This window comes from Spinacia oleracea, chromosome 1, assembly GCF_020520425.1.
Source record: "Spinacia oleracea cultivar Varoflay chromosome 1, BTI_SOV_V1, whole genome shotgun sequence".
In the NCBI taxonomy this organism is placed as follows: Eukaryota; Viridiplantae; Streptophyta; class Magnoliopsida; order Caryophyllales; family Amaranthaceae; genus Spinacia; species Spinacia oleracea.
In genome coordinates this window covers 89,392,684-89,464,772 of record NC_079487.1, presented here as the reverse complement: position 1 = coordinate 89,464,772, position 72,089 = coordinate 89,392,684, and the positions used below count along the sequence as shown (strand labels likewise).

Genomic DNA, 72,089 nt, shown 5'->3' with positions numbered 1-72,089 from the left:
AACTTGAATATTGAAGTCACAAAAGGATCGCTAATCCAGGTCATTGAAATGTTGGACGACCAATAACTAATGAAGATTAGATTGCAAGTAGAGTTATAGTTCAGTTTCTTGAACTAGATGGACATTATATGTCAGAACTATTTTGCATAGATACTTATTGGATCTTGTAGTGGATTGACCATGAGAACACTTTAACAGATTAAAGTCATGACATAAGTAGTTCTGATTAATGGTGATTAGAACCATTCCTAAAAACATGAGTAATTATGATTTCTCGTTTGAAGATTAGTTCGCTTTGATTCTCGCTAAACGTCACACCGTAAAAGGAGACTATAACAGCAGTTATTGGGCGTACTATGAATCAAAGTGTGTATTCATATATTACAAGACTGGATTGTCCTCCTATCTTTGATAGGATATAGTGTTGTTGTGTAACAAGGCCTCTCGAAGAGTTAGATACTGTGAAAATGCATGGCCGTGCTCAGAATGGTTAAGGCTTAACCTTCTAAACAGTTGAACTCAGTAATTCGAGAAACGCTTCTTGACCTAATAAGGATGGCTTAGATCTTACCTTATGTTCAGCAAGTAACACTAAGTGACAAAGGGATGTAAATGCACACTTGGCTAAAGGACAAGTGGGAGACTGAAGGAAATGTATCCTTCACCCAATGTGCATTAGTTTAATACCAAAGGTTAAGATTAATTACGAAATATTAATTCAGTAAGATCAAGTGATCGGAACAGCTGGATGGAGCAATGCTTCCGATTAGTGTGTTCTAATCCTAATTAGGCTCACGACTTACTCTTGACTGAATCTATAGGGTCACTGTTAGGTTATGATACATATGACAATTCATAAATCATGCGGAAAAACCATAAAGCCAGGAAAACATATTATTTACACATAATCATTTAGCATAGTTTAGATGCATACACTTTGTTGCGTGCCTTCCCTAGCTGCGCCTGAACCGAACAAGAACAAGTCTTTAGGACTCCAAGTGTCGTCCCTCCGTAGATAGTCCACAGCACGTCCGGGTCCGCCTTAAGCTTGACCAACTAGGATCGCCCTTAAGGTACTTAGAATTTTTGGCTAGTATAGGCAATAGTATGACTGAATTTTTGCTCTCAAAAATCACTTTGAATACTTGAATACTCTTTACAAATTAATGACCCTAGGCCTTTATTTATAGAGGTATGGAAAGGGAATCGTAAATCTATTAGGATACGAATTAATTAAACTAGAATCCTAATAGAATTCTTATTTAATTAATTCATCCTTTTAGGTTTAGGAATTTAATCATTAGTCGAAACCTGATGGCTTTAGGATTCGTATAGAACACCAACACACACACGCACGCACAGCAGCCCACGAGGGGCGCCATGCGCGCGCGCGCAGCCCGCGAGCTCGCAGCCCATTGCTGCGAGGCCCACACGCTGCCGCAGCGTTGGCGCGCGCTGGGCCTGCCTTGCGGTGGGCCTGGCGCAGCCTTGGCTGGTGCGTTGTGGCGCGCTGGCTTGCTGGGCGATGGCCCGGCTTCGTGTTGGGCCTTCGTCTGGCAGGCCTCGTCCGATGCTAATTCGTACGATACGCTTCCGATTAATTTCCCGGTTCCGGAATTCATTTCCGATACGAACAATATTTAATATTTCCGATTCCGGAATTAATTTCCGTTTCGAACAAATATTTAATATTTCCGTTTCCGGAATTATTTTCCGATTCCGATAATATTTCCGATTCTGACAATATTTCCGATTCCAGCAATATTTCCATTTCCGATAATATTTTCCGATACGTACCATGTTTCCGTTTCCGGCAACATCTACGACTTGGATAATATTTATATTTCCGATACGATCCATATTTCCGTTTCCGGCAATATCATCGTTTCCGGAGTATTCATTTCTTGCCTTGTGACGATCTCAGCTCCCACTGAAACCAAGATCCGTCGATTCCGAATATCCATAGTTGGAGTATTTAATGCCATTAAATACTTGATCCGTTTATGTACTATTTGTGTGACCCTACGGGTTCAGTCAAGAGTAAGCTGTGGATTAATATCAATAATTCCACTTGAACTGAAGCGGCCTCTAGCTAGGCATTCAGCTCACTTGATCTCACTGAATTATTAACTTGTTAATTAATACTGAACCGCATTTATTAGACTTAACATAGAATGCATACTTGGACCAAGGGCATTATTTCCTTCAGTCTCCCACTTGTCCTTAGGGACAAGTGTGCATTTCCTAATTCCTTTGTCGCTCGATGCTTGCTCTTGAACATAAGGTAAGAGTTGTCATCCTTATTATGTCCAGAGGTGTTCCTCGGTTTCAGAGTTCAACTGATCAAATAAACAGATAATCATAGCCTATGATTCATCCGAGCACGGCCATGCATTTCATAGTTTCTAGCTCTCCGAGTGGCCTTGTACAACCTTTAGGCATCTCATCCCGATTTATGGGAGGACAATCCCAATCTTGCGATCTTGAGATTAGACTTCGTTTGATAGGTGATTACCTGAGCGTTGCCTTTATAGCCTCCTTTTACGGTGCGACGGTTGGTCAACGTCAAAGCAACCAGTTCTCAAACAAGTAATCTCAAATCACTCAGGTATTGAGGATTTAGTGTCTAATAATTTTAATGAAATTTACTTATGACAGATTTTCATCTCTTACAGTAAAGTTTCATAGGTCTTGTCCGATACTAGTCTTCCCAAAGTAAGTATCTATGCAAATGATTATGACATTGCCATGTCCACATAGTTCAAGAAACAGAACTACTAGTCATCTTGCATTCTAATCGTCTAACGTTTTCTATGCGTCCAATTTTATAGAAAACTCCGACTAGGGACCATTTTCAACTTTTGACATTCAAGTTCATTTGATAGACATTTCTTAGTCACAGGACTGGTCCTGATAGTCTATCTTGAATATATCGTCAAATTTGAAGGGACTCATCATTTAATACTAAACCAAGATTAAATGGAATATGAAAATACATTTCATATATGATAAATGTTCAACCCCATTGTTTTACAACCATGGGCCTCAAAACCATCTTCTAAAACAGTTCATGGAATTCAAAGCTATGCTTGATTTCCAGTGCTACAATGTGAGTGTTGTTTCTCACTTGTTGTATAGGTTTAGTTATCATGCTTTGCCAATCTTAATATCCTTTTCATCGAATGTTCTTCGAGATAGATGATAAGATCTTTTGAGTATGTTTATTTTGTGATCTAGTCTTTTCTTACTTCAAGAGTGGTTCTACGCATTTTTTCAATGAAGAACCATCAAGCCAGCAGACATGTGATCTACCCAAGTTCAGTGAAGAACTCTTTAACATAAACAACCCTGTTTTATTGCTTCTTAGGCAATAAGTACTTTTACTTCAACTTTATAGGTTGCTAGTGATGCTTTGTTTGGAATTACTTATCCAAGCAGTTCACAGATATGTGGAATACTTTCCAGCTGTATCTTAGAACATAGAAATTAATATTTTAATATCCCACGCAACAACTCATGGTCTCCAATCCATGTTGCCATTTCAAAACACGATGCTCTATAGCTCGTCCTTATCAATGGTTAACTCCAAAGGGTCTTGCTTGATCCTTTGCCAGTGTTTATGCGTGTAGCATCAATATTTAGCATATCTTTATTTCCTTGAATCAAGAACTATTCCTATGTACCTTTTCAAGTACCATAAGTATTCTTGATCTCAATCTAGTTGATCTTCACTTAGATCAATAGAGATTGGTATATGTTCGTCATGCCTAAAGTCATACGATACGTTTTTGGCGATCCTCATATTATATCATACATGATAAATTCTTTTGCAGAATAATTCCCAATTGAATTCTATTCATCTAACTTTAGCTTATCTAGTTTCAGTAGATACTAAATTCAGCTAAATTCTTTGACATATAATATAGGTTAAGAATCTCATTTAGACTCTTTGATGTTTAACTTAGTAAATGTTTATACATAGTTCAAACATCCTTTACTTAGATTTATTCACATGGGTCGAATATCTCCAATGGAGACTTTCGTGTTTGATTTAGTAAATGCCATTACTTAATCCAAAACAATATCATAAGATCTTTGTAAATAGATCTTAATACCCGGTATGTACTAAGTTTCGCCATGGTCCATCATTGATGAATAATCTCAAATCTAAGTCATTAGCATTTGAATGTTATTTTACAATAGAGAGATATGTGTGTGATACACATAGGACCAATTAAGTTTTTATGTACTCCCACTAAACTTCTTATATATCTATAAGAATCATGTATATTTTATGAAACTAAAATACTTATTAGCTTCATTAAAATATAATTCCAATTCCCAATTGCTTTCTTAAATCTGTACTTAGATTTCATAAGTTAGCATTCCTTTTCAAGCATTTATTTGGATCCACAAATCCTATGACATACCATGTACATAGTTTATTTCAACATTTGATTGAGGAATACGTTTTGACATCCAATTGCCATATGTACCAATATGCAATTATTGCTTGAATTATAGACTTAAGCATTACGATTAAGCATGAGGTTTCAACACAATCCACGCCGTGAATTTGCTTGTAACCTTTAGCAACTAATCTAGCTTTGTGTGTGAACACAATTCCATGTTTGATAGTTTTTATCCTTAAAACCAATTTGCAACCAATAGGTGTTAACTTATTCTTGCAAATCAACAAAATTCAATTTTGTCATCAAAAACATTGAGTATGTTTTATGGCCTCTAACCATTTAAAACATTGAGTCTATATATGGCCTCTAACCATTTTAGGGAATCTGGGTTTCGTCATAGCTTTCTTACAAGTCACAAACTCATTAATCTACATGATAATAGTTTGACTGCAAGTTGTAGGTTTCTTCTATCTAATAGAAGAATCGCATAGCTTCAATGACCTGAACTCCATGATTCTTCACTATTTAATAGAAGAATCTCATAGTTTCAGTGACTTGAACTCTATGCCTACTTGGGTATAGAACATCAAACAATAGAATATCAATAGCCACTTGAAAGTCCTTTGAATATTCTGTTCTCCTTGAAGCACTTGTAAAGTCTTCTAAGAGATGTCTATTCTTTAAAGCCACTTCTAAAGTCTTTAAAGAATAAGTTAGGATTTTCTGAAGCACTTCGAAAAGCCTCCGGAATGTCCGTTTATGTTTGTTGTTCGCCTCGAAAACTTTCGAGGTCTATTTTCTCCCACTTGTCATTTTGGAAACTAATCTCCAAAAGGACATCATTTCGAGCAAACAAACATTATGTTCTCAAAATTCGTGGTAAAAACAATACCCTTGTGTCTCATTTGAATAAATCACAATGAAACATATATCTATACTTGGGCCTTAGTTTGTTGAATAACAAACACTAAGCTCCCACTGAGTTTAGGAACCCTTTAGATATATTATGAAAAGATATTCTGAAATTACTTTTCAATAGCTTTGACAAATTTGGTTTAGTTTGGTGGTAGTTGAGCATTTTGTTTTAGAAATTATAGGAAAAGTCTTTATGATTCATCATTGATCGAATCAAGTACTAATTGACTTCGATCATTCCAACGTAGATATGCCATATCTTATGGAGCTAGATTGTGAAATTACAACACACAATCATTGATGATCATATTTGGTCTCAAGTAATCATCAACATGATCTAACCTAGATCTTTATGATTTCTTGCTAAGTGGATTTTATACTTCTGAATCTTTGAACTAGCCAAACAGATTCAACTTATATCACATTTGAGTAAATAAACCTATATTCACTCAAATCCATGTGAAATAATAAAGTCATAAAACCTTTCTTTAGCTTTGAACTCTATCGTCTAGGCGTTCTAACAATAGTTCATATTCTTTGTTACTTTCAACAAGTAAGACTAGCTTGTCTTAAGTTGATCTAGAAATCAACCAACTTTCAAAAGTCCATTAAAATAGAGCTTGTGAATGTTAACTTGTTGATATGGTCTAAGCAACAATGCCAAAGATTAGTGGAACTCAAATCAAGGGGTTGATTTGAACCTAGTAAAGTTTTATTTAAAGAGTTGTTTGTTTTAATCAAGCATATTGACTCAACCTGTAATTGACCATTTCATTCAAATAAACAAACAAACAAGCATTGTTTTTGTTCTCCTGAATGTGAGTCTTTCTGTGTTTGAAGCAGAAATTTAGGTATGCTGATTATGGAACAAAATAGCCATTTAGTTCCAGCCTTGAAAGGACTTAAAACAAACTAGATGACCCTACAACTAATGTAGCATTGCCATGCTTCATTTCCCACTTTAGTGTAGCCTAGCTTCCATTGTTTGAGTTATTACCGAAGTAAGAACCTCAAGCGGTATATGATACCAAGGAAGTTTGATTGCTAGGTCACTTCTCTTTAAACATAAACTTATAGGTAGAACCGGAATCGTAAATTCCTTTCATTTGTTCCTTTGTTTTCCTATTTCTTGTACCCTTTCTTATAGTCTTAAGAATTGAATTCTTTAGTGTTGACTTTTATACTTTGTTAGACATGTCCAATGTCACCAACAAGGTTCTTTACCATTTTAATTTATGTTGAATATTTTGTTTCAACTAGATGATCTTACCAGAAGCTTCTAAAGTTCTCTAAGCATCGATCTATTCGAATGTCTAGGGACTAGACTCATTTGAGAATTAAATGGACAAAGATATTAGGTTGTTAACCATTGGTAAGGTTGAGCGTTTAAAACTCAATGCTTTATGATCTCAAAACTACATTGTATTTTGAATTCACAAGCACCAATCGGTTTGCCATTCGACTTTGATACTCGAAAACAACCATAAAAGTCGCTAAAAGAAACGTACATTTTAAAATTGCTCACATCTCTCATTTCCGTGAATCGTTCTTGGATTCACTACCAATCGAGGAAATTTACTGTTACCTTTCTAAAAGGATTTATTGCAGTGCAAGATATTTAATTATAAACAATAATTAAAATATTCATTGAAGCATGCAAAGTCTAAACATTTATCATGAATAATAACTTGAAAATGAAAGCAATCATGCAATTCAAACAAGTCATTAGCATTTTATTCGAATTATGTGTTCCGGCAGGTGTGAATAAAATGATTCCAAGACCCTAAAACGATTGAAGAATTAAGCACAGTTTGTCGACTCAATTCTAAAACATTTTAGGTATGCAAAAGCCTTTTGCTAATAGTCTAGAAACTACTCTTGGTTGATAGGTACGTCTAAGAACTTATTAGGTAAACCTATCGATTTTGCCACGACATAAAAAGACTCCTTACTTATATCGTTGAGTTTCACCAAAACTAACATGTACTCACAATTATTTGTGTACCTTGCCCCTTTAGGACCAATAAGTAACACCTCGCTGAGCGAAAACTATTACTAGATTGATGTAAAGCATATCCAAGCAAGTGTATATTTTGGCATGGCACCTTTTAACTCAATTTTTAAGTTTGGAACTTAAGGCTCTTACTATGTTGGTTAGATTTTAAGTGAACTAAAATCCTTAATCATGCAACATAATCAAGCTTTGATCTCATGCATATTTAAGACATATTTAAAGCAATAAATAACTTAAAGCATGCATAAGATAAATGTGATCTAGTATGGCCCGACTTCATCTTGAAGCTTTAACTTCAAAGTCCGTCTTGAAAATCTCCGTGGGAGACACCATTTTCTTCAAATAGGATAAGCTATAATTAAAACTAATTACAACTATTTGATGGTACGCAGACCATATTTGAATTGAAAAACAACTTTGGTACTTTAGACCAATTACATTCAAATTAATGGTACGCAGACCATATTTTCTATCCTATTTGGGCCATACTAGTCACTTCATAACCTGCAAAACAGTACATATACAATATATACCATTCACCCATTCATTATCATTAATGGCCCACATAGCTGGTTAGTAAAACACATTATGCATACATAAACATTTGCAGCAATTAATCAAGGGCACCAATAATCTACAAAATTATTCAGTCCTTATTAATTCTAATCAAGTTGTTTTAACCTTAAGAATTTGTAGACCTAATCAAGAGTATATGACTAAAAAGGGCTCCCACTTAAACCAATAAATTCATATGCTTTACTAATTTTAAACATAAAAATGTATTTCTAGTCTAACCGGAAACATACAAATTTAATTAAAATTTAAAGCTCATATAAATTTATAATTGAATCCAAAATGTTTAATTTAATTTCAGTCGTATTTAAATTAATTCATGATTTTAATTTTAGTAAAATAATTAGAATAAATAAAATTTATTATAATTACAATATTCAAAATTAAAATCCAAGAAAATAATTTAAATTATTAATTTTAAAATTAATTAAAATTACGTAAACTGAAAATTTCAAATTAAAATTTCAAAACAATCTAATCGCAACGCAACAATCCCACGCAATGCACGCCCATGGGCCACACGCACACAGCCATCGCCGGCCATGTGCGCGCAGCCCATGTGCTGCGTTGCATTGCTGCTGCTCACCATCGCAAGGCATCACGCGAGCTGGTGCTCGATGCGCGCGCCAGCGCTCTACGCAACAAGCATGCTGCCGCAGCCCATCGCTGGGCGCAGCGCTCGTCGCACGTCGCAACAAGCACGCTGCTTGCCATCGCTGGGCGCAGCGCTTGTCGCACGCACAACAAGCACGATGCACGCCATCGCTGGGCGCAGCGCTTGTCGCACGCACAATAGCGCTCGCTGCGCGCGAGCGATCGATGATGGGCGTAGCACTCGTGGCACGCGAGCTTGCGCTCGCTGCGCGCGAGACAGTACGCGCTATGGCGCAGCTCACTTGCTGCCCACACGCGACTGCTCGTGCCTTGCTCTCGCCCTCGCCCATTCGCCCATCGCACATAGCCCACGACACAAGGCAGGGCTGCTGCCTTGTGCTCGTGCACCATGGCCTTGCTCATTGCATTCGTGCCGCATGGGCGACGAGCTCCCTTGCTCGTCGTCACATGCCCGCACTATACAACACCCCTTAAGGGTAACACGCAGCGTCCATTGCTTTGTGCGTGCAAGTTATATGAGCGAATCGCATAAAAATTTAAATTTTATATTCAAAATTAATGACAAATTAATAAATAATATTAATTTCATAATTTTAGGGCGAAAAATCGAAAATTTATTATTCAATTGATTTCCGATTAACATGGATTCAAGTCTAGGTCATAAAAATTTAAAATTTTAACATAAATTTACAATTTTTATGGTGGTTTTTAATCATAGGTATCTAATTAAATTATAACTAATTATGAAAATCAAATTAATTCTAAATTATTCCAATTTTCAACAAATTAATCATAATTACAAACTAGATTGCATAATTAACAAGGCTAGGCATTCAAACTTGTTAAACATATACAGTAGGTCAATCAAAAATTCAAGATTTATCAACAAGAATCGCAAATATTTAATTTAACATCTTAAATTTACGAAATTTTGCATTCGAAAAACTAAAACCTCCGAAAAGTCATAGTTAGGCTTCGAATTTGAGAATTCTGGGTTCGGCCGAAAAATACTGTTTTTGTCAAAATTTTAGAATGCCTTTTACATGCGGAATTGACACAAAAATCACTCGATTTGGATGAGTAACGAAGAAACTGCCGAAAAACTGCGTACGTATAATTAAATAAACGCAATTTGCAATTAATTAACAATTACGAAAATTAATCACCCCTTTTAATTCTTGCAAATTTGTAATATTTAACCATGTTCATGAATTTAGTTTATGAAAATAATAAGAGGCTCGTGATACCACTCTTAGGTTATGATACATATGACAATTCATAAATCATGCGGAAAAACCATAAAGCCAGGAAAACATATTATTTACACATAATCATTTAGCATAGTTTAGATGCATACACTTTGTTGCGTGCCTTCCCTAGCTGCGCCCGAACCGAACAAGAACAAGTCTTTAGGACTCCAAGTGTCGTCCCTCCGTAGATAGTCCACAGCACGTCCGGATCCGCCTTAAGCTTGACCAACTAGGATCGCCCTTAAGGTACTTAGAATTTTCGGCTAGTATAGGCAATAGTATGACTGAATTTTTGCTCTCAAAAATCACTTTGAATACTTGAATACTCTTTACAAATTAATGACCCTAGGCCTTTATTTATAGAGGTATGGAAAGGGAATCGTAATCCTATTAGGATACGAATTAATTAAACTAGAATCATAATAGAATTCTTATTTAATTAATTTATCCTTTTAGGTTTAGGAATTTAATCATTAGTCGAAACCTGATGGCTTTAGGATTCGTATAGCACACCAACACACACACGCACGCACAGCAGCTCACGAGGGGCGTCATGCGCGCGCGCGCAGCCCGCGAGCTCGCAGCCCATTGCTGCGAGGCCCACACGCTGCCGCAGCGTTGGCGCGCGCTGGGCCTGTCTGCGGTGGGCCTGGCGCAGCCTTGGCTGGTGCGTTGTGGCGCGCTGGCTTGCTGGGCGATGGCCCGGCTTCGTGTTGGGCCTTCGTCTAGCAGGCCTCGTCCGATGCTAATTCGTACGATACGCTTCCGATTAATTTCCCGATTCCGGAATTCATTTCCGATACAAACAATATTTAATATTTCCGATTCCGGAATTAATTTCCGTTTCGAACAAATATTTAATATTTCCGTTTCCGGAATTATTTTCCGATTCCGATAATATTTCCGATTCTGACAATATTTCCGTTTCCGGCAATATTTCCGATTCCGGCAATATTTCCATTTCCGATAATATTTTCCGATACGTACCATGTTTCCGTTTCCGGCAACATCTACGACTTGGATAATATTTATATTTCCGATACGATCCATATTTCCGTTTCCGGCAATATCATCGTTTCCGGAGTATTCATTTCTTGCCTTGTGACGATCTCAGCTCCCACTGAAACCAAGATCCGTCGATTCCGAATATCCATAGTTGGAGTATTTAATGCCATTAAATACTTGATCCGTTTACGTACTATTTGTGTGACCCTACGGGTTCAGTCAAGAGTAAGCTGTGGATTAATATCATTAATTCCACTTGAACTGAAGCGGCCTCTAGCTAGGCATTCAGCTGACTTGATCTCACTGAATTATTAACTTGTTAATTAATACTGAACCGCATTTATTAGACTTAACATAGAATGCATACTTGGAGCAAGGGCATTATTTCCTTCAGTCACACCATTGGCATGTAACAGATCGTCGCATTAAATGAATAGGAAATTCATTTAATATCTTTTCGGGATGTTAGTTCGGAAAACATAATTATACGATTTAACATTGGATCGTAAAATCGTACATCGTGCTACGTATATTCGTAAGCTAGGCGAAACGAATAATCGTATCGTACGATAATGGATCGTCAAGTACGAAACGATAAATGAATTATCAAATGATATTTTAATAGCAAATACGAAAGAAAACCCACGAGCCAAGCACATGAGGCGCAAGGCCCATAGGCGCAGCGCGCATGCGCACATCGTTGGCCCATGACCTTGACTGCCTTGGCGCGCGTGCAAGGAAGAGCAGCACGAGTAGCAATGATGTCCCACGGCCCAACTCCTTGCTGCGTTGTGTGTGTGTGCATGCGGTCGTGGGCCTTGCTGGCCGGCTGAGCCTTGTGCTCGGCCGGTTGGCTTGGCTTGTAGAAAAGGTTATTTTAATAACCTATTCTATATGTTTTCCAACTTAACCTGATATTCTATTCTAACCTAAGGCAAGAGAAAACCCTAATTCTCTCTCTGCCTCCATTAGAGTGTTCATCCCAAAAGCTAAACAATCTTGAAGGAGATCTAAGCCATCAATCTCAAGACGGATCTGAACTGTCGGTGAGCCAAGTAGAGGAACGACATTCGGAGTCCTTGTTCGTGTTCGTTGAGCTAAAAGAAAAAACACGTTTCACATGTAAGTTATGCTTAATTTGTACTTTATACATGCTTCCTGGCTTTAGGATTATTCTGCTATCAAGTTATGTATTTAACTGTAAACCCCTACAGCTATTCCATCCATAATTGTGCAAATATGTCACTATGCTATAAAAATTACGTACTGTATGTAAAATGATTTGATTATTTTTTATTTATTTATTTATTTATTATTATTATTATTATTATTATTATTATTATTATTATTATTATTATTATTATTATTATTATTATTATTATGATATTTTTTTTCATAGAGGTTACTATGGTATAAGTTACGGTTACTATAGCTACTGTTTTAAAATTTGAAACAAAATTTTACTTTTAAGGGTTCCTATTCAACCAAAAGGGTCACTATATATACCGTAATAGATTGAATTCTGTGATTTCTAGTTAAGGTTATTTTTCTGGTTGATGATACTTTGCTGGTTGATGATACATTTTGTTGATAAATGGTTCATGAAAGAAGGAGCTTATATTCTTTTGGTTATGTTCACTTTTATGTTTGTTTATGCATTCGTTTTATTGTTAAGCAATTTAGGTTTAGGGGTAACATGTAATAATTTTGAAGTCTATTAGCTCAATTGGTAGAGTTATGTGCAATTGCACAATGGTGTAGGTTCGAATCTCACATAGGCTATAAAAAGGGTCTTTATTTGTTTGAGGGTCACTATGTCAAGAATAAGGACACTGTGTTTGAAATTGGGGCACTCAATCTTGGTTAAGGGTCACTATGCGTAGAAGAGGGTCACTATATGTGTAAAAAAAAGTCGTTGTATAAAAACTAACTATATATGCTACAGTTGTTACTTGTATTCAGTTGAAGTTATTGTGATACTTGAAAGATTGATCATGGCCATTCGTTTGTTTCTTTGACTCTGGTTACCTTGTATATGGTGTTTGCAGACATTTATTGCACAAGAACATATCTTCTTGAAGAGGCCTTTGGATTTATAATGAACACTATTGGAAGGTTGCTTACCTGCCTGAGTTTAGGAGGAGAAGGGTGCATGTCAATTTAAGGGTGAATACAAACTTGAAAACATCCAAGTAGGAGAAAAGTTGCAATGTTCCACTGCCAGGCACATGTCAAAAGACCATTCTTTCTTCTCCAAGAGACAGACTACATTTCACTTCTATTGACTTTAGTTCACAAAACACAGTTGAAAACAACAATTACATTAGTGTTGTTTGTAACGCATTCTATCCTTAATACATAAAAGTGGAAAAGAGGGGTATCTTTAACTTGAATGTGTGAAACATTAATCATATGCACGCATAAACATTAAGCACGAGTTGACAGGCTCAGAAACACCTTTAATCGGGCATAAGCAAAGTATAATGGAGGCAAAGCGAGTAAAACTCACGCTGCCATGCTAATAACACTATAAATTAGCCTATGTAGGACTTCAACTACATCCTCTAGGCCAATGAAAGTACACAGTGCTCGACCATCAACAACATGTGTACTATTTTACTGATGCAATAAGGTATTGCACAACTTAATATTTTGATATCAATATTGTAATATAATAGAGAAAGGCAATCAAAGTGTAGTTCCCTTTTTGTGGCAAGGCATACGTAAATAGTGATTAAATAATGTTATCAAAATATGTTGCACCAATTCGCTAGTACTATAAATTTCTAGATTAAAACCATGTCCAACAATAAAAATGCTCATTTAACATATCAACTAATGTCAATAGTATCTGCTCGCCATAGCCCTGGCAAGTCAAAAAATGCAACGCCTTTTCTCCATCGGTAGGAACAATAGTAATAATGCCTCGAGAATTCAGATTGGCTCCTCTCCAACCCCATATTGGCTTTGCTAGTTTAGCACGAAATTTAATAGGTATCAGGTACATCACACATTACAGATAAACCAGAAAAAATAAACACCAAAAAGAGCTATAGAGACTACCATCAATAATAGTTCACATTACCTCCTTATGGTCACCTTTATTAGTGATATAGTGCATCATAAAATATACAAAAACCAACATTGAAACAAGCTATAAAGTTCATGTTTACAACATTGTCATATGGCCAGTAAAGTGATGAGGTAAGCAAGCATACTTGGGAAGGTACTGTTGCCACCTGAGGTTGGGCATCAGCAATTACAGCCATATACATCAAGTTTTTCTAAAGTTGTGCTTGATATCTGCAGAACAAATAAAAGATAGTTGGATAGGTAAAAGCAACATTGCCTAAGACAGGAGTTATAAGATCGTGACAATCATAACCATTAATCACTCCTAGTAAGAATCTGCTGAAGTATAAGCCGTTTTAGGCCCCTGGGATATATAATAACTTCTCCAGGCCTTATAGTCACCCTTATTAGTGCTATAGTACATCACAAAATACAGAAAATTTCAACATTGAAACAAGCTATAAAGTTATTGTTTACAAGTTATAGTTACCTTTATCATTTGTAAAGTGCATTAAAATTATACATCCCAAGATCAAAAAATAAAAAAAATTGAATCAACGAAAATAAATCACGAAATTATGATACACGGAGTACTTGATTTGAAAAAACCCCTGCCCTCCTCACTCGAATCCTCACAAAAGCCAAAAGAAACTAAATTTGCTAGCATAATTGACTCTAAATCAGTGAAATTAGCTAAAAATTACTTCTTATTTGTTAGCATACCAATTAATTCCAAATCATAGTGAATTCTATCTTAGCCATCCAACTATGAATCTTATAGAATACATCATAATTTAACTGACCTGATTAGAAAAAAGGGGATTGACGAGGACGAAGGTGGCAATGATGTCTTGGATCAACGTGGTGCTGCTCAGAAAACTCCACTTTTTGTAAATCAAAGGAGGAAAGAAGCAGACATAGAGATCGAAGAATCGAGGATTAGGGTTTAGGACCCTGAGTCGAAGACAATTTTCTGAAGATTTTACAATTACCTTCAATGTCGGGTTTCACTAGATTCATCAATTGATCGTCCATTTGTTTGTTGAATTTGCTTCAAGTTTTTTCATTCACAATAAGGAGAGAGAACGAAAGCGTGAAAAGGTGAGGGGAGAGAGAGATTGACGAGAGTGTCGAGAGAAGATGAGAGTACAGAGTGAGGAGGGACTTTCCTCTAAATCACAATTTTGGCACATGTGTTTTTTGGGTCCACAATAATATTAACGTGGACCAGGTCCACACAAGAATAAGCCTAAGCCCACCTATGACATCTTTTTTAATAATCCCACCATTACAACCTAACTACTTTTATTGAGCTTAAGTAACCGGTAACTGGTGAAAATAAAGGTCAACGTTTCTAATTTATTTATTTATAAATTTTTTTCTTTTACTTTTTTCTTCTGTTTTTTTTTTTTTGTCTTTTTTCCGTTCTCCTACCTGTTAGGTTATGAACAATACAATAATATGATTCATGCGGAAAAATCATAAAGCCAGAATTCAAATTAATTGCCACATAGATTTGAGCCTTGGCTGTGATACCAACTGTCACGGTCCGAATGTTTTGGGCACCGGGCCGTGCGGCGCGCTCCTACCTAGAGGGCGGTAGGGACGCAAGCCTTGTGCGGAACGAGTTCAACGGGGCTCGTGAAGCACGAGCAACCAAGGTTTCTGAGAATGAACGCTCTTGTCTTTTGACGACAAGAAGGGACGTGGACGCCGATCGGGCACTTGTGTGCGCACAGCAGTCACAAGTGGGACCGACGACGCGAGTGTATCTGTTTGAGGGACTTTGTTGAGGCAAGTAAGCTTAAAAACGAGCGACAGCGCAATATCAATAAAGGCACACAACAACGCAAGTGATTAAGCAAAGGCAACTTCTGGTGAGAGGTACTGAGTCATACCCCTCATAGAGGTTTATTTTGAATTAGCTAAAAGAACCCAGTGAACACTGGAATGACAGTAACATAATAATCTTATCTAAAGCCTAGAAACTTCAAAGAAAAGTCCTAGAAAGTTTAGATAAGATCAATACAAGGGAAATTAAGAAAAGTACAATGCAAGGAAGGTTGGATTCTAACATCCTCCCCCACTAAAGATGTCGACGTCCTCGACGACTTACAAGATTACAAAAGAACTAAAGAAAGCAATAAATAGAGAAGCTGCTTCAGTCTTCAGTTGAGGTGGTTCCGCGCTGGCGGAGCCTGATGTTGGCGCGGGTGCTGATGTTGCGGTTAGAATCTTCTTCATCTGGGTGGTAGGGTTTGAGCCTACTAACATGGAACACCGGATGTATCTTCATCCATGTAGGAGGGTCAACCTTGTAAGCACTCTTCCCAATCCGTTTAGTGATGCGGATGGGGCCTTCATATTTTCTGATGAGCCTGCGGTCTCTGCCTCGAAGGAACCTTAGTTGTTCCGGCAATACCTTCACCATTACCATATCTCCCACATCAAACTCGACTGGCCTTCTGTTTTGATCGGCCCATTTCTTCATGCGCTTCGATGCTCGTTCTAGATAGGCACGAGCAATTTCAGTATTCTGTTCCCATTCTTTTGTGAACTCTCGAGCTTGACGGCTTCTCCCATCTTCGGTTCCCGCTACCGTGTGTGGTAGGAGGGGTTGTTGGCCAGTTACCAACTCAAAAGGGCTTGTATTCGACGCAGAGCTTTTCTGAGCATTGAAGCAGAGTTGTGCCACATCAAGGAGCCTGACCCAATCTTTCTGGTTGGCACTCACAAAGTGACGCAGATATTCCTCCAGTAGTCCGTTGAATCTCTCAGTTTGCCCGTCCGACTGGGGATGGTGACTTGATGACATATTCAGCGCCGACCCCATCATTTGGAACAATTCTGACCAAAAGATACTTGTGAATCTAGGATCTCTGTCACTGACAATGTTCTTCGGCAAACCCCAATACTTCACTATATGCTTGAAGAATAGAGCAGCAGTTTCTTCAGCACCACATGTCTTATGTATCGGTACAAATGTGGCATACTTGGAAAACCGATCAACTACTACCATTGCAGAGCAAAACTGGTCCACTTTCGGTAATCCACTGATGAAGTCCATCGAGACACTCTCCCATGGCCGAGTGGGGACGGGGAGTGGCTCCAGTAGGCCTCCAGGTTTCTGTTTATCAATCTTATCTTGTTGGCACACGAGACAAGTCTTCGTATAGCCCATCACATCTTCTTTCATTCCAGGCCAGTAATAGCCCAAGGAGAGCAAGCTGAGGGTTCTCTGCCAACCGGGGTGACCTGCCCACAAGGTATCGTGACATTCTTTCAAGAGCATTCGGCGAAGGCCTCCAGATTTCGGGATGAACAGCTTGTAGCCTTTGGTGTATATAAGATCATCTTCTATCCAAAAGCGTCTGGTCTTCCCCTCTTCTATCATCTTCTTTATGGTGTCCGTCATAGGATCCCCCGCAAGATGCTGCTTGACTTGATCTTTGACAGATGTGGCCACGTTGCTTGCGGACAACGGAGCAAGTCTTCGCAAAGGAGCTAGGTCGGCACGCCGACTTAGGGCATCTGCAACTTTGTTGCTCACTCCAGTTCGATATGTAAATTCTACATCGAACTCTGCAAGTAACTCCTGCCATCGAGCCTGTCTACCTGTCAGTTTGGGCTGGGTGAGGAAGTGGCTTGCAGCTGTGTTGTCCGTGCGGACGATGAACTTCGAGCCCAACAAGTAATGTCTCCATCCTCTCAAACAATGAACGATGGCAAGAAGTTCCTTCTCTTGTGCAGCATACTTTCTCTCAGCCCCATTCAACTTTCGACTCTCGAACGCAACTGGATGCCCTTCTTGCAAGAGCACTCCCCCGAGAGCAAAATCGGATGCGTCTGTTTCTACCACAAAGGGTTTGTTGATGTCGGGGAGAGCCAATACTGGTTCTTTCATCACTGCTTCTTTCAACTTGCGAAATGCCACTTGATGGGTCTCCGCCCATTGCCAGGAGTTGTCTTTTCGCAACAAGTCTGTGAGAGAACTAGCTATCTCCGAGTAACCCTTTATGAATCTTCGATAGTAATTAGCTAGTCCCAAGAATGACCGTAGTTCAGAGGCGTTCTTTGGGGCTTGCCAATCACGTATAGCTTGAATTTTCTTCGGATCCATTCTGATACGGCCAGCTCCTACAAAGTGACCAAGGAAGCCAATCTCTGCCTGCGCGAACGCGCACTTCTCCCGCTTCACAAACAAGTGATGTTCTCTTAGTTTCTCGAACACCTTCCTCATATGCTCAATGTGTTCTTCAAGTGTCTTGCTGTAGATCACAATGTCGTCCAAGTATACCACTACAAACTTGTCGAGGTATTCATGGAAGACTTGATTCATGAGTGTGCAGAATGTGGCTGGAGCATTGGTTAGCCCGAAGGGCATGACGAGCCATTCGAACGCTCCGTATCTCGTAACACATGCTGTCTTTGGTTCGTCGCCTTGAGCGATCCGAACTTGATGGTACCCCGACCTCAAGTCTAACTTAGTGAAGTAGACTGCATCCCCCAACTGGTCGAACAAGTCTGCCACTAGTGGAATTGGATAGTGGTTCCTCACAGTCACCTTGTTCAGCGCCCTATAATCGATGCACAAGCGGAGACTACCGTCTTGTTTCTTCTGGAATAGGACCGGAGCACCATAGGGTGCCTTAGAAGGGCGGACAAATCCACCTCTCAGCAAATCATCTAGCTGTCTTCGCAGTTCGGCAAGCTCTGGAGGAGCCATTCGATACGGACCTCGTGCCGGAGGCTTGGCTCCGTGCACTAGCTCAATTTCGTGATCAATGGCCCTCCTCAGCGGGAGAACTTTCGGAAGTTCCTCCGGAAGGATATCAGCAAACTCTCTAAGTAAGTCCATGAGATCTGGTGGTGTATCTCCTTGTGTTTCATCGTCTTTCATCGACAGGGTAGCGAGGAATGTAGGTTCATTCCTCTTGAGCCCTTTCTTTAACTGCATGGCTGATAAAAGAGGCCCCTTTTGTTTCTTCGTCTCTTTGCCAGGGGCACATGTCTTGAGGAGGCAAGGTTGTTGCCCTGCCACTAGTAAGGAACCCAGGTGCGGCATCGGGACGGCTTTGCTGGCACGGAGGAAATCCATGCCCAACACCAGATTGAAGTCGTCCATAGTCGCCACTGTGAAGTTGAGATGTCCACTCCAGTCTCCCAGCTGGGTGGGAACATTCTTTGCAATGCCGTGAATGGGCCTCGCTGCCGAGTTGACAGTTTTCATTTTCCCCCCTTCACGCATCAACTTTAACCCGAGTCTTTTTGCTTCGCTTTCAGTAACGAAGTTGTGAGTGGCACCTGTATCTACCATAGCTCGGGCTCTCTTCCCATTCACCTGGACTTCTACATACATCAATTCAGTACTGTGGGGTTTTTCTCCTTGAGATTCTTTTCCCATGGCATACATCATGTGGACGGCCCCCAGCTTTGATGGCTCCTCTTCATCATACTCCGACTCTTCTCTATCATCCTGTGGAGTCGACTCTGAAGTGGTCATGGCGGACAACTTCTTCTGCAAACTGTCAATTTCTCCTTTGTGCTTGCATTCAAACCATTTGTGTGGTCCACGACACAATATGCAAGTGAGGGTTTTGTTCCACGACGAAGATCCGGACTGAGCTCCCCCTTTATTGGAAGAGGAGGGACCGCCACTCCTCCGTGATTCTTCTCCCCCACCTCGGTACTTGTTCCCCACACTGTTGGAACTAGCTTGGGAGCCATTCCCAGAAATCTTAGGAGTGCTCGCTGCAGAGTTGTTGTTCCCCTTCTTCTAAGCGGGTGCTCTATCGGACGAGTAATCCATCAACCTTTCTGCTGCCGCAATGGCCCCTGATAAGGTGTCAACTTTTGAGCGCCAGATTTCACGCTGAGCCCACTCCTTCAATCCCTTGACGAAGTTGAATAACCGATCCTTCTCGGTCATGTCTTTAATGTCGAGCATGCACGCGGAGTACTCCTTCACGTACTCTCGGATGGATCCCTTATGTTGCAAGGTTGTTAGCTTCGTCCGAGCAATGAATTCTGTGTTTTCAGGGTAAAATTGGGATATGAGCTCTGCCTTGAACTCTTCCCATGTATCAATCACCACCTTCTTGGCTTGGATGTCGGCGTATTTACACCGCCACCAGAGTTTAGCATCATCCGCCAAATACATTGTTGCAGTGTCCACCATCAGATTGTCCTTCAGTTGGCATATCCTGAAGTATTGCTCCATGTCGAAGATGAAGTTGTCGACCTCTTTGGAGTCCCTCGCACCACAGAAGGTACGAGGCTTGGGTGGCTTGATTCGGCTTGTACCGCCCCCACTAGTGTCTCTGTTAGCACGCATCAGAGTAGCGCACTTGTCCTGCGAGTCATCCACCATCCCTTGTAGATAGTTGAGATGCTCGCGCAATGAGTCTCTTTCAATTTTCAGTTCTTCGACGTCGGCCTCAAGATCGTCTATCCGCTTATCCTGCTTGATGACGATCTCTTCGGTCTGGATCCATGATTCAGACTTGCCCTCCAGCCAGGCTAGTCTCTCTAGTATTGCTTCCATCTTGAGGTGCTCCCTCGGGTCTCTCGGGTCTAGATTTGAGCCTTGGCTGTGATACCAACTGTCACGGTCCGAATGTTTTGGGCACCGGGCCGTGCGGCGCGCTCCTACCTAGAGGGCGGTAGGGACGCAAGCCTTGTGCGGAACGAGTTCAACGGGGCTCGTGAAGCACGAGCAACCAAGGTTTCTGAGAATGAACGCTCTTGTCTTTTGACGACAAGAAGGGACGTGGACGCCGATCGGGCACTTGTGTGCGCACAGCAGTCACAAGTGGGACCGACGACGCGAGTGTATCTGTTTGAGGGACTTTGTTGAGGCAAGTAAGCTTAAAAACGAGCGACAGCGCAATATCAATAAAGGCACACAACAACGCAAGTGATTAAGCAAAGGCAACTTCTGGTGAGAGGTACTGAGTCATACCCCTCATAGAGGTTTATTTTGAATTAGCTAAAAGAACCCAGTGAACACTGGAATGACAGTAACATAATAATCTTATCTAAAGCCTAGAAACTTCAAAGAAAAGTCCTAGAAAGTTTAGATAAGATCAATACAAGGGAAATTAAGAAAAGTACAATGCAAGGAAGGTTGGATTCTAACACATAGCACGTTCGCATCCGCCTTAGGTTTAACCAACTAGGATTTTACTTAAGGTTTTATGTATTCGGGTTAGGCTTGTATTATGTTCTCCCTAAAACACAATGGGAACAAAGAATATGATTTTCAATGTAATTGATGTGTATAATTATGAGGGCCTAGACTCATATTTATAGAGTAGGAAATAAGGAATTTGAGTCTTGCTAGGAAAAGAATAACCAATCCTACTGGGATTGAAATTCTTATCCAATTAGAATTCTAACATTAATTAAACTCTTAATTAAATCAATTCCAGTAGGAATAGGAATACTTAATCCAAGGTTACTTGGGAATTAAGAAATCGGAATTTTCTTGGAGCCCAAGACGAAGCAACCAAACATAGCCACAATGGGCCACGTTGGTGTGCGTGCTCCCTCGGCCTAGTGCGATGTGGTCCCTCGCCTCGGCAGGCCTGCAGTCGTACTTGCTGGCTGGCCGCGGCCCATGAGATGCTGCCTTGTCGCATGCTTGGCGCGGCCCATGGCTGCCGCCTAGCTCGCAGCTTGGCGCGACCCATGGCTGTTGCCTTGCTCGTAGCTTGACGCGGCCCATGAGCTGATGCCTTGCCTGTAGCTTGGCGCGGCCCATTGAATTGCTGCCTTGCTCGCAGGGCGCGGCCCATGGTGCTGCCTTGCTTGTTGAGCGATGGGCCGGGTCGCTTGCCGGATTGTCGCTCGTCGAGCTTCCGATTCGTTTTCCGATTCCGGAATTCATTTCTGTTTCGAACAAATATTTACGTTTTCGTTAATATTTCCGATTCCGGAACTAATTTGCTTTTCCGAAAATATTTTCGATTCCGGTAATATTTTCATTTCCGGCAATATTTCCAATTCCGCCAATATTTCTATTTCTGTTAATATTTTCCGATACGAACCATGTTTCCGTTTCCGGTAACATCTACGACTTGGATAATATTAATATTTCCGTCATGAACCATATTTCCGTTTCCGGAAATATCATCATTTCCGGAGTATTCTTTATTTTGCCTTTTGGCGATTTTAGCTCCCATTTCCGAAGTATTCGTTTCCGAATGTTCATAAATGGAGTACTTAATGAATAATATATTCACTTAAATACTTGATCCGTTCACGTACTATTTGTGTGACCCTACGGGTTCAGTCAAGAGTAAGTTGTGGAATAATATTATTAATTCCACTTGAACTGAAGCGACCTCTAACTAGGCATTCAGTTCATTGATGTCACTGAATTATTAACTTGTTAATTAATACTTGGAACAAGGGCATTATTTCCTTCAGTCTCCCACCTGTCCTTAGGGACAAGTGTGCATTTCCTAATTCCTTTGTCGCTTGATGCCTGTTCAAGAACATAAGGTAAGAGTAGTCATCCTTATTATGTCCAGAGGTATTTCTCGGTCTCAGAGTTCAACTGATCAAATAAACAGATAATCATAGCTTATGGTTCATCTGAGCACGGCCATGCATTTTTAAGTTTCTAGCTCTCCGAGTGGCCTTGTAAAACTTTCAGCATCTCATCCCGTTTTATGGGAGGACAATCCCAATCTTGTGATCTTGAGATTAGACTTCGTTTGATAGGTGATTACCTGAGCGTTGCCGTTATAGTCTCCTTTTACGGTGCGACGCTTGACAACGTTAAAGTAACCGGTTCTCAAACAAGTAATATCAAATCACTCAAGTATATTGAGGATTAGTGTCTAATAATGTAATGAAATTTACTTATGATAGATTTTCATCTGTTATAGTAAAGTTTCAAAGGTTTGTCCGATACTAATCTTCTCAAGTAAGTATCTATGCAAATGATTGCGACATTGCCATGTCCACATAGTTTAAGAAACAAAACTACTAGACATCTTGCAGTCTAGTCGTCTAGCGTTTTCTATGCGTCCACCTTTATAGAAAACTTCCGACCAGGGACCATTTTCGACTTTTGACATTCAAGTTCACTTGATAGGCATTTCTTAGTCACAGGACTGGTCCTGACAGTCTATCTTGAATATATTTTGAAAGGACTCTCATTTAATAAACCACAAAATTAAATGGAAAAATGAATTCTTTTCATTTATATGAATGGTTAACCAAAAAACGTTTTACAAAGTATTAAGCTCTAAAAACTTTAAAACATTTATTAAGGACATCAAATCCATTCTCCAACATGCTTGATTCCCATAGCTGTAGTGTGCGAGTTGTGCTTCGCTTGCGGTAGAGGTTTAGTTAATGGATCTGAGATGTTGTCGTCAGTTCCAATCTTACTTATCTCGACTTCTTTTCTTTCCATGAACTCTCGTGGAAGGTGAAATCTACGAAGTACATGCTTGACTCTCTGGTGGTGTCTAGGCTCATTTGCCTGTGCAATAGCTCCGTTATGGTCACAATATAGAGCTATTGGTCCTTTAATAGAGGGGACTACACCAAGTTCACCTATGAACTTCATTAGCCAAATAGCTTCCTTTGCTGCTTCATGTGAAGCAATGTACTCCCCTTCAGTTGTAGAATTCGCAATGGTGCTCTGTTTAGCACTTTTCCAGCTTACTGCACCTCCGTTGAGGCACAAGACAAACCCAGACTGTGATCTGAAATCATCTTTATCGGTTTGGAAACTTGCGTCTGTATAGCCTTTAACAATTAATTCATCATCTCCACCATAGACCAGGAAATCATCTTTGTGCCTTTTCAGGTACTTCAGAATATTCTTGGCAGCAGTCCAATGTGCCTCTTCTGGGTCTGACTGGTATCTGCTCGTTGCACTGAGTGCGTACGCAACATCCGGGCGTGTACATATCATAGCATACTTTATTGAACCATTTAATGAAGCATATGGAATCCCACTCATTCGTCTACGCTCATCCAGTGTGTTTGGGCACTGAGTTTTGCTTAGAGTCATTCTATGAGACATGGGTAGATAGCCTCGCTTTAAGCCAGCCATATTGAACCTTTCAAGCACCTTATTGATATAAGTGCTTTGACTAAGTCCAATCATCTTTTTAGATCTATCTCTGTAGATCTTGATGCCTAGTATGTACTGTGCTTCTCTTAGATCCTTCATCGAAAAACATTTCCCAAGCCAAATCTTAACAGAGTTCAACATAGTAATGTCATTTTCGATAAGTAATATGTCGTCGACATATAACACTAGAAAAGCAGCTTTGCTCCCACTGAATTTATTGTATACACAAGATTCGTCTGCGTTTTTTACGAAGCCAAAGTCACTGACTGCTTCATCAAAATGTATATTAAAACTCTTTAATGCTTGCTTCAATCCATAAATGGAATTATAAAGCTTGCATACCTTTTTAGCATTCTTTGGATCCTCAAAACCTTCAGGTTGTGTCATAAACACAGTTTCTGTTAAAACGTCGTTTAAGAAAGCGGTTTTGACATCCATCTGCCATATGTTGTAATCGTAATATGCAGCGATTGTTAACATTATCCGAATAGACTTTAGCATTGCAACTGGTGAAAAGGTTTCATCATAATCCACACCGTGGACTTGCCTGTATCCTTTTGCAACCAATCTATCTTTGAAAACTTCTAGTTTCCCGTCCTTGTCCTTTTTCAGTTTGAAAACCCATTTGCTTCCTATGGCTTGGTAACCATCTGGCAAATCGACCAAATCCCAAACTTGGTTTTCAGACATGGAGTTTAATTCAGATTGCATGGCTTCTTGCCATTGCTTCGAGCTAGGGCTCGTCATAGCTTGTTTGTAAGTCCCAAGTTCATCGCTTTCCAGCAATAGAATTTAATGCCTCTCATTCGTCAAAATACCTATGTATATGTTAGGTTATGATACATATGAATAAACATAAATCATGCGGAAAAACCATAAAGCCAGGAAACATATTATTAACACATAATCATTTAGCATAATTCAGATGCATACACTTTGTAGCGTGCCCTCCCTAGCTGCGCCCGAACCGAACAAGAACAAGTCTTTAGGACTCCAAGTGTCGTCCCTCCCTAGATAGTCCACAGCACGTCCGGATCCGCCTTAAGCTTGACCAACTAGAATCGCCCTTAAGGTAGTATGAATTTCGGCTATTATGGGGCAAGAGAGTGACTGGTTTTTCTTGAAAATCTTACCTTTGAATACTTCAATTGTGTCTCTAAATTGTGACCCTAGGCACCTATTTATAGAGTTATGGAAAAGGTCTTGTAATCCTACTAGGATACGAATTAATTAACTTAGAATCCTAGTAGAACTCTAAATCAATTAATTTATCTTTTAGGATTAGGATTTAATCATATGTAGAATCTCGATAGCTTTAGGATTCACAAACACTCACGCACGCACGAGCCGCACGCCCATGCGCAAGCCTCGCGGCCCACGCACGGCGCACAACCCCGCAGCCCATTATGCGCGCGCGCCAAGGCTTGGTTGGGCCTGGCCTTGCGTTGGGCCTGGTCGAGCTTGGCATGTGTTTGTTGCGTGTTTGCTTGCTGGGCGATGGCCCGGCTTCGTGATGGGCCTTCGTCTGGCAGGCCTCGTCCGATGCTAATTCGTACGATACGCTTCCGATTAAATTCTCAATTCCGGAATTCATTTCCGATACGAATCAATATTTAATATTTCCGATTCCGGAATTAATTTCCGTTTCGAACAAATATTTCATATTTCTGTCTCCGGAATTATTTTCCGATTTCGATAATTTTTCCGATTCTGACAATATTTCCGTTTCCGACAATATTTCCGATTCCGGCAATATTTCCATTTCCAATAATATTTTCCGATACGTACCATGTTTCCGTTTCCGGCAACATCTATGACTTGGATAATATTTATATTTCCGACACGATCCATATTTCCGTTTCCAGCAATATCATCGTTTCCGGAGTATTCATTTCTTGCTTATGACGTTCTCAGCTCCACCTGAAACCAAGATCCGTCGATTCCAAATATCTATAGATGGAGTATTTAATTCCATTAAATACTTGATCTGTTTACCTACTATTTGTGTGACCCTACGGGTTCAGTCAAGAGTAAGCTGTGGATTAATATCATTAATTCCACTTGAGCTGAAGCGGCCTCTAGCTAGGCATTCAGCTCACTTGATCTCACTGAATTATTAACTTGTTAATTAATACTAAATCGAATTTATTAGACTTAACATTAAATGCATACTTGGAACAAGGGCATTATTTCCTTCAGTCTCCCACTTGTCCTTAGGGACAAGTGTGCATTTCCTAATTCCTTTGTCGCTCGATGCTTGCTCTTGAACATAAGGTAAGAGTTGTCATCCTTATTATTTCCAGAGGTTTTCTCGGTTTCAGAGTTCAACTGATCAAATAAAACAGATAATCATAACCTATGATTCATCTGAGCACGGCCATGCATTTTACAGTTTCTAGCTCTCCGAGTGGCCTTGTACAACTTTCAGCATCTCATCCCGATTTATGGGAGGACAATCCCAATCTTGCGATCTTGAGATTAGACTTCGTTTGATAGGTGATTACCTGAGCGTTGCCTTTGTAGCCTCCTTTTACAGTGCGACGGTTGGTCAACGTCAAAGTAACCAGTTCTCAAACAAGTAATCTCAAATCACTCAGGTATTGAGGATTTAGTGTCTAATAATTTTAATGAAATTTACTTATGACTGATTTCATCTCTTACAGTAAAGTTTCATAGGTCTGTCCGATACTAGTCTTCCCAAAGTAAGTATCTATGCAAATGATTATGACATTGCCATGTCCACATAGTTCAAGAAACAGAACTACTGGTCATCTTGCATTCTAGTCGTCTAACGTTTTCTATGCGTCCAATTTTATAGAAAACTCCGACCAGGGACCATTTTCAACTTTTGACATTCAAGTTCACTTGATAGACATTTCTTAGTCACAGGACTGGTCCTGACAGTCTATCTTGAATATATCGTCAAATTGAAGGGACTCATCATTTAATAAACCACAAATTAAATGGAAAAATGAATTCTATTCATTTATGTGAATGATTAACCAATAATGTTTTACCAAGAATTAAACTCTAAAACTTTAAAACATTAAACAAAAAACATCAAAGCCATTCTCCAATATGCTTGATTCCCATAGCTGCAGTGTGCGAGTTGTGCTTCGCCTGCGGCAGAGGTTTAGTCAATGGATCTGAGATGGTATCATCAGTTCCATTCTTGCTTATCTCGACTTCTTTTCTTTCAACGAACTCTCGTAGAAGGTGAAATCTACGAAGTACATGCTTGACTCTTTGGTGGTGTCTAGGCTCCTTTGCCTGAGCAATAGCTCCGCTATTATCACAATATAGGGATATTGGTCCTTTAATGGAGGGGACTACACCAAGTTCACCTATGAACTTCCTTAGCCATATAGCTTCCTTTGCTGCTTCATGTGCAGCAATGTACTCCGCTTCAGTTCTAGAATCCGCAATGGTGCTTTGCTTAGCACTTTTCAAGCTTACTGCACCTCCGTTGAGGCAGAAGACAAACCCAGACTGTGATCTGAAATCATCTTTGTCGGTTTGGAAACTTGCGTCCGTATAGCCTTTAACAATTAATTCATCATCTCCACCATAGACCAGGAAGCCATCTTTGTGCCTTTTCAGGTACTTCAGAATATTCTTGGCAGCAGTCCAATGTGCCTCTCCTGGGTCTGACTGGTATCTGCTCGTAGCACTAAGTGCATACGCAACATCCGGGCGTGTACATATCATATCATACATTATTGAACCAAGCAATGATGCATATGGAATCCCACTCATTCGTCTACGCTCATCGAGTGTTTTTGGGCACTAAGTCTTGCTTAGAGTCATTCCATGAGACATGGGTAGGTAGCCTCGCTTGGAGTCTGCCATCTTGAACCTTTCAAGCACCTTATTGATATAAGTGCTTTGACTGAGTCCAATCATCTTTTTAGATCTATCTTTGTAAATCTTGATGCCCAATATGTACTGTGCTTCTCCTAGATCCTTCATCAAAAAACATTTCCCAAGCCAAATCTTGACAGAGTTCAACATAGGAATGTCATTTCCGATAAGTAATATGTCGTCGACATATAGTACTAGAAAAGCAATTTTGCTCCCACTGACCTTCTTGTATACACAAGATTCGTCTGCGTTCTTGATGAAACCAAAGTCACTGACTGCTTCATCAAAACGTATATTCCAGCTCCTTGATGCCTGCTTCAATCCGTAGATTGATTTCTTTATCTTGCATACCTTTTTGGCATTCTTTGGATCCTCAAAACCCTCAGGCTGTGTCATAAACACAGTTTCTGTTAAAACGCCGTTTAAGAAAGCGGTTTTGACATCCATCTGCCATATTTCGTAATCGTAATACACAGCGATTTCTAACATTATCCGAACAAATTTTAGCATTGCAACTGGTGAAAAGGTTTTATCGTAATCCACACCGTGGACTTGCCTGTAACCTTTTGCAACCAATCTAGCTTTGAAAACTTCAAGTTTCCCATCCTTGTCCTTTTTCAGTTTGAAAACCCATTTGCTTCCTATGGCTTGGTAGCCATCTGGAAAATCGACCAAATCCCAAACTTGGTTTTCAGACATGGAGTCTAATTCAGATTGCATGGCTTCTTGCCATTTCTTGGAGCTAGGGCTCATCATAGCATGTTTGTAAGTCGCAGGTTCATCACTTTCAAGTAACAGAACGTCATAGTCCCGTTCGTCAAAATACCTAAGTACCTTTCCGGTTGAGATCTATATCTTTGCGATCTACGCGGGGTTACATTTCTAGATTGACCATGATTCTCACCAGATACTTCTAAAGATATCTGAGTTTCATCCTGAATGTCATCTTGAACATTCTCTAGAGTTTGTTGTTCGACTCGAATTTCTTCGAGGTCTACTTTTCTCCCACTTGTCATTTTGGAAATGTGATCCTTTTCCAAAAAGATACCATCTCGAGCAACAAACACCTTGTTCTCAAATGTATTATAGAAGTAATACCCCTTTGTTTCCTTTGGATAGCCCACAAGGATACATTTGTCAGATTTTGGATGAAGTTTGTCTGAAATTAATCGTTTGACGTAGAATTCACATCCCCAAATCTTAAGAAAAGACACATTTGGAGGCTTTCCAAACCATAACTCATATGGAGTCTTTTCAACAGCTTTAGACGGAGCTCTATTTATAGTGAGTGCAGCTGTATTTAGTGCATGTCCCCAAAATTCTATTGGAAGTTCGGCCTGACCCATCATTGATCTAACCATGTCTAGCATGGTTCTGTTCCTCCGTTCCGACACACCGTTCCATTGTGGTGTTCCAGGAGGAGTCAATTCTGATAGAATTCCACATTCTTTCAGATGGTCATCAAATTCATAGCTCAGATATTCACCGCCTCAATCAGACCGCAGTGCCTTAATCTTCTTGCCTAATTGATTCTCTACTTCACTCGGAAATTCCTTGAATTTGTCAAAGGATTCAGACTTATGCTTCATTAGGTAGACATAACCATATCTACTGAAGTCATTAGTGAAAGTGATAAAGTAGCTGAAACCACCCCTAGCATTTGTATTCATTGGTCCACATACATCTGTATGGATTAAACCAATAGTTCAGTTGTTCTTTCTCCAACTTTAGAGAAAGGTTGTTTTGTCATTTTGCCAAGTAAACATGATTCGCACTTACCATAATCCTCTGAGTTAAATGGTTATAGAATTCCTTCCTTTTGAAGTCTTTCCATGCGTTTCAAGTTAATATGGCCTAATCGACAATGCCACAGATAGGTGAGATCTGAATCATCCTTTTTGGCCTTTTTGGTATTTATGTTATAAACTTGTTTGTCGTGATCTAATAAATAAAGTCCATTAACTAATCTAGCAGATCCATAAAACATGTCTTTAAAATAAAACGAACAACTATTGTCTTTTATTAAAAAGGAAAATCCCTTAGCATCTAAGCAAGAAACATAAATAATGTTTTTAGTAAGACTTGGAACATGGAAACACTCTTCCAGTTCCAATACTAGCCCAGAGGGCAACGACAAATAATAAGTTCCTACAGCTAATGCAGCAATCCTTGCCCCATTTCCCACTCGTAGGTCGACTTCACCCTTGCTTAACCTTCTACTTCTTCTTAGTCCCTGTGGATTGGAACATAAGTGTGAGCCACAACCTGTATATAATACCCAAGAAGTTGAATTAGCAAGTATACAGTCTATAACGAAAATACCTGAAGATAGAACGACTGTTCCGTTCTTCTGATCTTCCTTTAGCTTCAAGCAATCTCTCTTCCAATGCCCCTTCTTCTTGCAATAGAAGCATTCGGATTCAGAAGTGGGTTGACTGACCTTCCTCTTTTCAGACTTGGCGCCAGTTTGCTTAGTTGGGCTGGCCTTGTTGCCATCTTTCTTAGCATTCCTCTTCTTTCCAGATTTCTTGAACTTGCCCCCACGCACCATAAGCACATCTTGCTTATCACTTTTGAGCGTCTTTTCAGCGGTCTTCAGCATACCGTGAAGCTCAGTGAGCGTTTTGTCCAGACTATTCATATTGTAGTTCAGTTTGAACTGAGCATACCCGTTATGAAGAGAATGGAGGATGGTGTCTACAGCCATTTCCTGAGAGAATTGCTGATCCAGCCGACTCATATTCTCAATGAGTCCAATCATTTTGAGAACATGTGGACTTACGGGCTCGCCTTTCTTAAGCTTGGTCTCAAGAATTTACCTATGGGTCTCGAACCTTTCGACTCGAGCCAGATCTTGGAACATGTTCTTTAACTCACTGATGATCGTGAAAGCATCTGAGATGATGAACGTTTTCTGCAGATCTGCACCCATGGTTGCAAGCATTAGACATTTCACATCCTTGTTGGCATCAATCCAACGATTGAGGGCTGCCTGAGTGACCCCTTCGCCTGCGACTTCGGGCATCGCCTCTTCCAGGACATACTCCTTTCCTTCCTGCATAAGAACTATTTGCAAGTTCCTTTGCCAGTCAAGGAAGTTTTTCCCGTTCAACTTCTCCTTTTCGAGAATTGATCGAATGTTGAATGAATTGTTGTTTGCCATAATAAAACTACAATTGAAAAGAATAAACAAATAAATAATCATTCACAGTTTTTCTTAATAAACTTAAATTCTAGCATACATGCATAATTTAATGTTCATTAAGCATTTTATTCAAGTTATGTGTTCCGGCAGGTGTGAATAAAATGATTCCAAGATCCTAAAACCCATTGAAGAATTAAGCACATTATGTATTTAGACTCAATTCTAAAATATTTTAGGTAAGCAAATGCCTTTTGCTAATAGTCTAGAAACTACTCTTGGTTGATAGGTACGTCTAAGAACTTATTAGGTAAACCTATCGATTTTGCCACGACATAAAAGGACTCCTTACTTATATCGTTGAGTTTCACCAAAACTAACATGTACTCACAATTATTTGTGTACCTTACCCCTTTAGGATCAATAAGTAACACCTCGCTGAGCGTAATCTATTACTAGATTGATGTAAAGGTTATCCAAATAAGTGTTATTTTGGCATGGCACCTTTTAACTCAATTTTTAAGTTTGAAACTTAAGGCTCTTACTATGTTGGTTAGATTTTAAGTGAACTAAAATCCTTAATCATGCAACATAATCAAGCTTCAATCTCATGCATATTTAAGACATATTTAAAAGCAATAAATAACTTAAAGCATGCATAAGATAAATGTGATCTAGTATGGCCCGACTTCATCTTGAAGCTTCAACTTCAAAGTCCGTCTTGAAAATGGATTGGAAACTTCGTCTTGAATTTCACCGTGGGAGGCGCCATTTTCTTCAAACAGGATCAGCTATAATTAAACTAATTACAACTATTTGATGGTACGCAGACCATATTTGAATTGAAAAACAAATTTGGTGCATTAGACCAATTACATTCAAATTAATGGTACGAAGACCATATTTTCTATCCTATTTGGGCCATACTAGTCACTTCATAACCTGCAAAACAGTACATATACAATATATACCATTCACCCATTCATTATCATGAATGGCCCACATAGCTGGTTCGTAAAACACATTATATGCATCACATAAATATTTGCAGCAATTAATCAAGGGCACAAATAATCTACCAATTATTCAGTCCTTATTAATTCTAATCAAGGTATTTAAGCTTAAAGGATTTGTAGACCTAATAAGGAGTTTATGACTAAAATTGCTCCCACTTAAACCAATAAATTCATATGCTTTACTAATTTTAAACATAAAATTGTATTTCTAGTCTAACCGGAAACATACAAATATAATTAAAATTTAAAGCTCATATAAATCTATAATTGAATCCATTTTATTTAATTTATTTTTCAGTTGAATTAAAAGAATTTAAATTAATTCAAGGTTTAATTTTAGTAAAATAATTAGTATAAATAAAAATTTATAATAATTATAATATTCAAAAGTAAAATCCGAGAAAACAATTTAAATTATTAATTTTAAAATTAATTAAAATTATTTCTGAACTGAAAATCTCAAATTAAATTCAAAACACGTCAATCGTAACACAATGAGGCACTTGGGCTTGCACCCAACCCGCATCGAGTCATGAGGCAGCTGCGCCCCATCGACTGATCGCTAGGCGCGCACGAGTAGGCCACACGCATCGCAGCCATGCCAGGCCACGCTGCGTGCAGCCCGCATAGCACGACGCTACTGCTTTGCTCGCTGGGCGAGGCAGCGCGCGATGTGGCGCAGCTCGCTTGCTGCCCACACACGACTGCTCGCCTGGAACACGCCACGCCCTCCGCCCATAGCCCATTGAGTCGCACACGCCCAGCTCCCTTGCTTCGCGCGCGCGCCTCTTGCTTGTTGCATTCGTACCGCATGGGCGACGAGCTCCCTTGCTCGTCGTCGCATGCCCGCACTATACAACACCCCTTAAAGGTAACACGTAGCTTCCTTTGCTTTGTGCGTGCAACATTTATGAGCGTTTTCATAAAAATTTAAAATTTTTAATTTAAAATTAACGACAAATTAATAAATCATATTAATTTCATAATTTTAGGGCGAAAAATCGAAAATTTATTAATTAATTAATTTCCGATTAACATGGATTCAAATCTAGGTCATAAAAATTTAAAATTTAACATAAATTAATAATTTTTATGGTGGATTTTAATCATGGATACCTAATGAAATTATTAATTAATTATGAAAAACAAATCAATTCTAAATTATTCGAATTTCAACAAATTAATCATAATTACAAATTAGGTTGTATAATTAACAAGTCTAGGCATTCATAATTGTTAAACATATACTGTAGGTCAATCAAAAACTCAAAATTTATCAACAAGAATCGCAAATATTCAATTTAACATCTTAAATTTACAAACTTTTGCGTTCGAAAAACTTAAACCTCCGAAAATTCATAGTTAGGCTTCGAATTTGGGAATTCAGGGTTCGGCCGAAAAATGCTTCTTTTGTCAAAATTTTAGAATACAATTTACATGCGAAATTGACACAAAAATCACTCGATTTGGTTGAGTAACGAATATTCTGCCCAAAAACTGCGTACATATAATTAAATAAATGCACTTTGCAATTAATTACGAAAACTAATCACCCCTTTAATTCCTTGCAAATTTGTGAAATTTAACCATGTTCATGCAATTTAGATTATGAAAATAATAAGATGCTCGTGATACCACTGTTAGGTTATGATACATATGAATAAACATAAATCATGCGGAAAAACCATAAAGCCAAGAAACATATTATTAACACATAATCATTTAGCATAATTCAGATGCATACACTTTGTAGCGTGCCCTCCCTAGCTGCGCCCGAACCGAACAAGAACAAGTCTTTAGGACTCCAAGTGTCGTCCCTCCCTAGATAGTCCACAGCACGTCCGGATCCGCCTTAAGCTTGACCAACTAGAATCGCCCTTAAGGTAGTATGAATTTCGGCTATTATGGGGCAAGAGAGTGACTGGTTTTTCTTGAAAATCTTACCTTTGAATACTTCAATTGTGTCTCTAAATTGTGACCCTAGGCACCTATTTATAGAGTTATGGAAAAGGTCTTGTAATCCTACTAGGATACGAATTAATTAACTTAGAATCCTAGTAGAACTCTAAATCAATTAATTTATCTTTTAGGATTAGGATTTAATCATATGTAGAATCTCGATAGCTTTAGGATTCACAAACACTCACGCACGCACGAGCCGCACGCCCATGCGCAAGCCTCGCGGCCCACGCACGGCGCACAGCCCCGCAGCCCATTATGCGCGCGCGCCAAGGCTTGGCTGGGCCTGGCCTTGCGCTGGGCCTGGTCGAGCTTGGCATGTGTTTGTTGCGTGTTTTCTTGCTGGGCGATGGCCCGGCTTCGTGCTGGGCCTTCGTCTGGCAGGCCTCGTCCGATGCTAATTCGTACGATACGCTTCCGATTAAATTCTCGATTCCGGAATTCATTTCCGATACGAATCAATATTTAATATTTCCGATTCCGGAATTAATTTCCGTTTCGAACAAATATTTCATATTTCCGTCTCCGGAATTATTTTCCGATTTCGATAATTTTTCCGATTCTGGCAATATTTCCGTTTCTGGCAATATTTCCGATTCCGGCAATATTTCCATTTCCAATAATATTTTCCGATACGTACCATGTTTCCGTTTCCGGCAACATTTATGACTTGGATAATATTTATATTTCCGACACGTTCCATATTTCCGTTTCCGGCAATATCATCGTTTCCGGAGTATTCATTTCTTGCTTATGACGATCTCAGCTCCCACTGAAACCAAGATCCGTCAATTCCGAATATCCATAGATGGAGTATTGAATGCCATTAAATACTTGATCAGTTTACGTACTATTTGTGTGACCCTACGGGTTCAGTCAAGAGTAAGCTGTGGATTAATATCATTAATTCCACTTGAACTGAAGCGGCCTCTAGCTAGGCATTCAACTCACTTGATCTCACTGAATTACTAACTTGTTAATTAAAACTGAACCTCATTTATTAGACTTAACATTAAATGCATACTTGGACCAAGGGCATTATTTCCTTCAGTATATTTCCGGTTGAGACCTATATCTCTGCGATCTAAGCGGGGTTACATTTCTTGTCGGTTCTTGATTCTCACCAGATACTTCGAAAGATCTCTGAGTTTCAACCTGAATGTCATCTTGAGCATTCTCTAGAGTTTGTTGTTCGACTCGAATTTCTTCGAGGTCTACTTTTCTCCCACTTGTCATTTTGGAAATATGATCTCTTTACATAAACATACCATCTCGAGCAACAAACACCTTGTTCTCAGATGTATTGTAGAAGTAATACGCCTTTGTTTCCTTTGGGTAGCCCACAAGGATACATTTGTCAGATTTTGGTTGAATTTTATTTGAAATTAATCGTTTGACGTATACTTCACAACCCCAAATCTTAAGAAAAGACACATTTGGAGGCTTTCCAAACCATAACTCATATGGAGTCTTTTCGACAGCTTTAGACGGAGCTCTATTTAGTGTGAGTGCAGCTGTGTTTAGTGCATGTCCCCAAAATTCTATTGGAAGTTCGGCCTGACCCATCATTGATCGAACCATGTCTAGCAAGGTCATGTTCCTCCGTTCTGACACACCGTTCCATTGAGGTGTTCCGGGAGGAGTCAATTCTGACAAGATTCCACAATCTTTCAGATGGTCATCAAATTCATAGCTTAGATATTCATGCCTCTATCAGACCGTAGTGCTTTAATCTTCTTGCCTAGTTGATTCTCTACTTCACTCTGAAATTCCTTGAATTTGTCAAAGGATTTAGACTTATGCTTCATTAAGTAGACATAACCATATATACTAAAGTCATCAATAAAAGTGATAAAGTAGCTGAAACCACCTCTAGCATTTGAACTCATTGGTCCACATACATTTGTATGGATTAAACCCAATAGATCAGTTGCTCTTTCTCCAACTTTAGAAAAAGGCTTCTTTGTCATTTTTCCTAGTAAGCATGATTCGCATTTACCATAATCCTCTAAGTCAAATGTTTCAAAAATTCCTTCCTTTTGAAGTTTTTCTATGTGTTTCATGTTAATATGGCCTAATCGACAATGCCACAGATAGGTGAGATCTGAATCATTCTTTTTGGCCTTTTTGGTATTTATGTTATAAACATGTTTGTCGTGATCTAGCACATAAAGTCCATTGACTAATTTAGCAAATCCATAAAACATCTCTTTAAAATAAAACGAGCAACTATTGTCTTTTATTAAAAAGATGAATCCCTTAGCATCTAAGCAAGAAACATAAATGATGTTTTTAGTAAGACTTGGAACATGGAAACATTCTTCCAGTTCCAAAACTAGCCCATAGGGCAACGACAAATAATAAGTTCCTACAGCTAATGCAGCAATCCTTGCAACATTTCCCACTCGTAGGTCGACTTCACCCTTACTTAACCTTCTACTTCTTCTTAGTCCCCGTGAATTGGAATATATGTGTGAGCCACAACCTGTATCTAATACCCAAGAAGTTGAATTTTTAAGTATATAATCTATAACGAAAATACCTGAAGATGGAACGACAGTTCCGTTCTACTGATCTTCCTTTAGCTTCAAGCAATCTCTCTTCCAATGCCCCTTCTTCTTAAAGTAGAAGTATTCAGACTCAGAAGTGGGTTGGCTCACCTTCTTCTTTTCAGTCTTGGTGACGCCAGTGTGCTTAGTTGGGATGGCCTTCTTTCCACCTTTCTTAGCATTCCTCTTCTTTCCAGATTTCTTGAACTTTCCCCCACGCACCATAAGAAGATCTTTCTCATCACTTTTGAGCATCTTTTCAGCGGTCTTCAGCATACCGTGAAGCTCAGTGAGAGTTTTGTCCAGACTATTCATGCTGTAGTTCAGCTTGAACTGATCATACCCGCTATGAAGAGAATGGAGGATGGTGTCTACAACCATTTCTCGAGAGAACTGCCGACTCATATTCTCAATTAATCCAATCATCTTGAGAACATGCGGACGGGCTCTCCCTTCTTGAGCTTGGTGTCAAGAATTTTCCTATGAGCCTCGAATCTTTCGACTCGGGCTAAATTTTGGAACATGTTCTTTAACTCACTGATGATTGTGAAAGCATCTGAGTTGATGAACGTTTTCTGTAGATCTGCACTCATGGTTGCAAGCATTAGACATTTTACATCCTTGTTGGAATCAATCCAACGATTGAGGGCTGCCTGAGTAACCCCCCCGCATACATCAAAATTTCCCTCGTTTGTAACATGAAAGTACGGTGTTATCCTTATCAAAATTATCCCCCTCACCCCAACTTTAACCTTTCCCTCCTCCGACCAACCTAGCTCCGGCGAGCCGCCATCACCATTGTTCCTTCTTCCCTTCACCATCACCATTGTGTCACTCCCACCATCACCATTAAACCCGACAGCCACCATGATTGTTACCTCGCATTGAAGAAGCAGCCTATCACCATCCCCACTAAAAAATCAAATTCGAACAATTGTCGCACGAATTTTGCACGGTCCACACGGAGGTGGCGCACAGATCTTGCGCCGGCGACATGGAGGTTCCGCGCAAGATCTGCGACACCTCCTTGCCGCAAGCGCATAGTTTGTGTGCCACCGTCGTGCGGCCCGCGCAAAGTGTGTGCGACAGTTGTTCGAATTTTTTAATTTTTTTTCGTTAATGTTACGATGATGGTGATTATGGGTTTGGGCAACTTGTACTTTAATGTGTGATATAAGGTGATACTTTAATTTTGTATTTCGCCATTTTGTATCACCATCACCATTAATTTGTTAACGTTTGGAAATGTGGACTTTGTGTAAGATAATGGGATTGTGTGTCTCGTATTGATGTTAATCACATACGGCACATTGCTTGATGGAAGTCTGGTTTCTAGGAGTTTCTTTGACAACTAATATGCAACAATATAATTAGCTAGCTAATGTAGTTGATATTTACCGTGATCGGTCGTGAGAGCAGAGGAAAGCTGTAAAGTGTAGAGCTGTCGAAATGTGTAGGATTGTCGAAATATTGCCGGATGATTTGAGAGAGCTGAGTAAGGTGATAGGGAAGGAAAGGGAAGGGGTGGGTTACTTTTAAAATGTAATTTCGTACTTTCCTTTAATAAATGCAGGCGTTCTACGAAAAATGCGGGCGTCCCAACCAATTTCAAAAGTGTCATCCGATTTCCCAACCAATTTCAACAATCATTTGTATCGACCGAGTTTATGGGTTATGTGCAGCGTTATCAAGAACAAAAGGTCTTGCGCGCACAAGGTGTACAATAAATTTATTGTACACCAAGATAACTTTAACCATCTTTTTTGTAACTTTAACCTAGTTTTGATTAACTTTTATATTAGTAAAAAAAATTTGATAGATAAATATTTTAAAGGGTTAAATGATTAATTTTATACATTATTAGGTATTTTGAAGAAATAAGTTTTGCTAAAATGAAAAAATTTATCACTGAAAAATAGATAACTTTTATATATATATATATATGCTTAACTTTTAAGCATTTTGAGTTAACTTTTACTCCGGTGTACAATATTTATTGTACACCCATTGTAAATAAGAATTTGTGTATCAAGAAAGACTGCATCGCATGTTTCCGCTCATAGAAGCATGTAAAATTTAGCCAATAGTGAACAACACCTTATACAAGTACTTAAACGTTATGGGCCTAAACATAGTACGACGGTACGAGTACATCAATAACCATTTCCTCCTTTCTTTACATGCAAGCATGACATCAAATATATATCAAATTTACAAATTTACAAGTACCTATAAATACAAGAACACACATGCTCGCCCGTGTAGAGTATTCCGCCAAGGTAATCCAGCCTTTTGTTCCCCTTACTATGATTGTGAATCCTTGTGATACTGTTGCAACAAAAGCCGTATTCAGACAATGAACACCAGATGACTACAATTATTATACGAGGTATTATTTATAAAAAGCAGTGAAGACCAAAGACAGAAGACAGTATGCCTATATTATAACCGACCTAACAACTCTGTAGACAACCAACTCTATTGTGGTTTCCATCCCAACAGGCACATAATAAAAGTGTTAAGCAGAATCCCAAGTCCTCGTGACTAAATCTTGCTAGACACAGGATGCCACCAACCCATTTCCCAGTTCCCCATGACACGACCAAGGGAGCAGACGATACACAACATAGGATGCCACCAAACCCATTTCCCAATTCCCCACGACAAGGCCAAGGGAGCAGACGATACGCAACACATCCTTACATGTCTGGTTAGACCTTGGGCATATGGAAGGCTAACAACCAGCCTGGCACCCCTGGTCTCTGTCCAATACTGGTTACATGAAGAATTGTATCCCTGCATTTCACCTATTCACATGCTGGTAAGGTCCTAAATTTTAACTCCTCGGTGCGGTTAGCATCTTTGTGGTTTGGAGGCCCCACTTCTCCAGTGTGTTGGTGTGTGGTAGTTTGCCAAATTCAGAAGAACAGTAAATCATTTAAATTTGTTGAAGGAATTCAGTAAGAATAGTTCACCACACGACTTGTCAAAACTACACAGAATTCATACACTAAACTTGACCTAGCACTCAGACTTGTCAACACTACACAGAATTCATACACTAAACTTGACCTAGCACTCACACTTTAAATCAACACCTCAAAGATTCCAACACGAAAGAAAATTTCCCAACCAGTACCACTTCAATTAACCATCCCCTAATTCCCATAATCTATTCCCTCATACTTAACGCAACCCACTGCCACCACCACAAGTCCCAATCATTGTTCTCACCTTCTCGGCATTTGCTGCAAATGAGAACCCCCCCCCCCCCCCTTTCTCCTCTTTAAAATGTCATCCATCCCAACTTCAAATCCCATCCGCTGCATACCATAACAACCCCCTCCACCAAAAATGCAATCTACAATAAATAAAGCCATCTGGCACTCCAAAAAGAGCACAGAAGTCATGGGTGATCATTGGTCCTATGCTTCGGGCGAAACCAATTCCCAGGGTGTGACGGACGGTGTGTACAGGGCCGGGTACATATTCGAAGTCTCGCTATATTGAAAGCGCTAGCTAGTGCCTTTATACAGTGATGACGAGAGCCCTCTTCTCAGGCATTCCCTAGTTGGCTAAACGAAAGCGAAAGACGTCGGGTATCTCCTTCAGGCTCTGAAATCGAAGGAACAATTCCACTTGTTCCTTATTTGATAGCAAATGTGTCCATAAAGGGGTCACCCGAGGATATAATAGAAGGCCTCTGATGTGATGGCTTATGCATCCTCTATACTGAACAAGCTGCTTAAGACATGAATTCAAATTCAAGCGTATAGGAACCAAACACAAAAAGCGAAGCTTAAGGAATTCATTTTAGAATATAGTTGTCTCCTTCGCTACCGCTTCGTGGGGTCAACATTACGAAATTAGTTCTCTTTCTCACGTTTGGAAAGAAGAGTCTCCAAGCTAGATTTGCTGGTCCAACGATTTGACGGCTGATTATGAATGCAACTTCGACCCTTCTTTGACCAAAGGTCCAAGCGATAACTGCCCTTACTCTAACAAGTAAGAAAATCTCATTTCTTAATTTCAATTCTTGAAAATATTGGCTTTCCTACCGAATGGAGGAAGTGAAAAGAAGGCTCTCAGGGTGAGTTTATCCCTAGTCTTGAAGAGAGTCTCGAGTTGAGTCTCAAGCCTAAATCTTGGGATAATGTGGTAAAAGACTACACTAAGTCTTGAAGTGAGTTTGAAAATCCAAGACTCACTCAAGACTCACTTAAGACTCCACTTTTTTTATTCCTCCAATCAAATCATGCCACATCATCAAACTTAATTTATCTTATTTCACCCAACTAAATTATTGATGGTTTATGTATTATTTTGTTTCATTTGTCTTTAAATTTATGTTCTAGATCTTTTGAATTTAATATGTTGTATTATTGTTTTTAATTTGTACGGAACATATGTCAATTTCGAAATTAACATTTTCTTTTTTTTTATTTTTTTCTCGAATTATAAATTACTTTGTTTTAGAGCCGATCAACATGGGCCTGGCCCGCTGGCCAGGACTGACCCGATCCGAAAATTTCCGGGTGTTAGGCAGAAGGCCCGGCCCGACCCGATTTTTTTAAAAAATATACGGCCTTTGGACAACCAAAACAAAAAATTTAGTTATAAAATTGGTCCGGCCCGAAATTGGCCCGAAAGCCCGCTATTTTTCGCCCGAAATAGCGGGTTTTGGGTACAAAATTTGCCCGAAGCTTGGCCCGGCCCGCCCCGACATAATGGACAAATTTTTATGTTTTTGACTCGGCCCACCTTTCGATCGGGTCTACTTTGTTTATATATAAGAAAACATAGTTTCAATATTGTTTGGAAAATGTACCAAAAAAGTGATATATACATAAAATATTTTAAGAGTTGGGTGAGTCTGAGGTGAGTCTGGGGATAATGTGTAAAAATAGGGTGAGTTTTGTGTGAGTTTGGATAATGAAAAAGTTAGTGGAAAACTGATGTGGCAGAGTCTGAAGATTGAAGGTGAGTCTGGGGATAAACTCACCCTCAGCAGTAAAGAGTGGTTCAAGGGTTGCAGAGGTATTCATATTTACTTTCTTGAGACCTCCTAATGACTGGGAGGCAGGGGCGGACCTACAGTACCCCCGTAGGGTCCATAGGGACCCCCATTATTTTTGAAAAAATATTAGAAAGTATATGCATTTTGAGAAAAAAACAAAAAAAAACTATATTTAAATAGGAAAAGTAGTAATGAGTAAGCAGTAGGTTATTGAAAAGTGGAAAAGTGGGACAATAATTCCCACATTCCAATGTCAGTCACGTGAATGACTGAATGGTTGAATCAGAATTGCAATTAATATTTCATTCATTAAAAAAGTAAAAAGCTACTTGTAAATAGTAAAACCAAAACCCCAAAATTCTAAGCTCTCCTATTCTCTCTCCCAATTCCAAAACAACCGGCTCCAAACCTTTCAAGGCGCCAACCTCCCCTGCCAGCCGCCTTTTCCGTTGCCATCTCGCCGATTATGCTCTTCGTCGCCGCCTTGCTGATTTCCTTCGTTGGTCCATAGAGTTTTATCATCATCTCAATATCTCATATTTTCATGGTATTATCCTCTTTAATCAAATTTTCAATTTATTCAATCTTAATTACTAGTTTTTTTGTAAAGTAGATTTTAGGCGATTAATCATAGAATTGATTAACTTTTTAGTGTTTGTATCATCTTGATTAGTTTTTTAGTTTTTTTTTTTCTCTTTTGACAGTTGATTAGCATATTCTCATGGTTTTTATTTTCTCCTACTGTTCTGGGAGTTTTCTCTTACAATCACGTAAACCAATTTTATACAAGAGAGTAGTGGTCTATTATTAGGAGTGTTTAGTATTAAAAAGTTTTATGTTTCACTTATATATTACATTATCAATGATTTGATTCATTTCCGACATTCCGGCTCTTGTTTGCATTGAACAACAAGGATCACAAATTAGTCTTAGAAGGATTTGGATTATGAATATGAGCTTATGACATTTATCTGTTACTTATTACTTCTTAGTGATGTCGTGATGATAATATTATTAAGCGGTTTCAAGGAATGGGAAATCATCGATTCATCGCTGACAATTGTAATTTTTTGTAATAATTTTCATTTGTTAATTTTCCTTGTATCTTATGAACAGGTTATTATTTTCGTTTTTGAAATTGGTAGGTGAATTTTAAATTTTTTGTGCAACGAAGGTGTATTAAATTTTGGACCCCCATTTTATAATTCCTGGGTCCGCCCCTGCTGGGAGGTGCATCGGTTACGAGATGTCCAGATTTCCAGAACGTCTCTTTGTTGAAATGTCTATTTTCAGAAGAATGGCAACACAATTTGGCAGCATGGAAAGAGTGACTCCTTCATTGTTAAGAGCTTCAATAACTATCTTGAAAGAAATTTGTCCATGATACTTCATTCCATTAATATTTAAAGAAGCAAGCTCCTCCTAAAAATTTATTCTGCATAGGAGGCTGTCAAAACTCAAAAGGAAGAAAAAGGAAGATCTAGATTGAGAATGTATTATCAGACCCTTTGATCCATGGCAACAAGCGGTAATGAAAATATAATTGTGCAAGGAAAGTAATGCTTAGTGTACATAATAACGCAACTCTATGTGTTTTCCTTTATAAATCTCATTACCTCCCAATATCAACCTCTCAAGTGGTATTGGACAGTAATAATGAAAATTGATGAGAAAAAGAAATACTTGGTGGTGAACTTTACAATGTCCATTAACATAGGAGTATAGGAATTTCCATAAAAAATTATGTACAAAGTCATACTCATTATATACCAAATGGACCTTTAGAAAAAGAAGTTTTACATTACAAGCCATTGTAGCCTAAGAAGGAAGAGTCTTCATCTTCTACTCACTTGACCATTGGCTATTTCTCTTAGGTTCAGCCGATAATGTAGCTTGAAAAGAATAATGAAATGTTGGCTTGTTAAAGTGTGGAAGATAGTTCCTTAGGTAAATCAGATGGCTTGGTGTACTGGGAAAGAAAGAAACACAACGATTTTTGAGGATTAAGATACCTCATAAGGATTCAAGTTCCTTTTAAGGCCCTTATATAGTAAGGTTTGTACTCAAAAGTGCATGACATTCCTAATTTTGTAGAAAAATTGCTTCATGATAGCTTGAAGTTTGGGTCTTTTTATCCTTAACCCACCACCGTTTGGTTTCCTAATATAAATCTTGATTACTTACAAAGAAAAAAAAAATCCAACGTGGTCACTTCCATTGCATTGTGATTTTGACACTTTAGGGCTAGATACTCCAACATGGGTAGGACACTTCACCAGTCTATTAAGACCAACATCATGGCAGATTTTCATAGAGTAGCAGAGTCGAGGACTTGGACAAGAGTCGAATAAGAGTATCTGTGTCCGAGTAACATAGTTTTAGGGTGATCATGGGGTACTCGAACAAGTAATGGAATTTATCTGGTACCATGTCTACGAAGCACTCCCTCTGTCCCAAATATATATAGGAAGTAGGAATTTAAGTGGGCCTAATACGCCTAAAGAGAGATTTGAGTGAAATATTAAAAAAAAGGGCCCATGCCATTTATAAAGTTTGCAAGTGATGTGGAACAGATGAATATAGGATGTTGCAAGTAAAATGGGATGGAGTAGTAAAAAATGAAGAAACTTGATAATAAACTAATCAGTCTATAAAAGTGTTTAAAAAAGCGTGCTTTAGCGCTGAAGCGCGAAGCTCTAGGGCAAAGCGCGTAATTGGGTCTAAGCGAAGCGTTTGTGATTAAGCGCGCGAAGCGCAAAAAGGGCGCTTTTTGGCGCTTCATTGAAATCCTGTTTTTTATTATTACTTTAAGTTGAAAGCTTTTTTTTTTATACGTTGCTAGTGTGTTTTGGACCACACCTTATTAAACCTTAACATTAGAAAGTGGGCCAAGAGCCCAAAAGAACATGAAAAAGAAGAAAAGAAGAAGACAACAGTCACAATAGCCGACCCTAGCTTCTTGATAAACACTATGTTATATGCTTTATTTGTTAATACAAAGAGTAATATACTTTTGGAAGCAAATCTGATGTTTATATATTTTTGTGGTTATTTTAGTAAGATATGTATGCATACTAGTAAAAAGATCTTTAATTTATAAAAAGTGCGCTTCACTTCGATGAAGTGTGCCTTGCGCTTTGCGCTTAGGCTCTAGGACTCATATCGCTTTAGTGCGCTTTGCGCTTTTTTATACTGGTCTATAAAACCAATTCAGTCCTAATGGTTCTATTCAAGATTCATACAACAATAGTCTACCTGTTTTTTTTTTCACTTCGTTCTGAGCCTAAGCCTTATCCAGGAGAATTTTAATATAATGGTGCGCTTATGAGGCCCTTAATTGAAAGGTGAGTTTGGTCCTCTAGTATGTACTGAATTATTTTCTGTGACGAACTACTCCGTGTAATATAATACTAGTAAATAGCCCAATACAACAGAAGGATTACTAAACTATGGTCTATGAACTTAATGGATACTCCCTCTGTTTTCACACATAACACATTATCCTTTATAGAATATATTTTTTAATCTAAACACTTTTTAACATAATATTTTTAGACAACGGACCAGCCAATTTACTCTCCCATAAACTTCTTTTATGCAGGTTACTATCACAACTTACCTTATCTCTCCTAAAGTTGTATGGGAGCCTTGGTTTTGATAAAAAGGTAAGTGTGTAGATTAAATAACATCGAGGGAGTATATCACAGAGGGGTATATCACAGTGGGGTATATCATAGTGTTCTGGAAAAGTAAATTTTATTGTCTAACAATTTACCCTGCAGTACCTGTTGCTTTCTTCTACACTTGAAGGCTTGAAGCAGAAGTTGGGGCCTGTAAGATTTGCTGCAGAAAACGTGCTGCCAGACGCTGAGCAATGCCACCAAGAACACGGCCTCCAAGATCACGTGCTTCTCCTTGTTGAAGAACCTGCAAAAATGAATTTTACTAGTTACCAACTAAACATCATCTGATTCAATACCAACTGCAGAGAATTCTCATAATAACATAACGCCAAAATCACAAGCTACAAGTAATTAACTAACTATCTCTTAACAAGGCATTTGGAAAACTAACAAAACCCTAAAATGTAAATGACTGCTATTCTGTAGCATTCTGAAAAACTTCCCTGTAAACAAAGTGTGGTGTGGTCCATGCTACAAAATCTAAAACATCAAACTCATACAAGATAGTTTTCACAATGATAAGGTGAAGGTTAACAAACTGGTGAAATTTAAAAAACCATAAACAATGCAAGCATGTACAAACAGGGACCTTCTCCGCTTCTTTGTAAACTAATTCTCTCAGTACTACTGAAAACAAGGTATACATAATATTGATTGTTTTGGAAGGAAAAAAATTATCAGCAAAAGTATCTAAGATTCAAATTTCCAAAATGAAAAGAAATCTCAATAACTGAGGATATATAGATAAGAATTTAATATTAAAGCCGCTGAAAATATCGAAGACCTAAAATTTCCAATTTGCGTCACTTTTATCAAGAAAACCAATAACAGGCTGCAGAGCCCGAGCCATGCATTTTCACAAACTTTTCAACTCTGAATAACAATGGTATGAGCACCAAGGATACAAGTTGTTCATCCACAAATAAATTCGCTGGTGTTTTTCATCTGGTGTGTCAAAATAATGCCAATTAGGATGGGCAAGAAATTTACAGGGTCCATGACTTCACCGAAGTTCATAAGGAGGATCCACCGTTATAGCTGAGCCATTGTCCTTAAAGCTATTTTACTTTTGTTACAAAGAAAAAATAGTTATTGATGAGCAACCGACAGAGTATACAAAAGAGGAAAATATGTCTATAAATTAGATCGGTTCCTTTGATTCCCTTCCCCTCCCCCCCCTTTTGCATGGATTCCTAAATTTTTTTTTTGGGGGGGGGGGGGGGGGGGGGGGGATTGGATTACAGCATTAGAAAAGATGAAACTGTTTAAAGAGATTTTCCAATTCTCAGTGAATTTTGATCCTTCCTTAGCCTCAAAACTATGCAGCCACGGCCACGCCCAATTTATAGAGCCTACGGCTTAGTAGGTTAAAGCATGAATACTTGATACAGTGAAATGGACGTTTGTATGTGTCTCAAGGGTACACAAGATGTGCAAGTGTCACTGTGACGAAGTTTACTATAGTAACATTTTAGAAAGTGACGCTAGACTCCTTTGGGCGATGAGCTCTCGATGACTGCAAGCATGTACGTGGGTATGAGAACAGAATAGTTCTCATTCGCACAGACTTGACCGCCTGCTGAGAACGCAGTTTGGTGAGTTTATGAATCCGAAAGTTTCAGACATAACCTGGATTCATAGAATGGGATACAATGCCACACATGGGGTTAGGGGTGTTCATCGGTCCAAACCCGGACCGGACCGGACCGACCCGGATCGGACCGAAGACCGAAATTTGATAATTTGAGACCCAAAGACCGGACCGATTATACTTGGACCAAAACCGGACCGGACCGATAAAATCGGTCCAAAACCCGGACCGGACCGATTTGGACCGGTTGTAGACCTTTTTCTATATATTTTTTATTTTTCTAAAAATTATGGTAAAAAAGAAAAAATATATATAAAAAAAATCAATTTTTTAAGGCCTTTTTTGGAAGCTAAAATAAAACATATCACAATATAATAATATTTACAACATATTAAATGAGAGAATTAACTTTTTAAGTATTTTATATTATATATTATTAAGAAAAAATCGGTCCGGTCCAAAATCGGGTTTTGGACCGGACCAGACCGGACCGGACCGAAGACCGGAAATTGATATTTCTCGACCCGATGACCGGACCGATTGTCTTCGGTCCGGCCTGGTCCGGTCTGGGTCGGTCCGGTCCGGTCCATTTTTTCGGTCCGGACCAATTTTTGCACACCCCTACATAGGGTACCCTTAGACATAACCTGGATTCATAGAGTGGGATACAAATCTACAAGGCCACACATAGGATACCCTCATTGGCTTTTGAAGACACCCAGTTTGGTGAGTATGAATCCAGAAGATTCACAGACATAACCTGACTTCATAGTGTGGGATAAAATGCCACACATAGGGTACCCTCATTGGCTTTTCAAGACTTGATACCTGAAAGTTTGAGGCCGATGTGAATAGATGAATCAATGAGGTAGCAGCCTCTACTAAACGGACACTGGTGAATCAAAACAAGATGAGAACAAGAGGTCCACCTCTAGGTTTTCCGCTGCTCAGTCTTGAAACTGCTGGAGCAGAAAGAAAGCTACTCTTTTCTTTCGGTTTGGACGTGAGACAGGATACATATCCTCGTTGGACTAGACACTTCAACACGTGCTTTCAGCTTGGTGCATAACTCCACAAGCATGGGACACCACCGCAAGAGGGAATCAGACATATATACACAAGATTGCAGTTTGTCATCGAGTGATGCTAACTTGTGTGTTGCTGCATCTAGTAAGCCACTCGACTTACTAGAGCTTCAAGCCAACAGGATGACACACACTACTAGGGAGTATGCTGGCAAGGAACCCTGTAAACTCCCAAGTGAGGCCAAGATGTGTTATTCATTTTTGGTGGGCTCCAGCATCAGGTCCTGAAGCACAGTGTCCACAGTCCGAGCAGGACGAATTAAATTATAATAAGACTGCTCGGGGTTGTTTACTCAATAACCGATGATTACAATCTTGAAACAAAGCCTATCTTAGGGGCAAAGTATCAAGCAATGAGATGCTGAGGTAAACTAATTAGGAGACAAGAGTTATGCAAGAGCAAGTCACACTATCTTGACACGGTGCTTACAAAAGAACAATATGTGGGATCCAGAAGTAGTAATGGCTAAGGCTTGTGAGCTCTCTTGGAGTTCAAAGCTGCAAGGTTATTTTCGCAGTGTAATATGTAACTACTGCGATGTGAAAACAAGACAAGAACCACATCCAATGACCAAGAATGTTGGTATGTGTTCATAGTATCAATGGTTGATAAGTGTACGTATGGGTGCATATACACTCGTTGGTGAAGCAATCAAGTTAACCTATATGATCCACCCAGAACAAAAGTAATAGCCTTCTAATTTTCCAGAACAACATTTCCCACAGGGCACATCACATGATAAAATAATGTAAACTGCAAAACTAAAAAGTACTGTTCTCAAGGTAATTTTTTTACCTGTAATATAGGTTGCAGTAGGGAAGGATCAAAGTTATTTGAAGACTGAAGAAGCCCCCAAACCCTTAGCACTTGTCCTCGGAGTTCCAACATATTTTTCTGTTCAGCTTCCTTTAATAAGAAAGGTCCCGTCGGACTACCACTTGTTACTAGAGTCCTCATGAAATCAGGTAGAGAACTATATGTATCCATCAAAGAACCAACGACTACTGCTTCAGTAACTCGCACAGCTTCTCTTGTAACTAGAATCCTTAGCTCTTCACCATCCGGCCCCAACAATAGCTTCAGCACAGGTTGTAACGCATCTTTTGCAGAAAAATCCCTGTCTTTACTCCCCTGAACAAGTAGGTTCTCAAGTCTATTCCACCTGCAGTCAACAACCATAACATAAGAACTTGTCTTTGGGTTTTCTGCAATCAGTTCCAGCAAAGATTAAGATGGAACAACCTGAATTTCCCATCCTTAAACAGCAACTCAATAAGAGCATCTCGCAGATATGGATTAGGATCAGTAAGAAGCCGCTTAGCAAAATACGGATAAGAAGCAGCCAGAACCTTAAAATTTGGGTCGGCATAAAGTGCTAAACCTTCCAGCACAGTAAGCGACCTCAGTATCAATGCATAATATGCTGGAACTGCAACATTAATAAAGATAAAGATCAGTTGTAGAACAGCTTCAACCTATAACTAGATTGAACTCGTAAATTATGTGGTGAAAGACCTGCATAGACTCTGGTTCAGTATCACAGTGGAATCAGATGCCACGTCCATTAAAAAATTGATTCGGAGAAGAAGCTTACCATTAAATGGATATTGATAAAAGACGGCCCCCAGACCATCTACAAGCGTTTTGAAGTTAAGTTCACTAACAGTTGAACTGAGTGCATCATCAAAGAAATCCCGAAGTACAGGCACAATTGGAGAAACATCCACATCAGGGGATAAAAAATCCAGTTCATAATAATCTTGAGCCATGGCTTCATAATCACGATTAACCATATGGACGACATGACCAATAATAGCAAACCTTGCTTGCTCTGGGGTTTCACTCATCATTCCAAAGTCAATGAATGCCAGCTTCCCCTCAGGAGTTGCCAGAAGATTGCCAGGATGTGGATCTGCATGAAAGTATCCATACTCAAGTAATTGTCTAAGGCTACACTGGATACCAATGGTAACAAGATCCAACACCTTCAGCCCTTGTCTCTCAATTGTTACTTGTTCATTTAGCTTGACACCATCAACCCACTCCATTGTTAAGACTTTGGCACTGGTATAATCCCAGAAGATATCAGGAACAAAAACATCTTCCTTGTCAGCATATAATTTCTTAAATCTTCTAGCATTCTTACCCTCCTGCAAATACCTGTCAAAATTAACATCCAACCCAAAGAAAATATCATAGAAAGAAAAATATGGGATGAATTTCAAGTTCCAAAACTTTCAAAACGCCATCAAAGATAGGTCAGTTTCATCAGAGCAGCTTTCGTTAAGGGAAAATTATAGTTTCCAAATTACCACACTGTTTGTCACTATTGCTAGAATCACTTGGGCACTATATAATAAACTCTGACATCCGCAAGGAAGCTGCTCTCTTTGACATGGCTAATCCAGGGTAAGGGTGGTTGGTTGTTGTTAACATTTGAAAGTATCTCTTTAAAAAATAAAATTTGAAGAAAGTGGTCCTTGCCTGTACATAATTTAGCTCTTGATAAACTCTTCTGGCAAATTCATCAACTAGGGCAACAACATCACTTGTGATTAAGTCAACATTTTTATTTATAAAAAGGGCCAGTCCTCTTATCAAGTAAAAATCAAGCCCTATGGCCTCTTCAATACCAGGCCTCTGCACCTTCACAGCAACCGTCTGACCAGAATACTTCAATTGAGCTTTATAAACCTGACCCAAACTAGCAGCTGCAATAGGACTTGGAGATATAGATGAATATATGTCCTCAAGTGGGAAATCCAGCTGTTTCTCAATGCATGAGAATGCCTCCGCATTTGGAAACGTAGGCAAAGCATCCTAATCAATCACACACAATCATATTAATTCCATTCGTTCATCACAAAGACAAGAAAAAAGACACAGAGATACAGGCTACAGCTAATAAATACAATATATATTTAGAAGGACAAAAATCCAAGCAGCCGTTTCTTATTCGGTTACCCCTGATGGAAGGCAGTTTTCTAATATTTCTCACGTTTTGCAGGCCTCGGCACAGAACCACTAAAATATATCTCCAGAACCTAGTAACTTGGAAGTTGGAAGTCTTGGAACAGAGGAAGAACTTAGCAAGAAGATGAGAAATTAGCGTGAATATCATGATACGTTAAGACCAGTCTCCTAAGCAAGAATTCACATTTGACATTACAAATGCCTTCACCAGTTAATCTAGCGCAACAAGCATTAGCTCCGTTATTTTGAAAACGAAAAGAAAATCATCTATGCAGACTGTAAGTGAGTAGACCTTCCACTTTGTAATTTATATGTTATCTTAACTCCTTCAGATTTCCTTTACCCAACAACTGAGGTATCCCTACATAATATTCAAGGAAAATGGAGCATAGAATCTGATATAAACACGATATTTGCTAATTGACAGGATTCAACTAAAACGGTCAGATTCAAGTGAAAAGTTTCCACCCACCCTTTAAAGATTGAATTGTTCAGAGTCCACTCTTTCAAGTCCAGTCACTAATTAGCAGGTATAAGAACATCAAATTCAAAAACAAGACATTCCACAGACAAATTTCGTATCCTCTTAGGGTGAAATGGAGAGTGAAGGGTAAGATACCTGCAGCTGAGAGAGTTCCTCAAGGTACTCAGGTGGGCACAGATCAGGCCTTGTCGACAAACCCTGGCCAATTTTGACAAAAGTAGGTCCAAGAGCAGTGAAAATCTTCCTCAGCTGGACTGCTCTCAAGGATTTATTCTGATTGAGCTGGCCATCCCATTTATCCAGCAACAGTTTGAAAGCAAAAGAACCCAAACCGAACAAAATATCAAAGGTCCTACGCAAGACCTGTTGTGGGTGGTCACTGACATAATTTCACATAATTTATCCAAAGAAATAAAGATGAGCAAAATATAAAATGGGGTTAAAAGGAGTATAAAGACATCCGTTATCTACCATGAAAGGACGTGAGCCATATTTAGTAGCAACCATCTCAGGAGTGTAGACAGAAGCGGTGGCAGCTCTGGTCATGGCCCTTGCTTCAGCTTGCATATCATCGGCAAGATTCTTCCTCCTATCAGAATCAGTAACCCCACTTGCAGCAGCAGATTGTGTTGCATCATTAATTTTGGTAATGCTCCTACTAGTCCCTTCACTGAGAGAAGGCAAAGTTCGAGGATTTGCCTCCACCAAAGCTGAAAGTGTTAATGCCCTAGTTTTACGCCTTTGTCGACTCCGTATACGAGACTCCTTCATCCTTGAAATGCTAATTACTGATACATAAACCTTGTGATAACTGGAACTCAAGGGATGAGACAAGGATAACATCCCGGCAGGTGTCGGATGACCATTAACAGAAGCCATAGTCCTGTCATCAATAAATAACCTACAGATCACTCCGCTGTACTCTGAAAATTCAATTCAATCGTGCTAACACAATATTATCAAAAATCTCCCACCGTCAATTCATCAACCCTAACATAATTGCTCCAAATTAAAACTACTTTTTTATACACGAAGAAATTCCAATAAGGAAATAAAATCAACAATTGCAAAGGAAATAAAATCAACAATTCCATATTTAGTTTAAAATCTTATTAGAATAATAATCGACTTGAATTTGAGGTGTTCTTAACACATACATGGACAGCTGAAACTGGACGAGGGGGTCGGCAGCTAATCCTACTCGTCGGTGGTTGCGGGCAGACGGCTGGTAAAGGAGACGGAGACCGGAGGAGTATGTCGAAGGTGAGAGAAAATCAGATAAGTAGATTAACGGGGACCTTTAACTGGAGGATTCAGTTCTTGATTGTAAAAAAGGACACGTGGCTGGCTATTTCTCTTTCTAATAAGACTGACTATCGTGTCCGCAAAGCCTATCTTGCTTTAGGAGGACTCAGAGCGTGCACGTACACTAAACCGCTATTCCCAATTTGTGGTTTAAATTTAGGAAAAACTAGTACCCGTTTATAGGCCCTGTTTTTGTGTTTGTTTTTGTTTTTAAAAAGAATTGGAAAATTAATTCAATACGAAGTAATAAAGAGTTATACGATATCTACAAGAGAAATATAAATCTAACATATACGAAGTATATGATAAATTGAATCAAATAAAGGTTTTCTTCATCAAAATTTCGATCGTTGAATAAATCTTGCATTGTAGAGTACTATTAATCCCCCGTCCCTTAATGATATGGCCTAAAAGAATGCCACCTGACTGCACTATCAAAACCCAGAAGAAAGAGCTCAAAAGCTTGCCTACGGGCATTTTTCAAACTTCACAGGGCCCAGGCCCAAACGATTAAGAGGTCCACATTGGGCCTAAACAAGCCTCCAGAACCAATGCAGGACACGTGTCATAATCTTGTGTAACCACTCAATCATGCAGGACCAGTTCCCGAGAAACCCTAGCACTATAAATAGTGCAGATCCCTAGGTAAAAGGGCAATCAATTCTTGCTCAACAACAGAAAACCTATCTTTGCTTTGCCTTCTCTCTACAAATTACTTATCTCTCTAGCTTATACTTACTTAAGAATCGGAGGGAATATTCCTACGGGAATATTCTTGTTTTGCAGGTTGCCAGAAGTTCGTGCCAGGTCATACTTGATACCTCCGAGGAGCGCGTGCCACGTCAGCACCGTAAAAGTTCCCACAACATTTGGCGCCGTCTGTGGGGAGGTACAGTGTCATGGCCGAACTACACCCTGACAGAGAGCATGCTAGTGAAGAAGAGAGACGACACATTGAAGAAACTAATCGAATTGCAAATGCAGGGAACATACCAGGACGAATGCAAGCTGAGGTGGTGGTGGAAGAAGAACCAATAACCGAGGCGTCTCCGCCAGGCGGCCATCTAAGCCCTAGCGTCCGAGACGTCGTGTTGGATGAGAATCTAGATTTGCCAGTATCAGTGGGCTCCCTACGCGAGATTTTAACAGGATTCCAACAGCAAAATGAATCAGGCCTTCCGACAACAGATGAGCACTACACTGCAAGATGAAATTCGGAAGAACATGTTGATCTACTGCGCTGAGAGGACGGCTCCACAGAGGCCCCTCAGTCTAGGCGTCAATCGGATAAGCAGAATGCCGCTCAGGTCCAACGTCTGGAGAGCTGGAGAAGGTTCTCGTCCACAAGCAAGCAGGGGAGTTAGCCCTGTGCCTGAGCACTCAGAATATGGCCGTGACCCACCCGGTCATACGACCATCATCTAGGGGAAGTCCCCCAGCCGTCTTGCGACTAGCTGCAAGGCGTCAAGAGCACTATGAGGCTGAATCTGAACTATCAGACACCGGGTCCACCCCGGTGATGGAAGACCCGCCATTTTATCCCACTACACGTGGACCAACCCAGATGACGCCCCATAGGGTAAGCATGCGCCCCCGCCTGCTATCAAGCCGTCGTGAGCCAACCTATCATATTCAGCAAGGATTCAACAACCTGACGTTAAGGCACATGAGTACCCCTTTTTCTGACGAGATTATGAACGCCCCGAAGGAACCCAAAGTAAAAACCCCTACCATTGAAGCTTATGACGGGACCACTGATCCCGACATGCATCTTGTCGCATACCGCCACCACATGTACGTACAGGGAACCAATGAAGCCACCTGGTGCAAATACTTCCCAGCCACGCTTAAGGGAGTAGCGTCTAAATGGTTTGAACGGCTGCCTCCAGGATCAATTGCCTCTTTTAGCGAATTACAGACTTTGTTCTCTACAAGGTTCATGGCACACAAGGAAGAAAGGAAAACTAGCATGCATTTAGGACGGATCCAGCAAGGGAAGGACGAGTCCCTAAGAAGCTACGTGAAGCATTTCAATCTGGAGGCGGGACAGATCCCAGACTTGCCCGATGGTGTCTCTTTTGATAATTTTATCAGGGGATTGAAGAAGAGCTCCTTCAAGTTTGACTTAGTTAAGAAGAGTGTAAGGACTATGGCAGAGGTCTTAGACGAGGCTAAAGCATTTATCCATGCAACGGAAATATGCAGCGCGTCAAAGGAAGGGAGGATTGGAGAAACAACAGACTCCTCCGGGAAGAAGGATAAGGTGGATCGAAAACCTCCACGGGTAAATGGCACATGGGCTCTCTCTAAAGAGCATGATACCAGCTTTCCGGGGCACAAGAGAGAACGACCGCAAGAGCGGGAATATTTCGAGTACAACACAGACCTTCTCACCATACTAAAAGACGTGGGGGCAAAGTACGACCTTGATCGACCCTTCCCCATGAAGTCCCCTGCTGAGACTCGAGATCCCAAATTATATTGCCAGTTCCATGAAGATATAGGACATGAAACCAAGAATTGTAGAAGCTTGAAGAGGGCTTTAGATGGTCTAGCCTCCAAAGGACATCTCAATAACTACTTACGGAAGAATGCTCAGGGCTTTGGAAAAAACCTATACAAAAGGAACAAGTCCCCTGCCTCGCCGACTAAGGGACAACACAGCGACAGAGGATTTGTAGCCGTTATATCTGGAGGACCATCCGCTGGAGGACCTACCATGAGAGGACAGAAGGATTATGCTCGTCGCTTAGGGCAAGTGCTGCTGTCAGCCAAAGCGCCCATGGATCAATTCCCAAAGATTGAAATATGTGAGTCAGACGGTGGACGGATAGCCACGCCGCACGATGATCCACTTGTGGTTGAATTGAAGATAGCTAACATGAGAGTTAAGCGCATACTAATAGACATGGGAAGCTCGTCCGACATAATGAGTCTAGAATGCCTCAATTGCCTAGCACACGATCCCAAAGCCATCGAAAGAATTCATTATCCCATCATTGGTTTTGGAGGAAGTATCATTCATCCTGTTGGCGTTATCACTCTGCCAGTTCGAATTGGAGATAGGCAGAATGGGCGGAAAATGGAAGTGGACTTCTTAATCGTCAAAGACCTGACGGCATACAATGTCATCCTGGGACGACCCACCTTAAACAAGATCAAGGCTGTAGTCGTCACCCATCTGATGCTTCTGAAGTTCATGTGCGATGATGGAGTTATAGGCACCATACATGGAGATCAACAACAAGCTAGGGATTGTTACCTGACGACCCTCAACCCGTCAGCATGGAAGCAAGATTCTGCTGAAGTCAGAGGAAAACGAAAGCATGAAGATGAACCCCAGGTCACCAAAGAAATTGGACCCGTCCAAGTAGAAGCGGTCAAAATTGAAGAAGGTGGCTAAGAGTAGAACGTCATTAGGGTAACCATTGTACTCAGAGCCTACAAAACGGCCTAGCTATTGTACTCAGAGCCCACAAAATGGCCTGTAAATACCCGTCTAAAACGCGGAGAATGTAGCAAGCAATTTAGTAAATTAACACTTATCTGACGAATACAAGTCTCTGTTGAAAGAAACTCACCAGAAAACAGTTCCTAAACTGGCGTCCCTATCCGCTAAATAAACAATACCCAGTGCTAATAAACACGAAGGGTTTAGACATCCAGCATGACACCTTTTCTTTGAAAAGCGCCCAAAAAGACTCAAACAAAGAGCAAAACAATCAGACCTAAGACCTCCTCCTTGGATGGCGTCTAAAAAGACTGATCGTTTGACGGCCTGGGAAGTGGCCTAGATTAGCACCTCAAAATAGGCTCGCGAAACATTCAGACATAAGACCTCCTCCTGGGATGCCGTCTAAAAAGACTAATCGTTTGACGGCCTGAGAAGTGGCCTAGATTAGCGCCTCAAATTAGGCTGATCACCTAAAACACTGAGGTTTCTGTCCAACAATTGGACCCAAAAAAAAAAAATTAAGAAATCAGTACCGAACTGATAGAATTAAAATACAGTGCACAACGGCACAGACTGTTTATACATAGCGCCCAAAGCGCAAACAAACCAAATCAAATAAATGCCCGAAGGCACCAAAGTTATTACAAACGCCCACGGCGTCATCTAAACCAATTGCAAGAAAACCTGCTCAAGGATAAGGGGCAATGGAACTCCCGTCCTGGACGTCTTGGCCTTCAGGGGAGTTCACCTCGTCTTCTTCTACGTCTTCCTCCCCGTCACTAACTAGGGCTGAGCACGGATCGGATATCCGATCCGAAATCAACATTCGGATCGGATACCCGTATCCGAAAATTCAGATATTTGATATCCGTATCCGATCCGGAAATTTCGGATATCCGATATTCGAATATCCGACTTTTTCGAATCGGATAATTCGGATATCAAATATCCGAAACGCTCCTATTGATTTTTTTTTCCTGCTGACATTTTAATAAACTAGCTCCTGCTCACATTTTAAGTTATTAAATTTCTACAAACAATTTAATAAACCAGCTCCTGTTATTTTCTACAAACAATATAATAAACAAGGAAGGATCATTTCATCCAAATATTTGAACAACACAAGTGCCATCATCCATACATTTTAAGCATACAGGCATTGCTACTAGCATCCAGCAACTCAACAATCTAGCAAACCCAAAAAAATAAACCAAACCATTAAACTAAAGGTAAGAAACTATGCATAAAATGATAAAAGCTAGCAGATGCAGTTAGCCATACATCCATACAAGGCAATGCTGCCACCAAGTCAGCAACTTGAAATTACAAGTCTTCATCAACGAATTAACATTACAAGTCTTCAACTACATTACATATCTAAAACAAATGAAATTTGATAATTAGAAATAATCATCAACGACTGAAACTGATGGCTGCTCCACCAACGAGGACAAATCTACAAAAAAAAGAACATATGTTATTAGTTTACTATTAAAAATACACACAAGGAGCACAAACTTATAATATAACTAAAGAGTAACATAAGAAATAATATATTACCCTCCTCAATCTTTTCCATTTCAGCAATACTTTCTTCAATAATAAGTGGGCGATTTGCAACACGCAACCAATCTTGTCCGCATATTAAAGCTTCTGCCATAAGTGATGAAAGAGAACTACGAAATTGATCAAGTATCCGTCCCCCGGTGCTAAATGCAGATTCCGATGCGACCGTGGAAACTGGAATAGCTAATACATCCCTAGCTAATACATCTCTAATTGAATAACTTGAGGACTAATATAATGTTTACAAGTTCATCACTAAGACAATAAATTTACCTATCTGCATTCTGCAGACACACGAAACAATCAGAAACTTTATTATTATTAGTGGTCTACTGATGGGAAGATGAAGATGAAGACAAGAAACTTACATAACTACATTTGTTTCTTATAGTTCTCCCTTTTTACTCCATATTTAATATACAATTATACATGCTAGCTGAATAACATCACTATAATCAAAATTTAATAATTATTTAACTAACATTTTCTGTTGATACATCATACATTAACAAAATCCAAAACACACTTTGATGAAAAAGACAAAAATCATCAAAATTACCACAACTACATATTGTACGGAAGTTCGGCAAATCATCAAACTAAATACTAACCCACCTCTGTATTTTTAAAGGAATTGCTAGATGAATGGAGATATTTCTAAGATTAATAGATTATGTTGTTCTTCATCGCTATAAGCCTAAAACCGCAAGTTACATTAATTGTGAATGATTTGTATGATTTTGCTCCGACTCAATTGAAATATAAGTTAAAGCTTAAGATGAATAGATCTACACATCAGATAAATTTTATACAATAAAATCATACTATAACATTATTTGAACGATTGAGATAAATTAAATTACCCGATAAACTGATAAGAAACAAGATGCTGCCTTCTGATGTTGTGAGGGATAAGTGTCGGCCGCCGGTGAGAAGTTAGTGTCGCCGGCGAGATATGAGATTAACCGATTTAGAGATCGAAGAAGAAGAGATCCCAGAAAGGAGACAAGAAGAGAGAGAAAAAAAAAGGGAAGCAGTAATGCAGTATAGCGGCGTGACATATCTTTGAGTTTTAGGGAAAATCTTTTATTTAATTTAACCAAAAAAAAATAAAAATTAAAAATTTAGTAAATATTTTGGATCTCGGATCGGATATCGGATATCCGATATCCGATATCTGCTTATTTTTCGGATATCGGATATCCGATTTTAAAAAAATCAATATTTGTATCTGATCCGATATCCGATTATTTCGGATCGGATATCCGATCCGAAATTAATTTCGGATCGGATATCCAAAAAAATCGGATCGGATGCGGATCGGGTATTCGGATTTTCGGATTTTCAGATACTTTTGCTCAGCCCTATCACTAACGAACTCGGGAGGATCTAAGCCCAAGCGCCTAGCCGTCGAAACAGCTATCTGGTGGGAGATACGGCGTTTGAACCAGGAAAAATCCTTCCCGTCCATAGACTGATCCCACGCCTTTTGGGCACTCTCCAAGATGGACTCCTCGCCCAACTTAAAAGAGCTTGCAGCCTCCTTGCGCACGGCCTCGATCTTCCCCTGCATGGCCTTGAGCTGACCTTCCAGAACGTTCACCTTGGAAGAGAAATCAGTCACCCGCTCTAAGACGGAAGAGTACTCCTTTCTCAGCACGGTAAGCCGCCCCTCATGTTCCAGCAGCTTCTCTTCATATTTCTCAGCGTCCATCTCGGCCTTCTTCAGCTCTTCCGTCTTCAGAGCAATCTTCTTATCCGCGTCCAAGTTGATCAACCTGGTCATGATTCTCGATCTGGTCCTTGTGCTTAAGCATCTCATTTTGCATATCAAAGCGGTAGTTCCTACTCTCAGCACAGCGAATGAAAAGCTGCCAAAAGACAATATAGAATCAAAAATAGCGTACACATATAATCATAACCACGGAAATACAGGGGTAAGTATCTCACATCAAGGACGAGAGACTGAATGGACCCAAAGAATCCCAAGTCAATCCCGGGGAGTGACCTCACGTACTCCTCAGGGATGGCCGCATACACATCGGCAAGGGTTTTATCCTTCGCCTCTGAGCTAAAACCGGCAGAAGGAGGGATGCTCGCCACCTCGGCCCGACGCATCCGCTTGAACATCTCATTGGAACCAAACACCAAAATTAATAAATATCGTGCAAATCCCAACCTGATTATCACAAATTTGAAGTACAGAGACGCTAACCAATTGGCGAAGCTGCAGGAGGAGTAGAGGCATTATCAGTAGAAGGAGCCTCGGTCTCCTTGCCTTTACCCTTGTCCTCTCTGGACAAGGCGGGGGCGTCAGCCGCCGCAGTCTGATCGACTGCTGCCTCGTCAGCAACTGCTCCGGCAGTACCATCCATTTCGGTGTCCACCTGGGATGGAACCTCCTTTTGCTCAGGAGGAGGAACGGGCGTCTGGATAGGAGGAACCTCCCCCTCAGCTGGGGGAGCGGACGGTTTTGGTACCGACGGCTTGGTGACAGCGTCGGCCGGACCCATCTTCTTAAAGAAGGGCCGTTTTGGCTTAGGAGCCTCCGTCGAAGATGCCGGACGCTTCTTAGTAGCCGGCAAGGTGGGTTCCTAAAAGAAAAAGAAATCAGCGACCAAATCATGACAGAAATGAGCAAAAAAATATATATTACCTTGGCGACGTCGCCAGAGGCACCCTCACTGGACTTCTTGGAGGAGTCCTTCTTCTTGGCCTCCACGGCCTTGAGAATGTCCTCGGTATATACTTCGGACAGCCAAGCGAGTACTTCCACTACACCCTTGTCTTCGGGAGATAAGCGATCCATGGCAGAACCTACAAAGCCAAGGGTTAGTTAAAAAAAAAAAAGAGAGAGAGATGGAAGGAAAATATCTGAAAATCTACTGGGGAACTACCTCTACTCAAATAAGAACAAAGACCAACGGCCGAAAGAAAGACTATATTGGTGAACTGGTCGACATGGGGAAGCCAAACATTAGGCACCCAGGCATGTCTTTTTGACGACAGCCGATACATCTCAGCCTGGAACAAGGGCTTCACTAGTCCCCACTCCCTGGACGAGAGGCGAGGGTAGGCGTCAGCTCTAGACAAATAACGGGGCCGACGGTTCCAACGAGAAAGACGTCTGGAAAGAGAGAGGTCTTCCATTCGGACAACATACCACTTCTTCCTCCACCAAACCCAACTAGAGGTCTTACCCACCACCGTCTTATATCCCCGACGGCTGTAAAGGGTGAACCACCCCTGGGGAGAACGAGAAGAAGGGGCAATAACTACGAGACGAAGGAAAGCAAGAAAGGAAGGGGTGACGCCGCTCAAAGCACACTTGGCAATAAAACCAAAAACATTTGCCCATGAGTTGGGCGTCAATTGAGCAAGGCCAATGTCATATCCCTCTAAAACGTCCATCACAAAGGGGTGCAATGGAAATCTAAGACCCAACCTAAAGGCAGCAGTATAAACGGCTACCTCTCCTTGGGAGAGTTGGTCCACGGAGTCATGAGGTCGAGGGCTCCTAAGGATAAAACCTGGAGGCAAGAGCAGAAAACGCTCAAAGTCGCGACCCTGCTCCCTCAGGTACCGCAGCCATTTCATGCTGGGAAAGATATCCGACGGGAACAGATTGACGCCTTCCTTTCCCCGGACCATAGAGGAAGATTTTTTGCAAACTCCTCGTCTGAGGAGCTAGAGGAGTCATCTTCAAAATCCTCGCGGGGAACGCGGGGACGGGAAGCCACATTCTTCCTTCTCCTAGGAGAATGTGCTGTTCTAATGGCCCCGTCTCCTGTATCATGGGAAGAATAGACTCCACTCCTACTTCCTTGGAACGGGTTCGAAAAAGGAACCCTATCGTCCCCCTCTCGCGGTGCAGCCCATGCACGCACGTTAGCTGTCTGTCTAATTCGAGCCATACCGTCCTGCATAAGGGACAGGACGTCTGACTTTAGCAATGAATGAAAGGGATAGGTGTCATAACCCCCAAGACGCCTCCACAGAATACTATAAACAATAAACGAGAGAGGTCCCACAAGCATACAAACAACAAGGTGTTGATAGGAAACTTACCAGAAAATGATCAAACTGATGAGAAGTCTTGGCAAATCCTCTAAACCCTCAAGAACACTGGACAGCAAATCCAAGAACACTCAAGCGCACGCACCAGCAGATCTTTGGCAGGACGAAATTTACTTTCTCTCTCTAAAAGAAAAAATCGCTCTGAAGTAACAAAAGAAAAATGAAAGAGGAATTGAAGCTTTTAAAGGAAAATCTAAGCTCTGAGAAGCCCTCACACGTGGCGTTCCTCCCGATCAAGCAGCCTACCCCACAGTGACAAGGGGCATCCTCCTTGAGGGGCAAATGATGTGGCCTAAAAGAATGCCACCTGACTGCACTATCAAAACCCAGAAGAAAGAGCCCAAAAGCTTGCCTACGGGCATTTTTCAAACTTCACAGGGCCCAGGCCCAAACGATTAATAGGTCCACATTGGGCCTAAACAAGCCTCCAGAACCAATGCAGGACACGTGTCCCAATCTTGTGTAACCACTCAATCATGCAGGACCAGTTCCCGAGAAACCCTAGCACTATAAATAGTGCAGATCCATAGGTAAAAGGGCAATCAATTCTTGCTCAACAACAGAAAACCTATCTTTGCTCTGCCTTCTCTCTACAAATTACTTATCTCTCTAGCTTATACTTACTTAAGCATCGGAGGGAATATTCCTACGGGAATATTCTTGTTTTGCAGGTTGCCAGAAGTTCGTGCCAGGTCATACTTGATACCTCCGAGGAGCGCGTGCCACGTCAGCACCGTAAAAGTTCCCACAACACTTAATACTCGCACCGCTTTCCTTTTCGGGTCGTCACTTAATACTTGCATCATTTCTATAAATGGAAATTTTTTACCAATATTATATTATTTCTCACACTTACCTACTAACACACTCCCTACAAAAAATCATTTAAAAATTCACACCCCCATTACCCCTTACACATTTTTCCACTAACTATATTAAAAAAAATATTTCACTATCAACTACCACTCATTAAATTAATAAGTCAATTCAAGTGTCTTAAACTCCGCAACGGTCAAACCGGTGCGAGTATTAAGGGACGGAGGAAGTAATAATTAATAATTAACAATTAATAATTAAATTAATACTACTCTATACATTGATTTATTTTTAATTTATAGTTTATTTGTGTGTTATTACGTTTTACTCCGTACACAATACGTAGTATTTATTAATAAATGAATAAAAGCCATTAAATGTCCTTAAATGTCATTTTGGCCTTGTTTGGCAATTGGTTGTTGGTTGTTTCACTTGGCTGGCTTGACTGGATGTTTAAACTGGCTGGTTTTGTTGGTTGTTTGACTATTGATTGTTTAATAACGTGGTTGGTAAAATCAGTTGTTGGTTGTAACTATGTAAAATGACATTTAAGGACATGTTAATAATCTAGGGAAACTTACTTTAAAAATCCAACATTTCGGTGATTTTTCGTTAATAATCCAACCTTTTTTTATTATTATCTAATAATCTAACATTTGCACCCAATTAACTTCTATTACACCTAAATGATCGAAAATCGGCTAAAAAAGTCAAAAATAAAATAAAATTAAATATAAAGATAAAGTAATTTTTTTTTCTTCATTCTTCATGCTCTCTCCTCCTCCTTCCCCGCCTTCTGTCACTCCTCCATCCCAGCAGCCCATCTCTGATCTCTGCTCTTGCGGGAAAAAAAAGCAGAAATACACCAACAACTTCTTCAACGTTTTTATTTATTTTCTCTCTCCCCCTTTCCTCCTCTATTTTTTGGATCATCCATGGCAGTCAGCCACTATGGTTGCCCCTTTCTCTTTCAAAATCTTGGGTTTTATCACCTGCGTTATTCATTATACTCTCTCTCTCTCTCTCCTACCTTCACTACGAACAACAATGGAATCACAAAGAGAAGAACCCAATCTTAAAATACTTGACGAAATCGAAGCAGTTGACAAAATCATTCTTGCGGTTGACGAAATCGATGCGGTTGTGTGTAAAATACTTCACGAAATATCTAGATGCAATTGACGAAATCAATGCGGTTATTAATTTCCAACTATTGTGTGGCCCGGGCGTTGCTCCGGGTTTTACTTTTAGTCGGTTTTACGTTTTCGAAAAATGTGCCCAATTTTAAATGATTGTATTTTACATTTATTTGTGAAGATATATGACAAACATTGTAGCTAGTTGAGATGGTAGGAAGTGAAACTTTTAATCCATGAGGTTTGATTACATGCTTTTTTGGTTGTCAATAACATACCATGATGCTTATTAGTGGTGACATGGCGTAATACGGAGGGAGTCTACGTGACACATATACGTTTTCACAAACGCCTTTTAATAGATTAGTATAGATGTTTGATGCGGTTTCTGGCTCAAAATTAAATTGAGGGAAAGAAATTGATTTTCAGTTTAATCAAATCATGAAACGAAGGAGGAAGGAAAGAAGAAAGAACAAGAAACCAGAAACCAGAAACAAAAAAGGAAAAGATAAAGATAAAGATAAAAAAAGAATTATTTTAAAATAAATAAATTATAATGAATGGTTGCTTGACACGTGTATAGGTTACATGTTGTATCAGGTTGATGACTTGTTGGGTGCAACAAAAGTTAAGAGGATGCAAAAGTTAGATTATTAGATAATAATCAAAATGGTGGATTATTAACGGAAAATCGACGAAGGGTTGGATTATTAAAGTAATTTTTCCTATAATCTAAATATAATTTTATATGAAATTTAAAGTATAGTGGTAGAAAATTATCATCAAAATAAATCTTATGTATATTCTCTTAATTAAAATTAATGATTGATAAATTTGGTGTTGCTTCATTCGTGACTTATTTATTAAAAATAAATAAATCAAATAAGGGTACAAAAACAAAATTATTATCATACACATTTATCACTTGTTTCAAGCATAAAGTTATTTTCTTTCACCCTTAACGTCGATAGATATACTCACTTAATACTTGTCGATTCTACCTCATTATCCAATCACTTAACATCTACTCACACCATTAACTTTATTCAGTTATAGATGACTTTGAGAGTGGGGGTGTGGCCTCCACAACTGTACCCGTCTAAAATTATCATCTTCATCCCCGCCACACAAGATAAGAGCAGTACTCACTCCTCCCAACATGGGGTAAAAAACGAAATCCACTCCATCCCATCACCCACCCGTATATCCACACCTGCCTCAAAATAAACCACCCCATAGACTCAACATTTTTCTTTTGAAAGAGAGTTTTGAATTTTGAAACTATATGATAGAGTCTTCGACAATTCAATTGTCTGATTGGACTAATTGAGTAAATAAAAAAAACATAATAATATATAGATTAATAGTAAAAAAAAATGGTATATGTTCATAATCAATTAAATGAACAATAAGCGAGGTGGGCATGTCCAATCTAATTTCATCTTCACCCCGTCATCCGAGACGAATACATTTTATAACCCCGTCACAACCAAATTTTTCTCCACCCCGCCCATTTCGGGCGGATGTGGGGGGTGTCCCAAAAATCCCGTCACAATGACAATCTATCATCCCTATATTCGGTAAAAAAATCACTTTGCCTTTCACCTAACTTTAGAAAATTTTAGACAATTATTGTCATATGGTTGTGAATATTGTGATATTGAGTAGATTCTCATTTAAAAGATTTAGGAACTATTAAATGAAAGGATAAGGAGAAAACTATAAATGCGAGAAAGAAAAGATACTAAGTAATTAAACAATTTCTTTTGAATAAACTTGTTTTAGACAGCCTTGTTAAAGATTACTTCGTATATTAAAGCAAAGGGTAAAATTCTTTACACAAATCCACAATGACACATATTCTAAATAAAACCTGACAGTACATACAATTAGTCATTATTGAAAAGTTAATTATTTTAATACATGCTAAAATATGTTAAAATACTTTTATTTATATTTTAGACAAATCATTGCCACATGGTTGTGAATATTGTAATATTGAATCGAAATTTAGTAAACACCTATTATACAACTATTACTATACTAAAATGAAGGCCTTATATCAGTTGTAAGTAAACAATAACGACATAAAACGGGAGCGTAATAATTTGAACAAATTGCCTCAAACAAAATAAATATTTTGTACCAATAGAGAGACAAAAAATAATGACATAAATAGGTGCATATTAATTTTTTACAAATTTCCTCAAACAAAATAAATACTCCTTACCATTTGAGAGATTTTATTTGTAAAATTAAAAGTGAATTATACTTTTTATAAGACACCAACATTGTGTACTTATTTGTTATACATCTTATACTTATTTGTATTACAATCTTCATTTAATCAGTTACTTACTCATCAAATAGATTCATTCACGTTGTAAATCTGTACTGTATAATATTATAAACCGTGCATCGCACGAGTCTTACACTCCATATATGTAGGGGTCTAAATTTTGAGTTAGTATTTCTCTCGTATTTTGTATACTTGTATATTCGAATTTTTGTAATGTAAGTTTTGCGAGCTTGACGAATCCCATTTAGAAAACGCCTAGAACCTAAACTTGGCCAATTTGTCCAAAAATCCGACCATTAGATTTGGCTTGATTTTTGACAATCCCAGCCCTAAGGGGAGCCAAATTCTAAGTTCGAATTAGTGATTTTAATTGGTTTGAACATTTCGAAAATCGGAATTCAAATTACGCAAAACACGTTAGAAATTTCCCCCTAAGGCCATTGAATATTTAATTCCGACGGAGTCGCCACCAAAAAAGTTTATGGGTCCGGTTTGGAAAGACCAAATAACTCGGGATAAGACTAGGACTTGAAACCGCATAGAGACTTGGGGAAGCAAACGAGACACTTAATTATTTTGAAAGATTGGACAAGTTTTGTTCAATCAAGACAAGAATTATTTTCGTGCATAATCCTAATCATGACACTACGTTTAGGTTGGTAATGGTAGGCATGCATTTTAGAACATCGAATTTGCTAATTTGTACGTGATCACTTTGCTTTAAGTCAAATTAAAGGAACCTAGTCCGGTTGTCCAAAAATTATCTTTGTTAAGCACTATTAGAACTTTTTTTTTTTTTGGAAAATAAAATATATTTATTTATTTCCAAAAATGAGTTATTACAACAGGTCATCAGAAACACCTAGACCACAAGCAGGCCATTCTACCAGACTTACACCAAAACAGTAAGCCTACAAACTACAATAATTGTTCACTCATCTCATCAGTACATCTACAAGCAGTATTAAACAAAATTCGATTAACAACAGTAGTAGCAGGGTCAGCTTTGCTAGTGAAGATCCTCTGATTCCTTTGAAGCCAAATCTGATACACTGTTTCAGTGAAAGCTAGACTGAACACTTTGCTCTTGAACTTTCCTTTTCTACATTTCTTTGCTGCTCTAGTAATCTCCTCAGTAAATGACAGTCTTGTCTCCCCATGTCCAACTCTCTGAATCACAGTATCCCATACAACATTGGCATAGTCACAGCTGAAAAAAAAGGTGATCAACAGATTCATCTACTTGGTTACACAAAACACAGGTGCCATCAATATCCATATGCCAACTGAGTAGTCTATCCTTGGTGGGAAGTCTATTCTGAATGGCCAGCCAAAGAACAAACACACTCTTTGGACTAGCAGAATTGTTGCAGATTAGTCTTTTCCATTCCACCTTCTGACTTTCACCCTCCAAGGATTTGTACATGTTCTTTATTCTATATTTCCCATTTGAACACATATTGAGCAGAACCAGTAACCACTAGATCCTCCCTTCCACTCCAAATCTTCCTCAGTGACCATGTGAGACCAGAAGGCACCTCCATGGTCCAAAAATTCCTACTTTTCACATAATACATGTGAACCCATTTGATCCACAATCTGTCCTGTTTCATGGACAAAGCCCATAAATGTTTCAAGACAGCTGCTTTGTTCCAGATTGTAAGATCTTTAAGGTGCCAACCCCCACAACTTTTAGGGAAGAAAAGGTTTTCCCATGCAACAGGGGCTTTTTTGCTACCAATATCACCTCCAGTCCATAAGAAAGTTCTACAAACACTGTAAATTTCCCTCATAACCTTCTTTGGCATGACAAAAATTTGGCACCAATAGAGTTGCATTCCAGTGAGAACAGCTCTAACAAGTTGTAATCTGCCAGCATAAGAAAGAAGCTTTGCTGACCAAGATTTGACCCTTGCAACTGTTCTATTAGAACTTATATTGTTGATTTAGCATATTGCGTGATGAAAGCGATAAACAAGTAAAGAAAGCATCACAATAGAAAATACGGTGCGAGAATGTAAAGATTATTCACCATCTAGAAAGGACTAGGTGGAACAAAACCACTTAGAAGGACTAGGCGTGAAAATAGAATAAATAAATAAATAAGGTGTGGAATTGTAAAGTGCAATATTGAAATAAGAAATCACATAAAAAAGTAAGCATAAATAAATAAAATTGCAATAATAGAAATTGAAGGTGCGATGTTGGAAATCCAAACGAGAAATACTTGTTAAAGTATGACTTGGTTTCCCATGGATTCAACTTTAAAAGAATCTAACTTTAAAATGAGGTTTCTCATTAAAACCTATCATCGATTTTGTATTTCAACGTTGAAATACAACTTGAATATTGAACTTGAACTTGAATATAAAATTTGAATATTATTGAACTTAAATATTGAAATTAGGAGGCTTGATTCTTAAACATTAGACCTTTCATGTTAAAAGACTTCATCTTTAATATGCCCCGTGACTTGAAATTGGTTCTAGTTTAAAGAGAAATTATTCCCATTTAAACATCATCGAACTTTGAATATAGAAATTGTATGTTGAACATGAAACTTGATGGTTCATAGGTTCTAGTTTGAAGAAGGAATTTCACTTCTTCAAACATCATTGAATTTGCATAAAGTTAGAGTTTTTGAATATTTGTATGATGATTGTTGTAAGGAACATTTTCAAGAGTGAAAACCTCAACTTACTAATCATGTTTTGTTCAAAAATAAGCATAAAGATTGAAACTTGAAACTTGTAAATGGAGTATAGAAGATCATTTGAGGGGGGTCTCAAGTATGAGATCCCCTCATATATTACTCCTTTGAAACATTTGCTAGTTCAAGTGAGCATGTTCATCACATGAACATCATAGGATTGGTAAACTTGAAATAAGAAAGGTAGAAAAATATATTTGAAGAGTCCTCGAAAATTTACCTACACTTAGGTGTTGATTAATTTCCAAGCTTGGACTCCCAAATTGCTTAGGAAATTAGAACATTGAATTTTGTATTTTGATGTGTTTATATGAGAGTATTTTGTAGATATTTTGAGGATTGAGTATTGAAGGATTTGAAGATTAAATAGGGAAGAGTTTCGAAATAGGCAGAGCTTCGTTGCTCGGAATTGGATCGTTCTGCCTCTGTTTATTCGTGGAAAAAAGGGGTTTTATAGGAATTTTTTTGGGGATTGTGTTGGGACTGCGCCAGACGCAGGTTCTACTGACCACAGGACGACTGTTTACGTCCTTTTGTGCGTTTCAGCGGTTTTACAAAGATGCTCTTTGTACCTTCTTTCCTGTTTTCTTGGAGGTTAAGACATGGAATTTTACGTCTTAAAAGAGACATTTTTGAGGAGTTTCTCGGGATTGCTGATTTTTACGGGTTTCGCTTAATTTTATGGGTCGGTGCCCGAAATGCTCGATTTTGGGGTCGGCTCCCGTATTAGACTTGCCTTATATGATTTTGAGCGGAAACATGCCTCAGAGAATGATGATTGCATCCGTTTCTTGAGATTTAACTTGGATTTTCAAATTGTATTTTGGAAATGTGTTTAAGCTTGAATTGGAGCCCAAAGTTAGGATTTGGACCCACGGTATGTATCATTGAATCGGAAGTTCGGAATAGAAATTGTACTTGAGGATTAAATTTGTATAGCCTTGAATAAGGTATTGGATTTGGATTTTTGGAGTTGGAACTGTTTGGATTGAAATTGTGTTTGCATTGAAATTTGTACTTGAGTTTTGAACGAAAGTTCGGAATTGAATTGAATTATGTCCTTTGCAAATGGTGGCTTGCACTTGGAAATTAACTGCCCAAATCTATTGGAGGTATCGTTATTGGAATCTAGGTGAGACACGAATTAGGTGTCTATAGAAGCCCCCACTTTTACTGAGCTTTCGGTTAGGAAAGCGCATGTCAAAGTATTTCGAAAGGAACAGAAAATGGATAAGATGCTCGGCAATCAAGACCATCTTTTCTACGTCGGTACCGATATAAGACAAGTGTTAGTATTCGAAAGAAAGATCATACCTGCCTTCAATCTAGCTTGATGGCTTTGAACTCCTGATCTTGTACGACTTGAATTTTTCCGGTCCTTGCTTGGAACGGAGCTTGGCATCGAAAGTTTTTGGAATTCTTTTTGAACTTTGAATTTTGAATACCCTAGATTGAGTCCGTTGGTGCTTGAAGTTTGCTTGAAGTTCTGCTCGTGATTTGTCTGGCTCCACCGGGAAAAAGGATTAAATATCCGATGGGGAATGTTGAAATATCCACTAGGGAGTATATTTTGAAGACTTGAAATGTGCTTGAATTTCCCGGAGCTTGGGTCCGTTGGGGATATATCTCGATTTATTGGGAGCTTGGGTCCTCTAGGAATGTATTGCTCTTTGACCTTCCCGAAGCTTGGGTTCGCTGGGGATACGAGGTTTGAATGTGCTTTGAGCTTTTGAACTTCCCAGAGCCTGGGTCTGCTGGGAATATGTATGTTGTATTGAAGATTGTATGGTAGCCATCTTGAGCTTTGAACTGTTGGAACTTGTAGAGCTTTATAGAACTTGAACCTTTGAAATTTGTACCTTGAATTTTGTACTTGGAATTGTAGATGCCTTGCTTGGCATAACCTTGCTCGACCAGAGATTGTAGAACTTGAAATTTAAATAGGGACCTTGAATGTTGCTTCTTGAATATAGACTTCGAGTGGTTTATCTTGGGAAAGGAAGGCATGGATATCATAGGCGTTTTTGTAGACTTGAATAACTACTTAGGCATGGATAGCCTAGACGTTGGTGTAGACTCTGAGTAGTCCTTTGAATAGGGATCCGTGGCCGAGTTTTTCTCACAACTGGGGATTTTAGAAGTGCTTTGCATAGACTTAGGATAGTCTAGATTGAATTGACTTTGTTATTCTGCCTTGTATACGTGTCACCCTTCCGCTGGGGATGCTGAGGCTCTTGATTTTAAGGTAGGCTTAGGATTAGCCTAGATTGAATTGACTCTGGTTAGTCAAACTTGTATAGGGGTCGTCCCTCCCGTGGGGATGTGTTGTTGCCCTTTTGAAATAACTCTGAATAGTCGATCGTTGTGGTAGGCTCTGCATAGCCTTTGAACATAGGCTTTGGATAGCATTGACATTGAAGAGGTTTTGAATAGCCTTTTACCTATTTCAATACTACAAGGTAGCGAGATCCTAGATTTGCCTTAGGGTTTTGAGGCTTTTGTATTTGGATTTCGGATTGTTGGATATTTGTATTGCTTTTGGACGTTGGGTTTTTTTTTGAAATTGTTTGGAAAGGTTTGAGGTTTTATTTGAAAGGTTTGAAAGGTTTTTGTATTTTGTATTTGTATGGTTCGAAATTTGGATCTTGTACTTGGAAAAGGCTAAGATATTTTCCGTGTGGTTTGTATTTGCTTGCAGAGTTTGAATTGAATTGGTATGCGTTGTGTGTGAATAGAAATTTGAGGCTAAATGTATGCATGTGTGAAATGAAAAAAAAATTGCCATGAAATTTTTTTCCCCATTTTTTGGTGTATACACCCACTATAAGCCCCCACTTTTACAGAGGTTTTTTTCGTATAGAAAAAAGCGCAAGGCAAAGTATATTAGATTCTTGCGGATGCTAATGATGACTCGACTTAGGACGCCGGTCTAGGACTTGAATTATGAACTTGACTCATGCATGATTTTTGAATGACTTGACAGACTTGGTGTAACGCCCCGACTTTTCGGTTCCTTAATTATCGGTAATAAACCGCACTTAATTGATCATTGGCAGCGGAATTAGGCTTAATTAATCCTGGGACCTGTGGGTTATGGGCCCACAAATAAAATAATCCTCAAAAATAACATTCCTTTAAATAATACAATATTTCCAAAATAAATATAATGCAATATTCTCATAATAAAAAACTCAATAACAGGATTTCCATAATAAATAATTTCTCATCTCGATATCTCCATGATAAATTACCAACTCGAGTAATAACTCTCATTTGAGCAACTTGAGCTCCTTAATCGAACCTGTACATCATCATAAAAATAGAAAACATGAAAAACAAAACACAGAAAAATCCAAATAAAAAAATGAGTGGAAAACTCAGTAATATTACTCCAGCCCGTCAAAACGGTTTTA

At 39.3% G+C, this 72,089-nt stretch overlaps 1 protein-coding gene and 3 long non-coding RNA genes across 5 annotated transcripts; all 4 read right to left on the bottom strand.

Moving 5' to 3' along the window:
* Positions 1-13,717: 13,717 nt before the first annotated feature.
* On the bottom strand, positions 13,718-15,389 carry LOC110796966 (uncharacterized). The gene is made up of 2 exons (XR_002535709.2): positions 14,660-15,389; positions 13,718-14,087 (listed from the first exon to the last, which is right to left on the bottom strand). It is a non-coding gene; the product is annotated as an uncharacterized lncRNA (long non-coding RNA).
* A 23,097-nt stretch (positions 15,390-38,486) lies between these two features.
* On the bottom strand, positions 38,487-52,765 carry LOC110796970 (protein ACTIVITY OF BC1 COMPLEX KINASE 3, chloroplastic). Of its 2 annotated transcripts, XM_022002066.2 has the most exons (9): positions 52,471-52,765; positions 51,785-52,196; positions 51,449-51,676; positions 50,341-50,676; positions 49,451-50,006; positions 49,099-49,285; positions 48,652-49,018; positions 45,282-45,423; positions 38,487-38,807 (listed from the first exon to the last, which is right to left on the bottom strand). In XM_022002066.2, coding segments are annotated over exons 1-8 (2,217 nt in total). In that variant the 5' UTR covers positions 52,473-52,765; the 3' UTR covers positions 38,487-38,807; positions 45,282-45,294. The 2 variants fall into 2 exon arrangements, with proteins under 2 accessions (XP_021857758.1, XP_021857759.1); XM_022002067.2 differs by lacking the exon at positions 52,471-52,765 and having other exon boundaries at positions 51,449-51,692; positions 51,785-51,945.
* LOC130467421 (uncharacterized) lies at positions 46,396-48,641 on the bottom strand. Its single transcript, XR_008927359.1, has 2 exons — positions 47,700-48,641; positions 46,396-47,598 (listed from the first exon to the last, which is right to left on the bottom strand). It is a non-coding gene; the product is annotated as an uncharacterized lncRNA (long non-coding RNA).
* A 4,525-nt stretch (positions 52,766-57,290) lies between the features above and the next one.
* On the bottom strand, positions 57,291-58,711 carry LOC110796965 (uncharacterized). Its single transcript, XR_002535708.2, has 3 exons — positions 58,502-58,711; positions 57,633-57,922; positions 57,291-57,528 (listed from the first exon to the last, which is right to left on the bottom strand). It is a non-coding gene; the product is annotated as an uncharacterized lncRNA (long non-coding RNA).
* Positions 58,712-72,089: the final 13,378 nt, after the last annotated feature.

Excerpts from the sequence above, each read along its gene's own strand:
- LOC110796970 (XM_022002066.2), bottom strand. Across the intron at positions 51,677-51,784 it reads ATGGCTCACGTCCTTTCATG|GTCTTGCGTAGGACCTTTGA; the intron begins GTAGATAACGGA and ends CACCCACAACAG. Across the intron at positions 49,286-49,450 it reads TTATCAATATCCATTTAATG|TTCCAGCATATTATGCATTG; the intron begins GTAAGCTTCTTC and ends TTAATGTTGCAG.